The 72,089-nt window shown below is 45.5% G+C and overlaps 2 long non-coding RNA genes across 2 annotated transcripts in view; both read right to left on the reverse strand.

Moving 5' to 3' along the window:
* LOC125128963 (uncharacterized) overlaps window positions 1-2,082 on the reverse strand; it is a 5,310-nt gene extending 3,228 nt beyond the window's left edge. The window contains exon 1 of the long non-coding RNA XR_007135361.1: window positions 1,824-2,082. This is a non-coding gene — a long non-coding RNA (uncharacterized LOC125128963). The remainder of the gene's footprint in view (window positions 1-1,823) is intronic.
* Window positions 2,083-19,731: 17,649 nt separating this feature from the next.
* Window positions 19,732-34,578, reverse strand: LOC125128964 (uncharacterized). Its single transcript, XR_007135362.1, has 3 exons — window positions 34,132-34,578; window positions 25,221-25,970; window positions 19,732-20,775 (listed from the first exon to the last, which is right to left on the reverse strand). It is a non-coding gene; the product is annotated as an uncharacterized LOC125128964 (long non-coding RNA).
* Window positions 34,579-72,089: the final 37,511 nt, after the last annotated feature.

Consider the following 72,089-nt stretch of genomic DNA (forward strand, 5'->3'; position numbering starts at 1 on the left):
CAACATGAGTCATTCTAGAAAAATGTATTTTTTTCAGATATTTGTTCTTGGCATTGGCTCCCTTGTTCCCCCCCACCCCCATATTTTTCCTAAAGCAAATGCTTTGTCATCTTCTTCCTCTTCATGCGATTGATGTTGGCTCCTTCCACCGCTTCTGTTTGCTCGGTCACCGCATCTGTGGGAGTCTCTGTGCTCCCAAGTGGTCTGACTAAGTGAGGCTCCTAGCAAACCATGGGCAGCCCCCGGTTCAACCCCAGTGGGCTTGAAGCTTTTAACTTTGGACTAAAGTCATGTTTGCTGCTAGAAGCTTGTTTTTCTTCTCATGTTGCAGCTAAATTTCCATTGAAATAAGAATAGTTCAAAATAATAAAAAAAAATGCTGCCCTTTCATCTTTGCTCATTCCTATCACTGCCAAACATATCAAGAGAATGAGGTGATAGACAGCGCTGCTGAAACTGCTTCCTCCAGGTTCCCAGGGGCCTGAAGAGACCCATCTCGAAGACTTTCATTCTAATTTAGCTCTTCTTGACTTCTCTGCCACCCTTGGCACTTTAGCCAAGCCCTCTTAAAATACATTTGCTTGGTTTCTAGAGTGGAGCACTTTTCCGATCTGCCTCCTACCTCTCAGGAGGATGCTTTTTTCGGATGTGCACTTGATAATTTCACGACAATAACTTTGGTGCAGAGTGTGTGTTTTAAATGTATAAATATGAAAACTCATCGAACTGCTCTAACATGAAGCATGTGAAAGCAGCGGTGAAATTTTAAAAGATGCAGGAATCTCTTATTTTCATGCACAAATTCCACAGTTGGTCTTTGGGAAAAGCATGCAACCTAGGTGGAGGCAAACCTCTGTTCAAATTGTAGCTTTCGCACTTGACAGCAGTGGCCTCTGAGCGTCAAGAAAGCAGAAAGAGAGGACCCAAGGTCCTGACATTTAAATGAGATGATACTTAGACTAGACAGACTCTGACACGACTTCGGGGATGTCATGGGCCCTTGAGTGATAGCTGCTATTATGGTGGGTGTTAACCGTATTAGGATGCCGATAATCTCATCAAAGCCAGACGTGGCAAGGCTTTTTGTTTATGGCTCCCGTTCTTTTTGGGGGAGGGAGGCTCTTCTGCTTTGCCTTTTTCTGCTCAAGAAGTCGACCGACTGATGGAACGATGAAGTCGCCCCTTCCTCACATTTTACCGCATGGGCGTGGGTGTTGCCTCTGTCCCTCCAGGCTCGGAGGTGGTCGCCTTAGAAGCTTCCGGGTGGTCCTAATATTCAAGGAGCTCTAGGTCTCTGCAAAGAAACAACTAACTCACAATCTCCCACTCATTTCGTGCCTGACGTTGTGAGAGATGCTGAAGGTAAGACATGAGGGTGAGATCCTGCTGGACAGGAGGGGCTCAGGGCTGCATCTGTCCTTTCAGGCACAGGTAGAGGTAACAAGCGGCCACCTGAGAAGGTCAGCAGGGTTGACCTGGGAGCTGAGGGGAACAGAAGTCCTCTCACATTTCGGTCCCTCCGAGCCTCACCGTCGCCACTGCTCCCGGCCGGTGTCTCACTAGGCCTTCTCTTCCACCACCGCAGCCAAACGCTGCTCACTTGACCTTCCTAGGAACAGCTGAGGTCATAGTCAAGCATTCACCCACTATGCTTTTGCTTACTGAAGTCAAAGGCATTAAGGTCCAGGCAAGATCAGCCCTACTCTGCCCCCAGCTCCACTCCAGCCTCTCTCTGGAGCCCCTGTCACTTACCTCAGGCTGTGGGGCTTATGCCTGGATCCTAAGTCCTCGGGGAAACCTGGGGCATGGCTTGTCCAACTTACCAATCGTGGGGCCTTTCAGATGCTGTGACGGCTCTGGGTCTTTTCCTCCTGGATTCTTGGTTCTTTACCTTCTAGGCCGAGTTTCCGTGGTCAGGTGATGGGTTGCTGTCTGCCCTCCTGGAGGTAAGAAGAAGGACGTCAGGGACAGCAGGAGAGAAAATGCTGGACCACGAGCTCTATGGGGACAGAGGCCAAGTCTGCTTTATTCTCCAGAATAAAACCCACACGCAGTCTGGCTCAACATTATTCTGTTAAATTAATGAGCCCCACTCCCTGTGTTTTTTCAACAGCATAGGGAGAAGGATGAATATGGTTCCTCGTGTGATTTTACAAAAATGTATTGTTCCAGAGTTTTTTTCCTTTGTCCAAGCTGCACAACCACTGTGTTTTGTGACTTTTCCCTGAGGGCTTTATTGGTGTATTTATTTGCAGAGTTTGCCTATGGCTTGGCAGATAGGATCTGTAACAGAGCACAGAGAAGAGGAATCGGGCGCTGGTTTAAAATTTACTGGTGGCCTCTTACGGCTGGAACACTTGAACATGGGCGGGGGGAGGAAGTCTCTAAATATTGTTTACGCTTTTTATCTGTTAGACGGTGACCAACACCCCCAAGTGCATAAGGTTATATAGTTAATGATCAGTCATTGAGCATATTTGTCTCGTTCTAAGTATATTTACCTTGTTCTCATGCCGAAGAGGTTTTTTCTTTTAATTCGTTTGTTTTTGTTTGGTTTGTTTCTTTCTTAACATTAAACGGAGAGCTTTCCCCTTTGTTTTACTCTCTGGTCTAGAAATAGCTCCACTAGAAAGGCTAAATGTCTCTTCAAAATGTATGTACACGGACTGGTTGGCAGTACAAATTGGTAAACCTATGAGTAGGTACTGCAATCTAAAGGATATCCCCGTAGGCCCAGATCCAAAATGAGAAAAAGACATTTCTGAATCCTATGAAGGTAATAGAGACCATGGCAGGCTTACACAACATTGGGGACCCAGCCATGAATATTCTAGGTGCACCACAACATATTACTATGCTTCTCCATACCCTTCTCTCAATACAGCATATGTTTTTGTCATAATAATACTTTATCTGCAGTTGATTTGCTTTAATTGCTTTGATACCATACTCCTCGTAACAATATTTGCGATGAAATCCCTGGTCTACTAAACATACTTCTCTCATGGAAGGTTTTAATGCTCGTCGATCTTCTTTGTAACTAACAAGTACTGGACTGGGGCTTATGGCAGCCTCTTTCAAAGTAAAGGTTCCATCAGTGTTTGGTTTTTTTTTTGTTTTGTTTTTTTGGTATTTAGTGTTAAAATGAAATAGTTAGGACCATTAACCCACCTGACAGCCTCTTTTAAGACATCGTGCTCCCGAAACATGAATATAAAAAGAAAAAGCATTGCCTTAGCCTGCCCCTTCCGCTTCTGTCTCTGTGTAGTGTTTTCTCAGATGAGTGTGGTGAGTTGACTGTTGTTTCAACTAGTCAATGCTGATTAGCCGTGTAAGTTCCTTTGTAGTAAAATTTGGTTCTTGCTCACCTAATCTGTGGTGGAGTATTATTCAGGCTCTTGCTCTCTGCTCCTACTGCGGACGGAGGACTCAGAAGAGCAGCAAATATGACCCCCTATCACTTACTTCAGATATGGCTTTTAAATGATGCTCTTTTTTTTCCTCATTAACTTAAGATAAATTTTCTAAAACTCTGGTTGGCATTTTGAAAAAGCAACACTCTACATTTTTAAAATAGATTTCTTGGAAAATCAAAGCTTCCAACCCATACCATGGCCAATGACAAAACACCAGCTAATGTCCACACCAATACAGGAGAAACATGAGAAAAGTTATAAATGATATGAATGGCATTTTCATTGCAGAGAAAGTGATTGTACATTAAACAAGTCCTCGGGCCTTCTCAATGATGACAATAACACTAATGGCCGTAACAGGAGACGTCATTTGTTGGGGGCTAGCTGTCTGCGAAACTCTGAGGATAAAGTAACGCTAACACTCACAACAGCCCTGGATATATGTCATTCCTATTTTGCAGGTAAGGAAATCAAAGCTAGGAAGTTTATATTCCTGGCTTAACGCTTCTTGTTGGAAAAGTACAGACTTGAAACAAAGAACCGTATCTCTCTGATTTTAATGTCCACCCTCTTTGAATATCTTCCTCAGCACACTTGAACGCCAAACACCTAGCTCCAACGATTTGGAAAATGTAAACTTCCTGGTAGGGTTTATAGACTCCCTAGTGGACTTAATTAATTTGTAACATTTTTCTGTGAACAAGCCTTTTTATCAATGTTTGTAAACAGAACCCTAAACATTGATTTTATGGATTTTATTTCAATCATCCACACTGATTGAAAGTCCCACCCTCAGCTTCCACGGTCTACACGGATGACTTTCTCACTTGGCCAGTTGTTACCGCTACCTGTGCCTGAATGTCAGACCACCAGGAAGCTTCTAAGGTGACCACCTCCGAGCCTGGATGGACAGAGGCAACACCCACGCCCATGCGGTAAAATGTGAGGAAGGGGCGACTTCATCGTTCCATCAGTCGGTCGACTTCTTGAGCAGAAAAAGGCAAAGCAGAAGAGCCTCCCTCCCCCAAAAAGAACGGGAGCCATAAACAAAAAGCCTTGCCACGTCTGGCTTTGATGAGATTATCGGCATCCTAATACGGTTAACACCCACCATAATAGCAGCTATCACTCAAGGGCCCATGACATCCCCGAAGTCGTGTCAGAGTCTGTCTGTCTAAGTATCATCTCATTTAAATGTCAGGACCTTGGGTCCTCTCTTTCTGCTGTAGCAGGTGAAGAGCTTGACGCTCAGAGGCCACTGCTGTCAAGTGCGAAAGCTACAATTTGAACAGAGGTTTGCCTCCACCTAGGTTGCATGCTTTTCCCAAAGACCAACTGTGGAATTTGTGCATGAAAATAAGAGATTCCTGCATCTTTTAAAATTTCACCGCTGCTTTCACATGCTTCATGTTAGAGCAGTTCGATGAGTTTTCATATTTATACATTTAAAACACACACTCTGCACCAAAGTTATTGTCGTGAAATTATCAAGAGTGCATCCGAGAATTGGGAGCCAAATAAGGTAACCATTGGCCTTGTTGTTATTGTTATCTTTGTTTTATGGAGGGTGTGTGTGTGTGTGTCTTTGTGTGTGTGTTACCCACAGTATTAAGAGAACGCAATTCTTGAGATTGATGATTATTTTCCACTTATCTCCAGGGTTAAATAAAGAAGAAAGTCATCAAAATACATCATTTATATGGTGAGCTAGCTTATGCCCTGTCTGATGAAAGACAAATTGGGAAACATTTGCAGTGTTGGATGCAGGCATCAATTTTGGGTGCTATCTATTAGAACTGCATGTAACCTTATTATGCTGTTATCCAAATAAAAGATGGATATTGAGAGGAAGAACGAGAGGCCAAGCATTGCTGGTTCTTTACCTAAGTTCATCCTGGAAGAAGGTCCCGTTCTGGTGCCACATCTAATTACCACCACCTAATTTACTTCATGTTTATGTAATTATTTGTCTTATTTCTGAAAGAGATTTACCAGTAAAATGACTAATTTTTAAGAAGAAACCAAATATATTTCAGAGACTCTGCCAATGTGTAATGTCTTCTAACATTGGCCAAAAATAGCAATAGACTAATTTTGAAATAACTGTTTTCTCTGCAAAATCCTCAATGCTATTCTCATTTGCCCTCCTTTCTTGAAACCCCCACCTCCAAACTCCCACCCCAGAAAAAAAAGAGAAACAGATTACAGTAAATTTGGCAAGGAATTCTATGTGCATCATTTTCTTAGAAGTCACGTGCTTTGGATTTCCTCTTGTTTATGATATATTAAAATACCTTCCAGATGTTTTTAATTATAAAAAAAGTTCTCAAGAAAACAGAGTAATCCATAATAAAATTTCCTCTTTTTTTTAATGGCCAATAAATTGGTATATTTCAGCTTATCAAACTGCCCCATACTTCTGAGGATGACCTCTTTGAAGAAGGGCAGGCATCGAGCTGGACACAGCTCGATTTGGGCAGATACAGAATTTTACTGAGAACACTTTCAGTTCCTGTTTCCAATTGAGGCTGCTCCCTGCCTGGGGCCTTGCCTAATGTAAAAGCCCATTGGCTGGAACTGCTTAAATGTCCCACACAAATATAAACACCTCCGCAGAGTTGGGAGGATGAAAGGAGCAGCTTATTGATATTGTATATGCTCAGGTTTGGATGTGGGACACAGGAAAGACAGCACCGAGCTGCTGGTACGTGATGCAAAAGCTGGGCTGCATGAAGCGGTTTCATTTACTGAGGTTGGACGTGTGCCCAGATTGCCATAGGAGAATTCAGGAAAACACAGTAAGGAGAACCTCAGAACTGTTTGGGGGGAACAGCCACAGGGGGCAGAAGAATAAATACATCTGAAGACTGTGCTTCCAGGAATGAAAGGACTAGCCTCTGGGGAACAGTCAGGAGCCCCCCACACCCCCACCGGCCCTCTCCGTTTCTACTTGAAGTTATCTGTGTGCTCATCCTAATTCTGATTCAGAGTAACTGTAAGACTGTAATTTGGCTGCAAGAGAAGGAGAGAGAGGGCGAGGCAGGAAGAAGCCTTAGCCTGCCTTGCCTGGCGGTTTGTAAGCTTAGCAAGGAGAGTAAGTGTGTTTTTCTTCTCCTATAATGTTACCCAAAGAGAAAGAGCCTTGTGGATTACAGCCAGGGTGGCTTTTTAAAACGTATCTGCTGAGTATCTATCATGTGGGACAGACCAGGGAGCTTTTAGGAAGCACAGGTTTTGCGACTCACAATACGAATTTAAATTTGAATGGGCCGTTTATTGGGCTCACTTCCTAGAACATTTTCTGATAATTAACTCTTTCATCACGCTGCTCCACCTCATGTCTTTGTTTGTAATGTTAGTGGGTTTGCCAGAGATGCGTAAGTGTGTAAATGCTGATGGCCTCGGAGGCAGTGCCTCAGGTTAGGTGCCTGCGAGGAAGTGGTGCTTGAGGAAATGCTAAGTAAAGACAATCAGACCTTGAGACACAGACAGACTAGTCCCACAATCCATATTGATTGTGCTTCCCCAGTAAGCAGAGAAAAAAGAGGATTTTACAGAAGGTAGCAACTGAGTTTCCTTGGATAAGAGGGAATGGGGCATCAGAGGAAAGTTATAGGATTACGGCAGAGACATTTCAGCTCAAAGGTGAGCTAACTGGCATTTACAAGGAAGGATGTGAGGATACATATGTCTCCTACGGGCAGCAAAAAAAAAAAAAAAAAAATCACCAATGGGTCAAGGACAGTTATCTTGCTACAGGCGTTTTAAATGTGGGTCTTTACAGCCATGCATGAAAAAAGTTCCAGATGGGCCAAAATGTTATTATTTGTTTCTGCCATCAAAATGTGCCCCTTGGTAATGAGCAGACAATGCCAGGGAAAAGGAGGGAAAGGAATATTATGCTGCCAACAGTAGCATCGTCTGTAGTGACAACACCGTGGTAAGAAAGGAACAGGATGAAAGGAGGTATCGCTAGTGACCAGCCTTGATGACCACGTGCTGCAACTGGAGTTAGAAATTTGGAAGAATCTCTGGGAAAATGTCACTTCTGAGAGAAGAGCAGGTCAATCAACACTTCACGTGAAATGGGGCGAGTTAGGGACCTTCTGTCCTTACGGCAGCGATGAGGCTTTTTTTGTAGTTCCTAAGAGCAACCGCCTAATGCACGAATGGAGGGAAAGAAACAGATGGAGGACCCCGGAACTCAGGTTAGCAGACATTTATTTCTAAGTAGTATGTTTTAGGCAGACCTCGGGTCCCCTTAAAGAGAGAAGGACCGCCCGTGACTGCGGCGCAGGAATTCTCTGGACTCTTCTAGCCAGAAGACGCACCGACTGAGAAGGCTTCAACTCAAGATCACCTTTGCTTAGATGCGGGAGCCTGCCCCGAGCATCCAGGCTTTCATCTGCAGGAGATCAAGTGGAGCCGTCGAAGAAAGAACAACTCCCAGCCCCTCCTTGTGCCAGTTCAAAACCGAGACCCACGGGGGGACAGATGTCCCAGCGCGATCGTGCTCACAAGACGAGCGGTGGGGCCCACAGCCCCAGCTCGTGGTCCTCGCCCTCTAAGACTTTATCGTCCCAAGTACCGTCTGCTCAGAAATAACCCGAATGCAGCCCCAGCTTCCTCTTGTCTCCTCCCATCCTCTCCACCTCGCTCTCGCCTCCTGGGCACTGGCTGGCTTTCCGCTCATGGAACAGGGCAGGCGAGCCCTGTTCTCTCTAGGCTCCCTTTGCCCGTGTGTCCTGCCTCACCGCGGCGCCCTGCGTGGCTCACACTCTTCCTTCCTCGGCGTCCGTAAAAGTGGGACTTGATCCACACGGGCTTCCCAGGGCACCTTCTGCAGGACAGCTCTGCCCCCGCCCCACCTCCATCTTCTTGATCCTGTTTCATCGTCTGTAGATTCTTATCTCCACCAGATAGACGGGGTAATTTTAGACTCTTTCCTTGCTTCTGCCCCTTGAATGTGACCTTTCTGAAAGCAGAGTCTTGATCCATTTTGTTTGTACCCATCTCCCAAGCCTAGACTAGTCGCTGGCTCTTAGTAGGTGTGCAATGAATATTTGTCGACTATATGAATTTGAGGAAAAGCACAAAATGCCCTTTTGGACTGAAGATGAAAGACACAGCGGCTCCAGTTGGCAGAATCACGGCGGCTTTGGGAAGATGATGTGAATTTACCAAGTGCCCTGGTCAGTGGTGGTGAAAGGTTGTAGCAGATGACTCATAATTAAATATCTTTCACCTACACTGGGTTTTTGCACGTGCACGCACACAGACGCACACGTATTTTAATTATGACAAGCCATTCGGCTAGTTTCTAAACTAGAGGACACCCCGTTAAATTTGAAGTTTAGATACACAATGAATATCTTTATTATAACTAGGTCTCATGCCGTATTTAGGGAAAACTTATAGCAATTATTTCTTTATTGTTTATCTGAATTTAAATTTAACTGGGCACCCTATATTTTATCTAGCAAGCTTATGCTATAGGGAACAACATAATGAGAGATATGGGTGATTTTTCAGAACTCAGAATTTACATAATTAATGTAGGAAAGACAAAGCAGGGGATGGCAAGAGCTAGACTTCACTGGCCTTCTCCACCTGCTGCAGCTCTGGGGCAGATTCAGGGTATTTATCTTATAGCCACACCCCCAGAGGAGGTTTTGTGTTTTTTCCCATTTTAGAATCTCCCTTAACTGGACTCTTTTTACAGTTTTTGAGAATTCTAAGATGTATTTAGTTTAATGTTGCTTTTTTGTTCCCCATACTGTCTCCAGAATTTCATAGAGTCCCTTGTCCGAAATGACTCACAGTCTATGGTGGTGGCTATTTGGCTTTCTTGATATCTTCTTATCAAATATAACTCTCAATTCCAAGCTCTTTATTTGGGACACATTTCTTTAGTACTAATTCTTAGCATTAATGCTGACCAATGATGGGAATCCCTTTTAATAGATTGTAATTTTAAAATTACAATTATGTTGAAATTGAAATAACCACAAGATTGTTGCCAAAACAACTCACGAAAAGCTTATTTCAGAAAAACAGAAGCATGACTCAAAATGATATGGACAAAAGAAGAATATTTCTTTTTTTTTTTTTTTGCTATTTCTTTGGGCCGCCCCCGCGGCATATGGAGATTCCCAGGCTAGGGGTCGAATCAGAGCTGCAGCCACCGGCCTACGCCAGAGCCACAGCAATGCGGGATCCGAGCCGCGTCTGCAACCTACACCACAGCTCACGGCAACGCCGGATCTTTTTTTTTTTTTTTTTTGTCTTTTGTCTTTTTTGTTGTTGTTGTTGCTATTTCTTGGGCCGCTCCCGCGGCATATGGAGGTTCCCAGGCCAGGGGTCGAATCAGAGCTGCAGCCACCGGCCTACGCCAGAGCCACAGCAACGCGGGATCCGAGCCGCGTCTGCAACCTACACCACAGCTCACGGCAACGCCGGATCGTTAACCCACTGAGCAAGGGCAGGGACCGAACCCGCAACCTCATGGTTCCTAGTCAGATTCGTTAACCACTGCGCCACGACGGGAACTCCTGAATGTTTCTGTTTAGCAGCTAAAGAGATGCTTTTGTAAGTTTAAAACATAAAACTTTGAGGTTGTAAGATTCTTGATGGCTTTTTAAAGTTATAAATTAATTTTTAAAAAAATTATTTCAAATTTTGTGCATATAGAGAGGAATTATGAATATTTCAAGTTGCTTGCTTTAAATATTCGCATGAAATGCAATGGCCTTGAGTGGGACTCTCTGATCGCCAAGGCTTAGAAGTACTTTGGTAGGTCATGCGACCGGAAGTCCGACAATTACCAGCAAATGTGTCCGGTGTGCTGTCGGGTTTAAAACCCAGTGTTCCCAGAAGGGAGAGACGGGCGGGACTGGGACAGTCGGGAAAGCTTCGCCGAGAAAGGGGGGCTCAGTGTGTGCCGTGGAGGGTGGACTGCGGGCGTTTTCTCCGAGAGGAGGGTGACCGTAAGGCCAGGAAGAAGCAGTCTGCACACAACTTCGGAGAGGGAATAAGAGTAAGAGGCTGTACAAGAGCCAGAGATGATGGAGGACACAAGGAAACAGTAGAACTGCTTCTGTTCGGAATTTCTGGGCCGTAATCCTAGACGAGGCGCACAGCCGCGGGGATCAGGACCTGAAAGCCACACCACAGACTCTAGACCTAAGGTCACTGGCTGCAGAGCTGTCATACGTGCCACCACGGGAGTCACGTTCATTGCAAAGTCGGCTCCGCCAAGCAGGCTCAGAACTCGGGTGTACCTCTCCCAGCCGAAGAGACCGCAGGAACTGGCATTGTCCTTCTTCCAGCGCTCCTTTAAGGGAAGTCATCATCCTTCTCCGATGTTTGAGCTTGTGGGGTGACTTCGACTCAGAATGAAGACCCGCAGACTCCTGTCTGTGGCTACAAATGGATATTTAGGTCTCTGAGAATTTCAAGGGATTGGCCGCTTTGAGACCAGAAGGTGAGAGACGAGCCTCATCCTGCGTCTTGGCCACAGGCGGGTCCCCACTGACAGCCACAGGGGTGTGGCCGATGTCAAGGCTCTCGAATCGGGCACTAAGATGCCTTTCCAAGCATTAGTCTCCTTAAGACCAGGCACACTGTTCAGAGGGCTGCCCCTTCCTGGCCATTGTCGCCCACGAAAGAGGAAGGTATTTGGGGGAGATGTATTTTGCCAGCTCGTCCATTGGAGAATCTTTATTTGTTCACTAATGTATTTTGTGAACACTGTACAAGTTACCCGGGACAGTTCCTTCTGATCATGTATCGCCCAGATTTGCACTCCGTGACTTCGTAGAAGATGCAGCTCCAGGATGGAGCTCTCATCCCCGGTGTGAGCAGTTGTGCGGCGGCGGCGATTTGCAGAATGAAGCTCTTCTTTGCAGACACTGTAATTAGCACTCGTCTTATTTATACATCTCCTTTACCACGGTGTCCCCTTTAAAAATATTTTTATTTAAAATGGCATGCAAGGAAATAGCTCGGCACGCGTAGGGGAGAAAAAAAAGAAGAAACAACAAACTGCTGATAAATCCATCTGTTGAGAAACCGCAGTACACAAATTAAAAGAGTAAGTTAACATCGTATGTCTTAATCGCCTCGCACCATTGTTCACGCCTACTGTTTCTTGCAGGATAGTCAGAAGGTATTTTTTCCAGGAGACCAACCCCGTTTAGTTCACACCCTGGAACTGCTTTGCTTGTTTTAAATAGGTCCCTTATTCGCTCAGACCCCTACATATTAAGGAGGTCCAGCCTCAGGAAAGTGACCTGTCTATATGGTTTTCCTCCTCTCATATTTATTTTGTCTTCCCCGCAGCTCCCCTTTCAAACAATTCATAGTTACCAAAAGATTTATTAAATTTCTCGCCAAAGTTTCCCTACTAAATGCAAACTGTGATTCTGCCTCTAGCCGAGCAAGATGCAGTCACTCAACAGCCCGGAGATTTCTTTTCTTACTTCTTAAATGTTTCCCTTCCTCCGTTCCTTGTGAGACAGGTGAGAAAAGCAATTGCCCCCGCTGCTTAATGCATCACAACTCAGAAACTCTCTCCATCCCTGTAATTCTGAATCCCAGCCCAGCTGGCGGTTCCTGGATTTCAGACCCTGAATATGAGTTCAGCACTTTTAAATCAATCACTCCGAACAGTATTTCTGTCAAATGGAAACCTTTTCTTCTTTGGCAGAAAGGCTTTCCTGATTTTGACTGCAGCCCTGGAGAACTGAACAGTCTCATAAATGAAACCAGGATGTAGGAGAAAAATTAAACTAGATATAATTTTCTAACGTTGTCATCGGAAGAGTCCTGTTCCACTTACTGTGCAGTAAGATGAAGGCACTGCTGACCCTGTAAGAGTTTTCACGCCGTTCCCCCTTCCAGGCGAATGGCTCGCTGCTGTTTGACCAGCAAGGGGTCGCTTGGGTTAGGAGGGAATAGGAGGAGGAGTGAAACACTCCTTGGGTTCTCTTCCCCGAACCTAAAATTCTCCTCCAGTTACTAAAATCCTCTACGAATTACACTGCTTCGTAAACGCCGCTCGTTATTGCTCTTAGCGACTCCTGCCTCTCCCCCCACCCCCAAAAGTCCTGTTGGTGGGGGTGGGATGGGGGGACAGGACGAAGGCCTCTTGGTTTAAGCCAGGTGTGACACAGGAGCTGCAAAAATGACACTTCTGCCTCCGTTTTGCTGGGGCAAGTTGAAACCTCAAGCCTTGAAACTAAAGAAATAATATCAAAGCCCTGAAAAGGATACAAAAGACTCTCTTTGGGGCCTTAAATAATAATAACAAAAAAGTTTATAGATCATGCTATTCACAGGGTGCTGCTCTTTTTTTTTTTTTTTTTTTTGGTCTTTTTCTGGGGCCGCTCCCGCGGCATATGGAGGTTCCCAGGCTAGGGGTCGAATCGGAGCTGTAGCCACCAGCCTACACCAGAGCCACAGCAATATACTCCCCCAGGGTAATATGGACATTACTCTCACAATACTGTGCTGAAACCTCTTCGCAACAAGACTATAGTCTCATCTTTGTACTCCTAACTTGAGCAAACTGCATAGCAGAGAAAAAAAGGGTTGGCTGAATTCTAGAATTCCACCATGAAGGCCTTCCCACCATGTCCCAAGGACTCAAGCACACCTGTACTTGTGAATGCAACTGATCAATCTTCTGTTGTTGCTTCTCCACAATCTGGAAGGCAAAGTTATCAAAGACGGCTGTTAGCACATGCTGACAGTGAGGTCGGAGGGTGAGAAGTTGCACTAGGATCCGTGGTCTGACTATTAGTCAGTAGCAAGAACAGGGTAAAGACAAGTTAGTTCTACCTACAGAAATATAACCCAGACTCCCCACCCTGGCTAACTAGCTTCACACTCTTATGCTCTAGTCACAAAGAGGTTTAAACAAAAAGGAATGTAGTGTGGACCTATGACCACCATGGGGAAGTCAAGTGGAGAGATAACCTCACCCTGATGAATGTAGACCAGTGGAATCAATTTCATACAAAGTTAGTGAGCAATGCGGGATCCAGTCCTCCTCTTCGACCTACCCCACAGCTCACGGCAACACCGGATCCTTAACCCACGGAGCGAGGCCAGGGATCAAACCCGCAACCTCATGGTTCCTAGTCGGATTCGCTAACCACTGAGCCATGATGGGAACTTCCCAGAGCGCTGCTCTTGACTCTCCTCATGTACCCTCCGTGAATGCCACTGATGACCCACACATCAACACGGAAATTAGTGCTTCCTGTGTTCTCAACCTCCTGCTGTACTCTTCATTTCCTATGCGCGTGGCGCTCCGACTACATAACATAGTCTACGGCACGCACCGGGGCCGGGTCCCTAGAGTTCTTAAGAAGTTCCCTAAAGAGGTGCTAACTTTCTGCACCAGATTTTTGCTCTGAAGGATATTTACGAAGGTCATTTCCCGCCACGTTTTACGTGGTGGCTGTGTCACCCACATCTTGATTTCTTCACGGTCCTCCAGATATTCCACATGGTCCCTTAGATGCCATGCAACTATTTTATCTATGGATAGCCACTGATTTATAGGTATTAGACATGAGGTTTTGAGCCTCTCAGTTAGATTGGAGCTGGCAGTTAGAGGGAAATGGGAACAGTGGGGGAAGAAGATTTAAACATGCATGGAGTTGAGCATGGCTGACAAATTTATGGAAATAATTTTGAAATAAGTACATTCATTCATTCATTCAATATTTATTCAACACATATTTATTGAGCGTTTACTATTATTGTGTATTGAGTGCCAGGCACTATGTTAGCTGTTGAAATTCAGCGGTAAGAGAAACAGACGTGCTCCCTGGCTTTATGAGTTCGGGACATTGGCCTCGGCAGCAGGAAGCCCAAGTTTTTGAATTCTTGAATGAAACATTGCTGTAGAATTACTATAGAATTCCGAAAGTCTAATCTAAATATGAAGCAATAGGGCAGGGAGCATCTAAGAAGTGTAGTTCAAATGAATGGCTAAAAAACCACATTATTCAAAGTTTAAGCTGAAAAGCACCTTAAAGATAAACTTCCCAGCCTCCCCGTTAACCGCGATGAAAGTCCTGTTTATGTCACACGTGGTTAATGGCCGAGCTGAATCCAGAACCCGCATCCCTGGACTCGCAGGAAGGTACCTATCGAATGAGGGCTCTTTGAATATTTGCCTCGTAGAATTCCACCGGGGAGTGTACAAAGGAAAAAGTGCCAGGCTCTGAAGTGTGCCCTCACCCCCACTGGCATGCGGGACCCTTAACCTCCAGCACATCAGAAGGGGACCTTACACGGAAATAGATCTCCTTTAGACGAAATTCACGAAAGTAAGATGAAGTGGTGCTGGCGTAGGGTGGGGCCCTAACTCAGCACGTCTGATAGCCTTGTATAAAGAAGTCATTTGGAATCTGACCTATACACACACACACACACACACACACACACACACACACACACTGCGGTATAAGAACTGGAGTTACACTGTCAAAAACCAGAGAACTCCCAGAAGCTAAGAGAGACCTGAGAGAGGTCCTTCTCTGCTGCCTTCAGAGGAAGCAAGAATCTGCTGACCCTTTGATCTCAGATTTATAACCTCGAGAACTGAGATGACAGATTTCTGTTCAGTCATAGTTTGTGACGCTTCCTCACACAAATTCTAAGAAGCTATCGTAGAGCACAGCTCCACGAAAGGTCTACTCCGCTTTTGCGTCTTCGTTCCTTTACTTACTCATCAAATCAAATTTATTGAGCACCTGCTATGTGCGAAGCACCACACAAAACCCTGGGAAAACAAAGATGACAAAGACCGGATCACCATCTTCGGAAAAAACGCATGAATATTCCAGAGCGTTAAATAATTCTATTGTTGGGTCCCTCCCACCCCAATCTGGGATCCACTTCCATCTGTGTGAGTCTTTCCCCGTAAGGATGATTTATTCCTCCAATCGACTCTGAAAGACTAGATTTCACTTCTGTCTCAGGCCCAGCCTCTTCCCTGGAATTACATGAACATGCGGCTTTCCCAGGAGTAGTAACTGTCTCCAGCCAGTGAGTCATGGGCTGGGGGTGGAAGCCAGGCCAGTGACAGTCCCTCAGCGTGCTATTAACCAAGCAGCTCAAATCCACCCACCAGAGGAGCACAGCGAGGCCACCCCCGAGTCCCTGTCATGCTTTACCAGGGCTATAAAGGGAGTATTTAAAATTTTAAAGTTTTCCAATGAAATATACAAAAGTTGGTTATTTAGCAGTTTATCAACTTTACCCTTCTGTGGCAAAGGGAATCGACAGTGAAATTGCTCAAAGGCGGCTTCAAAACTCCTTTCTGCCATTTTATTGCAACTTTAAAGAGGGCGAAAAACAAGTCCCGCAGTAGGTCCCTGGCCGGCTCTGCCGCTGCCCCTCAGAGGGCACGTTTGCGCTTCTCCAGCTGGTGCTGCTGGAGTCAGTCCCTTTGGGCCCTGGCCGGGACCACATGGCCGGTCAGCCTTCCAGGGCTGTGTCTGTGGCAACCAGAAGCCAGAGGAAAGCTCCGGCCGCGTAACCATCACTCAGGGCCCCTGCCTCACCGTCCCTGTCGCCTCTCCCCGTGTCCCCAAAGCTTCCTGGCCCCACTGACCCAGCGGCTGCTTTCCTGGAAAGGACAGTGAGAACGAATTCAAGGGGAATACCAGGTGTGCAAAGGTGCTGTGTGCCCTTCGGTCCTTTCTCCTGCTGAGGAAGGGATGAGCCCCACCTGCGCGGGGAGGGGGGCACCACCAGGCTTCGCCTGAATCCTAAGGAGCATCTATGCTGCTTGCGTTTCTAGAAACCCCGCTGGGAAGGGCCTGAAAGATGAACTTCTAAGTGAATTAATGAGGGTCTTATTGTCCGTGGGTTTTAGTTCAGTTGCCCTTTTTTAAACTTGAGGCCAGCCTCCTTTAAATTTCACTTTTTTAGCCAGAAAAATTAAGTGTAGGTTCGTAACGTTCAAATGGCAGAGCAGGAGCCAAGAGGCCTTGAACTCAAGAGCTCTCTTTAGGGCCTCTTGGCCCTTTTGCATTTCTGTTTTACTGTCTCTTCTCCCTGGGGAGCTGAACTAGTCCCCCCTACCCACCCCCCCCGCCCCGGTTTCTATAGGGCTGCCTGGAATTAAGCCTCTGCCTCGGCGGGTACCATCCTGTACCTGCTTGTCCATGCGGGGCAATGGCAGCAACTACAACCACACCCGGAGAGAAGGGGACCCCAAGTGGGCTGCAGGGGGACATCCACATTCCAGCAAGTGGCTATGAGATGGCAGAGAGGCAAGAAGACGAAGGAACCGATGGTCATCGGAATTGTGTCTTCATTCACTTATTTATTCGAAAGTGTCTATCAAGCACCTACTATGTGTCAGGTACACATGCCTCCAGGGATGGGTCTGTGGCCCAGAAACGGACTCTCACATCCGCACAGAGCTCACGGTTTGATGAGAGGGAGGCAGCCGACAAATGATGATGTAAATTAATGAATTAAAAGTACAAGCGTCACTGCTGAGAAGGATAATTATTAGTGCTAGGTGGGCACCCAAAGAGCCAGTGGTACCGAGTCCAGGCGGGAGGTCATGGTGAGAGGGTCTCAGGCTTGCCTGAGAAAGTAATTACGGAACGAAGACGTTAAGACACTGTAGGAATCCGTTGAACAGCGAGAGGTGGATGTGGGCATGGGAACAGGGTAGGGGCATTCCAAGCAGAGTGTGGAGAGAGGTCAAATATCCTTTGTCAAAGGGAGAAGCACGCAGGTCAGGAACTTACCTGAACGCCTGCAGAGAAAGGGGTGAAATGAAGCTGGAGTGGTTGGCGGGAGGCAGCTCGTCCGGGCAGGGATTGGCAGACCCTATGAAAGCTCTGGAAGCCGTCCAAGGAGCAAGGAAGAGCCACGGAGCGCCTTCAAGCAGGGAGAGGAGCATGAGGAGAAAACCACTGCTCCTGCCAAGTCCACGTAGAATTAGCTGGAACCTGTGAAAACTTCATGCTACCGCCTTACTCTCCTCCCAGCCCAGAGCCACATCTAAACCCCAGGTAACCCCAGTTTACCCTGGGAATCCTAAAGGCTCCAACTAATCCTGTTTCCTTGCACAGTGATCGCACAACTTCATGTTTCCCAGCAAAGGGGGTGGCACGTCGCTCTTTAAAAATCCAGCAATTTGGACAGCCCACCTCGCAAGATTAGCAACTAATAAGAGATTTCGAAAAGCATGCGTTCCATTTGGAACACCTCAGCAGAGCCACCTGCTAAAGGACCAAGTACAACGTTTTTCAATACATTTCTAATTTACCTCAATATCTACCCCGGCTTCTAACTCAGCATGGACTCTCTAGACTATCAAATTATCAGCAGTGATAGCAGTAGAATGTAAGTTGTTTACTTGCGGAAAGAATGGGCTGAGTCGTACCAGCAGAGCAATAACCACACTCGCATGTTACTGGCCAAGAAACCCTGGCTATTACCCAGATTGGGGTAAATCACACCACAAAACACATGTTAATTTTGGCCGCCCCTCCTCACTTAACGAAATGTTTATTTCACATTATCTGAGCTCCCTGCATTCATTTTCTTTGCTCTTCAGCGCAGTGGTGACGGAGGGGCTCCTTTCAAAACCTGAGTGAGTCCTCTCGGAGCTGTTTGGTCTGGTTCAGAGCTTTCCATCGTCCTGGGGCTGAGGACGGAACTCTGCTTCACCCCCATGAGCCAGACGCCCTGGCCCTGTGCGGTTCAGCCCACCTGGCGCCGTGCTGCCCATCACCTTCTGTGCCCACACTCTGGGGGGGGCGGGTGTGCGCGTGAGTGCTGTGGATGCGTCAGCCCCATCCTCAAGGTGAGTGTGGGCTGGTGAGAGCGGTCCCGTTACAGTGTGTGGATTCCCTGAAAGCTGCATAAATGGGCCACTTTTCACCGAGCCAGGGCAGAATCCCCACCAAGCATGGATGCCCAACGTTTACTCCAGGCTCCTAAGATCTGGGAGGTTTTTCTGGATCTGGCGTCATCTAACAGGCAGCTCAGGAGTGACAGCCACACAATTGAAAACTTCATTTCATTATATGTGTTCGGATCCTGGCTCCTCCTTTTTTTTTTTTTTTTTTTTTTCCTTCTACGGGAAGCTCGTTTCCCAAATTATACTGTGAGCTCCTTGAAGGCAAAATCATTCCTTCCACTCGCATCTCCTGAACATCATCCATGCAGGGCTGGCCCCGTGGCGTGTGCTGCTAAATAGATGACGACCAATTAATAGGAGAGTAAATCCTTACCTCGGAGCACGGGGGGCAGGGGAGCGAGTGGGAAAAGTGCTGGGTCTTCCCATCCACCGGGGTGAGAGGCGTGGCTATGTGGGACAGGCTGGCACCAAGACAGGGCTTTATTGGTGCTTAATTCTTTTTTCCAATTTAACAGTGATAATGATATAATGACTATATGATTTAATTGGCAGGTACGAGCCAGAAAAAGACCTCACTAACTCACACTAATGAGAAGGAGGCCCATTGCAGTCCGACTGAGGTTGCGCTTAGTAATTGATTTTCTATTTTTAAACCATGTGCTGAGCGCGCTCTTGCCAACATACACACGAGTTGACTGCAACACAGAATACACTTTGTTCTTTCATTTTGTCAAGTGTAGTTGCCTTTTAATTATTTATGATAATACTTAATAGTATATTAGTAACTGTCCTGCCGTGTGGCATGTAAAAATAATGAAGTCTTAGTAATGTGAGAACATGATAGAGCTCTCAGCTATTAAATCTTTGCTGCGAAGTGACGTGAGACTGGGGGTTCTTTGTGAGAATGGGGGGCTTGCAGATTAGGGAAGTGGAAATTAGCAAAGTTTTTCAACATCATAGTTTTGAAGTAGAGATGGTGATATTTTAAAATACATTGAACACGACTAATATGTTTGAATAAGACAAACACTTTAAGATACATGTTTCTTTTATGGAGGCTGCTTAGGAGATATTAAGACTTCATACAAAAATAGGCCTCGGCTGCTTTTCTACTTGGTGGCAGACTTTTCTATACTTTATTTTCACTTCTGACTCCCACAAAACACATTCTATCTCCAGATTATTAAGAATAATTTGAGCATGTGAAGGTTTTTTAAATTTCAAATGAATCTTTCTTATGGTTATGGATAGAATTATAATCATTTCCTGAGGAAAAAATAAGATTAATGTTTTAAAAGTTATATAAGACTTGACTTCATATTTTTGCTATTGGTATATTTTACATAGTTTTTTTTTTCTCTTTGCTTAACTATTCTGTTACATCCAACTTTCCAATTCTAAATTCCAGAAATAAATTTTACAAGATTCAGTTGAATAAACGTCTGCCAGAAGACTCCACCAAATTCTAACTCCAAATACTGACCCCCACCCCCCTGCTAAAAAGGGCCTCCCTTCCCTGCGGCAGAGTCATTGTTCTTTCTAGGGGTTTAGAAGTGTTTGCCCAGCTCCTCTGTCTTGGTAATTGGAAATGGCCCCCAGGCCTTTCAGGCCTCCCTTGCCCACCAGGTCTTCCTGTTTGTACTCTTCCCCCTGCAACCTGCAAATCATCCCTCATTCTCTTTAACCCTTGTTGGCACCTTGTGCGTATTCTAATTGGTCCTAGTCCCTCATTCACTAATTGCATGAGCGCTTTTCATCTCACCTTGTTGCCACGCACATAGAGGACTGAAATGAGAATTCTGTCCTATTACTAAAATATCGAGAATATGCGTTTTGAGACTGTACCTTTCAAGTGGCCGAGTTTTATTGTAGAGTTTGCATAGTTACTTTAAATGCATTGGTGAGAGAATAAGAACCGGACACTCATCACAACAGCAATCCTGGAAATGATGACCTATGACGTTATTATGAAAATAAAAACTCAGAGGTCGAGGAGGTCTTATCTCTATTTTAAGGACTAAGAGCTGAGGCAAGCTTGCAGGTAAATATCAGGATTATTAGCCCAAATGAATATTTTGGCAGCTTATCTTCTATGTCTGTGTTTTGTTTGTAAAATATGTATATATATAAACCACTACAAATAGTTTGTAGTGACTTATCTGAAAACTCGGTTGTAAGCCCTTACAACATCTCTCATGAACACGGACATCGAAAGCACATGCAAGGCATGCTGTCTAAAGCACATGGCTAGCAGAGACAATTTAGAAAACATGACAGACCGACGTTCCCAGGAGGAGACCCAGGGTCCCAGGTGAATGGTCAGCTTATGTAGACAGAGAATCCAAAGTGACCCATACTTGGGAGAGTTTTTCAAGAGGTGTGGTGATGGTTGTGGTACCTCCATCCTCACACCTGCAATTGGGCAGGTGTTCTGTGGCCAGGGCAAGACACCACCTGGAACAGAGCAGAGCAGGTTCAGACTCAGGGCAAAGCTACAGGCATTTTCTAGACAGTGGGCAGAAACTAATAAAGAACTCAGTTGAGGAACCTGGGCACTGGAGGAAAAGCATTACCTAGGAGCACTGGGTCTTTAGTCTAATTAGTAGCACACAAAATACAGGGTGGGGGGGCGGTGGTTTGGGCTGGGGTTATCAGCTTCCACTTCACTGGGGCTGTAAGAGAAATAAATTTTGTCAACTCTGTGCCCAGGCTGCTTTGAGCACTATGGTGAGTGCCACCCCTCAGGAGAAGTAATTAAGAAACACAGCTGGGCTAGAGAATCAGAAGCTGAACCACAGTGATTTCCAAAGTGAAATCTCTATGTCTGTATAGGTATCCATTTATGTACACAAATAAATATGCATTTTGGATAAGTGGGGACATATACCGACACAACACAGCTACTCTCCATCTTGCATCAGAGAAATTGTGCCATAAACGGTGTAGGCCAATGTGTAGAAATACTACTCCTTTATTTCCACCGAAGGCACCCAGACACCTGGGTAACTTGATGTATTCCATGTTCTCATGCTGTCCAGTTTCAAAGCACACAAGGTACATACTACAGAGCAAAGAGAGAAAATGCTTTTCAAGGGACTTCCATTTCTAAGCAATAATAGACCAGAGAGCTTGAAAACACTCCCAGCAATGAAACAACGAGAAATTTTAGAAAAAAAAATATATATCATGCATTTTTTCATGTGTGATCCCATGTGATCTGGGATCACAAGGAAGTCAGGGAAAACCTCATGGTTCAAAAATGGGAAACCGAGCAGTAGTGTAATGAGCTGGAGTTGATACTTAAGTGCTCGCAGTAAGGGGAGCTAGTCTTAGCAATGAAAGAATAAAGGGGAACACCTAAAGGCCCCAAAAGGGAGGCATTATAACTCAGATGTCATTTATAAATCTGGGAGCAGATGGCATAAATTTTAAAATCCTGCCCACTTATATAGGAAAATGACAAGTATGCTTTTCTGTATAAATGTAAACTCTAATGTGGAAAAAAATGCACACTTTATACTTTTAACCTAAAGCTTTTCTTAGGTAGGGGTGCTTTCAAATTTATAATATCAATGTGAAGAAGGACCCCTCTCAATAATACATTTACATGTCATAAACCAGAGCTGGGATACTGTGTACAAGCAAACACAAAACATTAATGGAGGGTAGATGCACAACATGTTGAATATGATTCTCATAGGTACATTTCACTCAAAATGAGCTCCCGATTTAGAATTTACAAAGAATTTCATGTTAGAAAATAATTCATTGTAAACAGTAATGACCACATACAGAAAACAGGATTACACATTCCATCTTCACATAAGAAATTTAGATGCTGTAAAATATTTGTGTTTAAAATAACTAAATATTTTTAAAAGCTATGAGAACATAATAAGAGAATATACTATAAAAAAGCCTCATCAGCTATTGAAAGAAAGGAAATAGAACACATACAAATTTTAAATACAGTCATTGCAAATATAAATCTATCAATCTATTTAAACAAAGGTTAGATCTAGCTAAAGAGAGAATTAGGAAACAGGAAGATAGATCTCTGGAAATTATCCTTATAATGTAGCGTAGAAAGATAAAGAGAAGGATAATATGGAGGAGAGTTTAAGAGCCATAGAAGATCAAATTAAAAAGTCAAACATATATTCCAAAGGGGTCCAGGAGAAAAGAACAGAGGGAATGAAGAAGAGACAATATGATAAAATGAAACATAAAACGATAATTGAGAAATTCTTCCAAAGTTGATATGAATGTGAATTGTCGGGTTCATGAAGTACTAGTAGTCTCAAAACATGATAAATATAATTCAGTTCACACTTAGATATACCATAGTGAAATTTCAAAGTTTTTTAAAAACTTCTGAAAGCAGCCAGAGAGAATGAAAAACAGTGAAGGAATAAAATTATAATGACAGCAGAATTATTGTTAGCAACACAAAAAACCAAAAGATAGTAGAGTAATGCTTTCAGTATGTTGAAACCAAGCAGTCATCAACTAGAACTGTCTGCTGTTGTCACTGCCCTGCAGAGATGGATGGGCTCTCTTCCCAGCATTCAGCTCACAGAGCATGACTAACGGTGACACACATACACAAAAAGTATGTGACACGTTATACTAATTACAGTGTTAATCACTGAACGAGGCTTAATGGAGAAGGCAGACTCTTGAGCCATTCTGAACATGACCCAAGAGCAGATGGAATGGTGACTACCTCATGATGGTTCTGCAGTTAAAGACGGAGCTGCGGATTTCCTTACATGATCCCTGGCTTGCATGGTTTGAGCTTTCTGCCACCACCAAAGGAGTGTGGTAGGCAGGTAAAGGTGTCCTGGTTCCCTCTGAAGGTGAAGGCAACTTGTGATTGAGAGGCTGTCGAAACAGGCACAGAAAAGACTTAACCAAATCCATGACTGAAAAGGACTTATCAACTTCTGGTTTTGCGGAGTCAGAAATTTCAATAATACTGAATATAAAGACCACAGCATCAAACTGCTATAATCCTTCATAGGGTGCTATTCATTCTTTCCAGGTTAAAAACAGGAAAAATTGGATTTTTAAATAGAAAAAAAAAAGTGGAAACAATTGCCCTTCATCTAAATAGGGGTTGTGTTGTAGGTTTCAATCCTTGAAAGCCCCTTTAATTTATATTGAGTGTTTTAAATATTTTAATCAAGGGGAGGAAGGCGAGGGTGTCCCTTGGGTTTTTTGTCAAGGCAAAATTATAAGTGCCAAAGACTTAATCTTAATTTGTTATCATTGGGTCAGAGCATCTGTGCCCATCCTGGGATATTTTAGGGCCACGAGTGATATGGCCATGGGAGATTTAAGCAAAGCCATAGTTCTAATGGGTAAGATGTGTTATATCAGTCAGTGCTCTATTTTACATTCAATAAATCCCCTGAGGTTAAGGTGATACTGTGTTTAAATTCAGTGGAATATCCAGGTAAAACTATAAGTCGAGCCCCAGTAATGATTAAGTCCCTGAAATTTTGCCAATGGATTCATCTTAGTGGACATTAAGTCAGGATCTAAGTTACAGAGGCACAAAAACCTTCCGTCTTTTTGTTGTATAAATGCTTTTAGTAAATTTGAATTTCCAGTTGGGTCAACATCTGGATCTTTGGGTCAGATTTTGTTTCCTTACCATATATCAGGGTTTTAAAAATCTATTTATTTATTTATGGTTACTGGTTATACTCCAGGGAGGTCCTCTCCATCCTGCTTATAAATTTATAAATCTATAAATTTTTTCCTCTGGGGGGTTTCATGGTACTACCATCAGGGTTTGGGTTCTCCCCCATGGTCACAGTTGAATAAACTCTCTAACTGTGCCACAGGGTTGTCATAGGTGCTATTCCTATAACCTTGAGTATAAGTTTTTTTTTTTTTTTCTGACAGAGGCACAGTTAACAGCAGTGGGAAAAGCCTTTTTTAGGGTCCTAGTGAGACACTGGCTCTTAGGAGTGTGGACCTCTGCATATGCCATATGGTGTCCACTCTGCCAGGGGGTCACCCAATGGGCCTGTGTTCTGCACAGGACATCAGTCTCTCCCCTGAGAGATCCAGAATGGGAACCGATACCCGACTGAAACACAAACTGCAAAGTCACAAGGTAAGAGGTCCCCTTTGTCCTAGCATCAGTCGTGGCTTACACTGGAATCAAGACAGGTGATTCAACCTGAGACATTCAGACAGGCCTGTGTTAAGCACTCAGTCCAGTGCTGCTCTACAGGGGACCGCAACCCCATGTGCCCGCCCTTAAATGCCAGTTTTCAAAACTTTCACCTTAGGTTCAGAAGAATCCAGCAAATGCGCTTCAAAGAAGCACAGTTCAACGTGCAAGCTTGCCAACAGGCAGCTACCCAGCTAGAAAGACGTGTTCATCAGCAGGCGGAAGGGCCATTTAGCAAGAAAAGAAATACCCCTGGTGGCCAAAGTCATTGCCTAGATACCCTGCTTAGCACACGGATCGTTGTGTCACTTCTCAAAGACAGAATGCATCCACCCCCAGTACAAATTTAGTTCTGATGTTGGAATTAGTGCTGCTGCATGTAACACCAAGAGGATATGAAAAAGATTTACTACTCATACAGTGAGGCTTTCGGGGGAGAGCAGAACAGGTTCCCAAGCAGGTCCAAACATGCCTTGAGAGCAGGGAGGGTGAATGGCTGTGGGTTTACGATAGTTATGAGCTGGGTTTAGCGTAAGCGTTCTCTTGCATGGACCACATTTGCATGGTTTGAGCTTCCCGTTGGCCCCCAAAGACAGAACACATAGGCTTTCTTATGAGCTCCAGAAAAAAGATAGGGGCAAGGGGTAGGAATTGAAAGGCGTCAGCGGTCAAACATCAATTATGGAACAGACCCTTTATCACATATACTTACTTAGCTGTTACTTGGGAGTAGAGATGAAACAAACGCTGAGCTTATCTTAGGTGGAGTCTCCACTGAAGGACATGCTTGTTGCTCTTCTTTGTTTGTAGCCATGCACACAGCATGTGGACCTTCCTGGGCCAGGGATCAGACTCACAACAGTGACATCACTGAATCCTTGACCGCTAGGCTGCCAGGGAACTCCTGGATATGTTTCAAATCAAACATAAGGAAGGTCCGAGATACAAGATGGAAGAGTGAGCCAAAAAAGGCGGGGGGGCAGTTCATGGCAGAGTCTATGAGGCAGCCGTCTCTCTCCCGGTCCACTGACGTTGTTTAAACTCACTAACTTCTTTGAAAACATTTACAGAGCACTATTTAGTTGGCGCTGCAACATGGATGAGGTAAAGGGTGTCCCAGCCCGCATGGCAGAAGCAGCAGGAGCAGCCAGCCTTGCGCACTGAGCCTGCTTCTGCAAGTTCTCATGGTCCTGGTGCCACATTCTGTTGGTTCCTGTTCTTTGATTTTACAGGCCGTTCACTTCAGGGGCAGGTAGCCAGCCAGTGCTCTCCCACTGCCCACGAAACAGAGTGTGCTGGGGATTAAGTTTACAGAGCCTGAGGCTTTTACCCTGCATCAGAAAGGTTGAGCTGCCGTCTCGGTTCCTGAAACCACCACCAAACAACCACCTTAAGCGGACACTCGAGACTCAGAGTCACATCTTGAATGCGTTGAAACAGCCATAGATCGACAAGTCTCTTCCTAATGAAACAATTTAAAATGAATCATTCCTGATTTTGTTCTCCCAAATAACTTTTTCCAACCTCTCTTTTAGCTCTCTTTTTCCCCCCAATCTGCTGGAATTATTAGGGTTTGTGTCCTTGGCCAACCTCGAAAGCATAATCCTAAGAAATAGCATCCCTGAGTTTAGAAGATCTATACTTGTTTCTGGGATTGCTTCGTCGTCAGCTCTGCGATGGTGGGCAAAGTGACTTAATTTTTCTGAGCCCCAGATTCTTTATCTGCAAGTGGGAATAGTAGTAGATGAAAAATGACCCAGACTGTCTGAGTGTCACTCAAAGCTGGGCACAGATAACGTAAAATATTATTGATCCGTTTCCCCTCACTACGATATCAGCCTTTTAAAGTGAGAGCGTGTCTTAGGATCTTCTTAAGTCACCATCACCTAACACTGAGCTATGACTGTGGCGGGGTATACATGGCTCATTTCAAATTAACACTTCTTTTTAAATTCATTAATTGAAATTCAAATTCAATCCTATCGCTGCCCGGATTTATTTTCTCTCTGCTTCACTGCCTTCTTCCCTTTATCTCAAGTTTTGTGTCTCTTACAGTTTCTTTACCTTTTTGTCTTCTCAATCTCAAGGGTCATGAAAGTCCCAAGAGACAGGTGAGAAAAATAAGAGGTAAAAAAAAAAAGAAAATCTTTTCATAAGGCAAAGCAGTCACTGAATATGAATGAAACATAATTTCAGAACCACAGCAGAAGAAAGATGCCTAGGCATAGACTCTGAAGTCCTAGAAATGCAGGCCCCACAATGCCCTCTCCCCCGCTGCCCAGCGGTAGGGCGGGCTGGCGTGCAGGTGTGCCCTGGCTCCAGTGAGTGTAGCTGTCCTTTTGTGATGGTCCCCAGGGCCTGGCAAAGGGATCAGGAGCCCCTGTCTCCATGCGGATGTCTCGAGGACAAAACTCCAGCTCCATCACAGAGACTACAGTTAAGGATGAACTCAACGAGGCCAGCAGCACTCCCTGCTGCGACCTGACTTGGCAGAGACACAGAGGAACGAGTGGCAGAGAAGAGCAGCCCGAACACAAAGCCGGTGGTCTGGCCTCTCCTCTCGTTCCGTTTGGGGACAAGGAAGTTTCATCGCTGTGCCCTTTCACACGCGGCTGAGCAACTGCCTGCCCAGCAACGCCCAATGGCCCCCTGTTGGGCCTCATTCCTTAACCTCCTAAGTTATTACAGTTAATACCCTGGTTAATGGTTTCTGGAAAGACGATACCCATCAGCATCTGAGTGCACACACGCGGGCCGAAATATTGAGAAATCGTAGGTATGCGAGGCAAAGCCTGGGTGTGCCGCCTGTGGAAAGGAGCTCATTAGGATTTAATCTTTCACCGAGTGACTCATGCAAAGGGAACGGAGGCTCTTTCCTCTCTGATTCGGCAGAGGTTTTGTCCAAGCTTTCAAACAGGTCTCTTTGGAATGTGTCTGGTCAGTCCCGAAGACGCTGCTTAAGCATATGGAACTTAAAAGCCGTGATTTTTTTTTTTTTTTTAACTGTTGTATACTCTAGCAAGTTCCTGAGACTCAAATGGCAGAACCAAAGCAGAAGACGGGCTGCCAAGACGCACGGCCAGTTGGGGGAAAGTGTGTGGGGAATGGTCCAGCAGGCTTCTCGAGCTTCCAGCGCAGCCTGATAGAACTTCGTATTACCTTCTGTTCTGCTGCCTGAGCTCTGCCAGGCTTTTGTTTGAAAAAGCATCTTTATGAAGCAGCAGATTTGTTACGTTGTATCTGAACATCCTTGCCTCTCACCTTGGTTCCTGCCTTTAACTTGAGTGGCAATGGCTTGCTCTTTTGAGCTCCCCTTACAGAAGAGACCAAAAGGACCCAAGGCAGGTGAGGGTACCAGGCAGACCCTGCCAGGTGGAATATTTTTTTTTTCTGCTAAAATTAGCATACGACAATAGGAATTTGGCACAAATGCTGCAGTCAGCTAAGAGAGGTCAAGTCCTTTTCCAGGATAACGTACTTGTTAGTCCCAGTGAAAAAAAAGGCGGGGTGGGGTGGTGGGGGTGGGGGTTTCTGCTTTATCAATAAAAGCATACAGAGCCGAATACCTACACAAAGAAATGTTCAGTATAATTTATGGCATTTCATCATGTTGAACTGCATTTCAAGTAATTCACCCTGGCAGTTTTACTCTCAAAATGGAAATCTTTATGCTTTTCTTGCCTCCATCACATAAAATGAGTTTGTGTCCGACTCTAGTCCATATACTTGATAATTTGTCTGACTGGGTAGGGTTCTTAGCAGTTTAAGACATAAACCCATCTGGATTTTGAGAGAGAGTTAACAGACAGGCGAGATTTCTACGATGATCTCTTAAAAATTGCAGTGTAACACACAAAAGTGAGATGTAAGTAACAAGATTTTCCATACACCAGGAACACCAGGGAAATTCAAACTCAAGTTCCCTCGATTAATTTCCAGGGATTAAGTGGTGGTATTGAAGTCAATGAAAGATACATTTTACAAAGCTGAGAGGTCAATTCAATTCAGAAAAGCAGACCAAAGCACACATCATCTTTAGAGTTTCTGAGGCTAAAATGTAGCCAGATCAATTGAGGGAAAGATTTTGTAAGATTCTCCAGTCTGGTCAGAGTAAGTGAAAAGCAGTGGTCAAATCAGAGCATCCTGAAGGTTCCACTGATAGAATGTCAGACCTCTGAGGCACCTGGAGATTTCTTAGCACAGCCCATAGTTTTATAAGGAGGAAAGCGAGGCTCGAGGAGATTAAATGACTTTGCTGACACCGCTTAGCTGGTCTGCGTGGGTGCCCACCCTCTGCCTTTCAGATACGGGTCTTTTTAACTCTCCCATCACATTCTCGCAGGAACTGATGATTTTCTTGAGTTGGTTTCTTTTGCTTTTATGTTTTGGAATGAGGATGATGATAAATCTTGGATAAAATACCGATAACAGAATTTTGAACTTTCATTTATGTAGTTCTTGTGACGTTGCACAGAAAGCAGAGAGAATTCATTTTACATTTGGATTCAATATTTCAATTTATAAAACACTTGAATATCTAAGCATTTGCCAATAACATAAGCTACTTACCTTTTAACCCATTTACCGAGACGTTATTGAGGATGGCGAGAGGTTACACAACTTTGCCAAGGTCACATAACCAGGCAATAAAGAAGCAGAAACTTGAACTCCGCACTTTTTATAGTTTAAGCCACATAAATTGTGGGGGATCACGAAGTACAGGGATCAACTCATCACGTTTTCACTGAGGAGGCGATGAAGCGTTCATTAGCTGTTTCCTTATATGAACTTCACATGGGAGATTGAGACTCAAACAGAAATCCCACCTCTACCTTAAACTAGTCTGGGGGACATTGGTTCAGTAATTTATTTATGACTCAATTGTCTCATCTGTTTAATGGCAGTAATAATAACTATAGGTTTTCTGTAACTATTAAGTGGCTAATATATGGAAAAACAGTAGTCTCATTGTTTTGCATACAATACATCCTGTTTGGTATTCCTTATGTTATTTTTCTGAGCTATACTATCAGCAAGACAGAGGAAATGTTTGTCTTTTATCATTAATTTATGAAGATTTGCATGTATAACTTTTATTATATATAGATTAGACTATATACATAGAGTTAAGGTTATGTGATTTTTATGCATAATTTATTTATTATGTATAGATATAAATATAGATTGTAGATAGATATAGATTTATAGATATAAACTATATAGATATAGATGAATTAAGTTTATATGAGCTTTAGTAAACACTGTCAGTAATTAGCCTTAAAACCTTTCAGAAGGCAAGCCCCTTAAGAGCAAATCTGTGTGTTTTGTCTTTGATGAAGAACTATCGACAGTGACAAGATATGCCCAGCCATAGATCTTCAGAACCTATTATGTTTCTGGAAAAGAACAGGGGTTCAATGAATAGTTTTTATGGTTGAAGCAGAGTTCAAACACTGATTTTGAAAATAAGCCTCACCTTGGGCTGCCTGGCTGGTCGGCTTGCATGTGTATGTATGTATGTACGTATGTATGTATGTTTGTACATATGTATGTATGTTTGTACGTATTTGTCTGGAGTTAGAGGGGAAAGCTATGGATGTGCTCGTCTGCCGTAAGGTCTCACTTGCTGCTCACATGTTGAGCACCTGGTTCTGTCACTGTTTCTCTGGTGTTTGACGTCATAGCATGTGAATCATATAGCATGGATTCTAGATACTAGTCTGGACAGCTAATTATATTATCTGATGCTCAATCAAAGAGACGGTCTAGCTCAGCAGTAGAGAAAAAGTGGCTGTGTTGAACATACTGAGAAATACACTATACGTACTATGCCTTTTGTAATGTAGGGGTTCAATGATACGCAATTAACTTTAGCTCCTTCACAAGATTCAACTCAATTGTTCAAAACCTGATACTTTAGATTTTTTTTTGCGTGAACTTTTTTTTTTATGCACGAGGTTGAATCATATGTGCACATACACATATATGTTACAGGTGTTTCTGCATGACATTCGGACACCACCCAGAGGGGAACGGCTGCAGCACTATAGTCCCTTTCTGGGCCATCCTTGAAGGACAGGAGGGAAAAGGAACAATCCTATCAGTGGGCAGATCTTGACACAGGACACCTGGAGATGCACCGGAAGGAGAAATGGCAAGAGGTAAGAGTCTATACAGATTCATGGACTGTGACCAGCGGTTTGGCTGGATTGTTAGGGACTTAGAAGGAACATGATTGAAAACTGGCAACAAGGAAATCTGGTGAAGAGGTATGGCAGTAGACATCTCTGAATGCACACAAAATATGAAGACGGTTTTGTTCTATGTGGATATTCACCCACGGGTGACTATATAGCAGAAGAGGGTTTTATTAACCAAGTGAAAAGGACGACCCATCCCGGGGATGCCAACACCCTCCTTTCCCCAGCCACCCCTATCATTGCCCAAGGGACTCATGAACCAAGTGGCCATGGAGGCAAGGATGTGGGTTACACACGGGCTCTGAAACACAGAACTTGCATTTCGCACCACTGACCAGCTCAACCACTGCTACGTGCCCAATGTGCCAGCAGCAGAGACCCTGGTATAGAATGATTCTCTAGGGTTATCCACCAGCTACCTGATTGACTGCATTGGGCTGATTTTATCATGGGAGAGGCAATGCTTCCTTCTTAGTGGAATGGGCACTTATTCTGTGGACAGATTTGCCGGCACACAATGCTCTGTCACAAATACCATCTGGGGAGGTACAGAGTGCTTTACCTACCATCACAGGATTCCATAGAGCATTGCTTCTGATCAAGGAACTGACTTCACAGAAAATGAAGATGAGAAGGGGCTCCCAGGCAAGGCAGGGAGCATGTACCAAAGCACAGAGGCAGGCAAGGCCATGATCTCTTTGGTGACTGCCAGATACTAACGCCTGTTTGTGATGTAACTGCTAATTGGGGAGTGACGGGAATGGAGGCTGAGTACCAGTTTGGTGGGGTGGAAAGGGACACACACTCCATGCCAAGGCAAGGATTTTAACAAGGTGTCCATGAAGAGCGACTGAAAGTTCTGAAGTCAGAGGATGAAAACACCAGATCTGCACTGAGAGCATGCAGGTCCAGCAGAAGCAGAGGTGAAATGAGACCGTACTTTCCAGGCCGTAACAGCCTGAAAGTAAAAACAGCTTCGCAGCAACAGTGACAAGGCCTTATTTCTCCGACTGCTCACAAACCACTTCCTCTAATCCTTTTTTCCTAAATAGATGAGGGCGTCCCTCCCTCAGACTCGTCTCCTACAAGATCTAGTCCCTTTGGCCACGCGGGTTACTCGCTTTCTCCATGTTTAAGTGCGCGGGATCCGGAGCAAGAGTGCCTGGAACAAAATTCTGCCCCCTTCGCTTACTAGCTGAGTGAAGGCAGTCAAGTTATGAAGACGAAATAAGTTAGTGTATGTAAAGGACACAGAACAGCACCTAGGATATAGTAAAGGCTTAATAAACACTAGAGAAAACAACTGGAATTCCTATTCAGAAGTGTTTTTTATGCTGTGGGTCGGATCCACTAGGGGCCGTTCATCAGTTTAATAGGACTAACAGTTGTACTTTTTTTTTTGTCTTTTTGTCTTTTTTTTGTTGTTGTTGTTGTTGCTATTTCTTGGGCCGCTCCCGCGGCATATGGAGGTTCCCAGGCTAGGGGTTCAATCGGAGCTGTAGCCACCGGCCTACGCCAGAGCCACAGCAACGCGGGATCCGAGCCGCGTCTGCCACCTACACCACAGCTCACGGCAATGCCGGATCGTTAACCCACTGAGCAAGGGCAGGGACCGAACCCGCAACCTCATGGTTCCTAGTCGGATTCGTTAACCACTGCGCCACGACGGGAACTCCACAATCGTACTTTTTTAAACAAAAGAATGTAAAATATGATCTAATAGAAAATGTCATAGAATGTAGAAAACACCAGCGTGCTTTTCATGGCAAGGATTAGCGCTGTTGTTTCATGAAACTCTCTTTCAATGTGTACGGCTGTGTGCGTACATACGTATGTATGTTCAGTTGGGATAGAAACTAGGTTTCTCCTTGTACTTAATGGTCACAAAGGTAGGTATGTTGTGTTTACTGCTGTATCCATAACCCTTAGTTCTTGGAATATAGGAGGTACTCAGTAAATCTGTGTGGCATCCGTGAGTGGATACATGAGAACACCAGCTTCCTGTGGCCATGCCCCAGGGGTGGGCAGTGTCCAAAGGGCTATTTTGTGGCTAATGCACAGTCAAGGAGCTGAGGCTGCTGTTCCTGGGCCATCCACTGGCATCTGCACCAAGACCACTGATGGAACCGAGGGGTCTGCAAAGACACCTCCTCCCCTGGCTGCAGAAGCTGCTGAAACAACGTTGCCCAATGCTCTCCTTCCATGTCCTGGGGAGTCGGAGCTGAAATTTACTTTTGTTTCTCATCTGCAGCCCCCTGAGACTCAGACCAAAGCCTAAGAGGCTGGCCAGGGACACTTGAGTACAGACATGCCGTTGTCTTCAGCGTCACCTCTTTTCCCTGACATTAGCCCATCTTTCTGGAACCAAAACTTCTTTCTTTGTGTCTATGGTCCCTGAATCTTTTTCTATTTTTCTTGAAGGTTTTAAATCTCTTGTAACAATAAAGCCTTACTGGGCAGCCTTGCCTACCCAGGCCGGTCTCAGCACGACTATATTCTGTAATGAACCCAGCTGATCTCATGCCATATCTGGCTTAATGCAACAGTCTCTGCAAAATATGACAAGGGCCCGAACTAAGTCCGTGGTGGTGTTTACTGAGAGGTAGTGACATCTCAATGGTAATAGGACAGTCAAGGGTCATATTTAAAATAGGTAACAATCAGTTTGGCAAGACCACCGAACCCCAAAGCTGCCGCCACAAACAATCTGAAAGGACCCCAAACGCAAGCCACACCATAGCTCTGAGCCAGTGCCCACTGGCTGAATCTCGGCTTTGGTCTCCATAATTGTTTCAGGTCATATTTCCAAAAGTCCAAGTTTAGAGAGATTTCTGAGCAGTACCATGGAGGTCAGGGGTAAGAAGAAAGAGAAGCTTGATATGGAAGTGCCATGGCAGGCAGAGGGCAGGGAACTGATAGCATCATCCGTGTTTGGGTTGCTATGGGCCGGTCTAAATGAATACGGAGCTGTGCTCAGACCACAGCTTAAGAACCTCGGAAGAGGCTCACCCTTGAAAACTCACCAGGAAGTAACTGCCTGCACCACAGGCAGAGGCTAGACTTCTGCTTTCATAATCGTACAAAGCCATATCCTGCACAGACACTTCACCTACCAATCTGACTTTCCTGTGGACTTAGAGAAGGCAAGACTTTTTACAATTCCTGAAATTAAAACGCCATGCTTCGGCTGACGACAGCCTGCTACCTGTTCACTCTGACTTGGCCCAGAAATGCCCTGTAACATTTCACAGGGCTGGACCTTGCAAACTGAAAGACTAATTTTGAGGTGGGAAAAAAGGTACATTTCTCTTGCATTTGATCTTTGAAAGGGTCAAATTCTGATTATTTGAGGCTCTCGAGCTTTTCCTTTTAATTTACCAACCGTGCAAGCTTTATCAGAAATATAGGGAACAAATAACTCACCTGATCAATGCCGGAATCTCCTCCAGATTTTCCGAAGTATTAAACCCTAACGTTAACATTTACCCTGGTTGGAGCTGGAGGTTTTTCATTTTGTGCCTGAGTTAAACATTAGCTATTTTTACCCTACTCTAGTCTGTTATCACAGACAGATTCAAAATTATACTTGTTGGTCGACAGAGAGAGAAAGAGAAGCAAAAGTTAATGACAGAAGTTATTTTGTAGGTGTTTTGAGAGGCGGGAGAGAAAGAGGAATGCTGTTAGGGATTTTTCTGAATCTTCTCTGCGTCCTCCCCGGCGAATACTCCCTGCTCTAGATTCTTTACCACATTTTCAAATGTCCGGGTCCTCTTGGCTCCTCATTGAAGCCACCGGGAGCGGGGATTCCAGCGCCGAGGCCAGCGCTGACAGCAACCCTGCCAGCAACGCATAAAGCACAGCCCTGCTAAGATTTCACCTTTTAAGCAATGACAGAATAATTACAGGACGACGTGTCCTTCATGAGCAAAAACAACCCAACCGAAGTGCTTTCAAGGCTGGCCTGGCCTACTTCTCGCCTGGCAAGCCGCATACATCATCCGCTGGGAAGGGACCGGTCCCGGGCACGTGGCGCGCGTGGGGGCGTGGGGGCCACCGGGTCGGGCTGCACGGGAGCCCATCGTGGGCGCAGGCGCTCGGTCCCAAGTTGGGGGGGGAAGCTCTGATGATAACCACCCCCTGCATTTCACCTCCATCGCTCTTCCCCGTAATCTTTAAACCTCAGGCTGCTTTAAAGGGAAAATTTAATCCATATATGTCTGCCTCATTTTCATTTAAATCATCCGAAAAAGTTGTTTTAAGCGAGTTCTTTGATGTCCTACACTCCCTTGAGCCTTTTCTTAGCCTATTTTCTTAAAAAACAGGAATTAGCATTTTCCCAGGTGGGGAGGCTCTCAGACTCCCTTCCTCCCCAGCGCAGCTCCGCCGTCCCCGCCCACGTGTCCGCCGAAAGAGAGAGGGAAGTGTTGGGGGCACCGAGGGAGCGCTGGCCCAGGGGACAGCTGATCCGAGGGTGGGACAGCGTTTAGAGACACGGACCTCAGCGCGGGGCCCTCAAGAGGTCAACCATGAGCCTTCCTTCCCCGAGGATCTGCCCGCGAGAGGACTGGGTCCCCCACACCTGACCGGGGCCTGCATTCTGGAGAATTCAGAGGCGCCCATCTTAAAGCAAGCAGCTCTTTCTGCCTTAACAGAGTTTCGATGGAAGTGCAGACATGCCCCTGCTGGAACCCGCATTTTCTGCCTTGCGGTGGCACCTTACGTCTTTGCTTTGTGCCTAATGGGTATCATTTCACTGTGGTTTTCACATTCAGGACAGAACTTAATCATTTTTAGGTACACAGAAGTAGGCATATTCCATCTTGCTGTGCACAGTATTATCCAAAGAGTAATCTGTGTTTGGCTAAAACTCAAGGGTTCCCACAGTGAAATCCTGACTTTAATCAGTGGAGAAATCTCAGAAAATGGTTTAGAAGAAATGCATGGCTAGAGAAAAAGAGTAAATATGAGAGTCCCGGAATTCTTACTTTTTTGGGAGACTTTAAAAACAAGAGAGTTAAAAAAATTTAAATAAAATGAGATTATATTTCAAATGTACGTTCCTTCTCTTTCCTCACCGCTCACCGAAGCTTCCTATTTCAGATCACATCCAGTTGACATCGGAGGGGCGGAGTCGTGATAGTGGCTTCTGGAATCATCCTGAAGGAATTCATAGCCATCATATACCAGGTGGCAAATCATTTTGGAATCTGGATGTAAGATGCCCGTTCTGGAAGCTCCGAATCATCGGGGTGCTTCTACATTGTTTTTGAAATCCAGGGTCTATCGTGACACCCTGCTTGTGAACTTCAGGGGCTGTTCATTGCCTTCAGAATCGAGGACCAAATTCAGGACCGAGTCAGCCAAGCTCTGCAGGACCTCATTGTGTGGATGTCTCTGCTCCATCTCCGAGCATTGGTACCAGAGCCACGGGGGTCCCTCCCTTCTGCACTGGCCTGTGTGCTTGCACCTCTCTGTGCCTTAGTGGATGCTGATGCCTACGCCAGGGGTACCCCTGTTTTTGATGGCTGCTGCAGTGTCCCCTCAATCTTCAAGGCCCCCACTCAAAAGATGTGCCCTCTGCATCGCTTTCTTTAACTCCTTCCGGCAGGGGGGTTATGATTTACCTCTTTGCTTCCTGGTCTTTCCCAGGACAACTGACGCTGTTGAAGGGGAGGCACTATATGTCACTGTTCCTTCACCAGGACCTGGCCCAGTACCTGGAGGGGTGTCCTTCTGCGGATAGTGACCTGCACATGTCACCCACTCCCCTCCAGAGCGATAAGCCCCAATGCCCCCAAGAGGAAGCCAATCCACCTGGGCTCCAGGTCCTCCAGGCCACCCCCCCGCCCCAACCAGAGCAGCCTCGCCTCCACTTGCTGACATCCTGGACTCCCAGATAACATGCATCAGGAACAGAGTAGATGTTTTTAAGTGGATGACTGGATGGATGGATGGATGGGTGAAGAGGGTGAACAATCACAGAATCTGGGCCAATCGATCAAATCACAGATATTTATTAAACATGTACCTACAGTGTCTCAGTGAGATCGAGAGCGATCTAGAAGGAAGTAAATAATTCAATGTCCATTTGAAGGAGTTTGGGATTAGGTAGTGAGTCAAAGCCTAAATACATTAAAAAATAGCCAGGAATTCCAGAGCCGAACAATCCATGTCCCACAGGCAACTTTTGAGACTGAAGCCGTAAAGGTAATTCTAAACCCAAGTAAGGATGGCTAGTGGTTTTTCAAATACTGCCTTGAACAATATACTGTTTTTTCATAGATGTGGATGACTTTTTCATAGATAACTTCTCTCAGACGCGCTAGTACCATGACTCGAAAGTATTGCTATACCTGCTTTAAAGAAACATGAAGTAAAATAATAACAATGATTATTCTTATGATTATTAACAACAGGAATAAATAGATGAAGTCAGTGACAAGCCCCAGTTTCATCGCTCTGAGGCAGCAGAGCCAGGAAAGAGGAATTCACGTCTGTCCCCCAGAGGAAGTCCAGGTGTCGTGAGACCCCAAACACCAACAGTTAGGGTGGGGCAGTTTATCGGAAACCAGAAAACAGAATTACAAATCCAAAATCTGAAAGTAAATATTTATTTAGAATGGGGAAGAAATCACCATGGAGTATTTTTTATGAATGGCTCGACATACATCGAAGGTGCTTTTCTTCCTCCACTTTTTGGGCCATTACACCCTGTTCAGACGTCCAACCCTGGGGTTAGGTCTGTACCCATCTGCCAGGACCCGAGGTGTGGTACCCAGCCAGCTTAGCATCGTTGGAAACAAAGCCACTAAGACGGGGGGAAGAACTGGCCTCCACCGAAGCCGTGTGCAAGTTCAGAGCGCCCCGCGATGTTCATTTACGACCTCACCTAGTCCCTCTCTTAAAGGGCAGTCAGGGAGAAGCACATTTGAAAACGGAAAAAAACCTTTTTGTTTGCAGAGTCATGGCACGGTCCTTGAGATGATCAGACACTCCAGGATGCTGGGGTGACCTGGGAAGGGGCGTCTTTTTCACCGGCCCCACCCCGCAAGCAACGTTCACCCAGAGGCTCTCGCCTTCACATCCAGCGCGAATCACGCACACGGCATGCAGACAGCGCCGCAGCCGTGTCTGCTGGGAGACTGCATGGGGAGCCACCTGCCAACGTGTCACAGGAAGGACTGTCATCTGGAGGGTGATGCGGACGCGCCCAGTCCCGTGGCCCAGAGAGAGGCTAGTGAGGCGGATCCCCAACCGACGGCCACTGGGAAGAGCTCCCCCACCGTCATCTGAGTTATCCAAGGAGTAGGGACCCTTTGAACAAAGGACAGAAGCCACAGGCTGGGGTGGGGGCGGGGCCATGGGGTCAGTCAGCAACGGAGCAGGAGTTTCTGGGACTTTTATGCATACTCTTAGCAGTACCCTGGAAAAATTCCTCTTTTCCTAGCATAGGAAAATGAGGCTTTGCTAAGTGGCCAGGTATGTGTGTTGATTTCAGCGTAACCCTCTCGTTGATCTCGGCAGAGCACCAGCTCCGGTCACTCTCTGTGCCTGCGGTGTGCTCTCCAGCTGTCATCACTGTTTGTCCACTGATGGCGTTTTTCATCCGCCCCGGAGAGTCGGTCATGCCGCTGACGGCCGGGGCTGACAGCCTGTATCCAGGGCCTTCTCCGCTGTCCATGAGAGAACAAGGCCTCTTCTGGATGGTGGGGGCAGAGGGGCCCCTCCTCCCTCTCTCGCCATCGGTCCCCGCTTCGGCCCTGCTCTTGGGGTCTTAGCCTCAGCCCAGGCCTCCGGGTTGGAGTCGCACACGCGCGGCCCCTCCTGCTGACTTCCATCCTCTCCTCCCCGCTTGCTCGGCCTGCGACCGACGGGCCCACGGCCGGTACAGTCCACGGTCGGCTCTGCATCTCTCTCTCCCGCAGCCGCGGGCCAGGCAGGACTTCGAGGAAGGCCACCTCACCCCCACCTCCGTCTCTTTCCAAAGAGCGCAGTTACTTCCCGGCTCCATCCCAAGCCTGTTTGATCTCCGTCCCCCTCGTGTGCGCCTTCGCCTTTTTCCCCAGAACGTACTTTCCCGTAATATATTCGTGTGGAGCCGTGGGCTCGGTACTGCTCTGCCCTTTGGTGGCCCAGTCATTTGTGAAATCTGCTGCCTGGCCTTTTCCCTTTCAGGTTGCCTTCCCTGACGTTGCTGGGTTCACATCTGTGTGTGGGCCCCCGGATGTGCCACGCAGTCCCTGGCAAAAAGCACCAGACGCAGACACACGCTCATCTTCTTTTCTGAGGGCCACAGGGTATGATCCCTAGACAGACCTCAGAGGGCGCTGCAGAAGAGGGTTCTGGAACTAGAACAATCAGATATGACGGAAACTTAATGAACGGGCTGGCCTGAACCCGGGGAGAGAAAAGGCCTTATGAAGATCTCTCTCGGGGGTCTCCCAAGCGGTGTTTTGAATCACGTATCCGCTCATCTTTGCTAGGCCATGTCTACTAGCCAGTCGGGTTTCAGAGTCGGAAGCGCTTTGCAGAGCTTCGAAACACCCTTTGCATTTTATAGTTATTGGTCCTTATCTAGCTCCTCCCCCCTAAATCTCCAGACTGCCACAAGGAGGGTAAGGAGTTTATCAGTTGTTTACTCTTGTACCCCAGTTCTAGAAAGACGGTAGGGCCTCCGTGCATATTTGCTGAAGGTATAATGAATGCTGTCTCACTTTATTCTTTCCACGTTGGTGGTTAATCTTCAATATGGACCTTTTTTCTGTTTTCTATTTTTTTTTTTTAATGTTAGCTGGTTTTCTCTTCATCCATAGACTTGGAGTCTATGGACCGCCCCCTCAATCCTGTCTTTTTTGCTCTTTTCCTTTTGTGTTGGCTTTCAACTTCGGACGCATCATAATGTATTTTCCTCTCCCCATCATCTGCGTCTCTGCAGCTTGTGAATAGTCGCTTCTCCACAGCGAAGGTGGGTCTGGGTCTTTGGGGGCCTGGCATAGAAGTACGGGTGCCAGTTTGAGAAGAATAATTTGAAATTATGATGCAAAATTTTAAATAGGCTCCTGGAGGTGCAGTGTTGGCTTCTGCTCACTGAACATTTTCCTGTCACTTTCCCGTAGACACAACAGATGATATTGTCTGATCAAGACACCAAGAATAATTTTGAAAGCCAAACAAATTTAATTTTAAAAAATCATTTAACAGAATAAGGAGATAGAAGGGATGTATAGGTAAGAAGGGTTGTGATGCGAGATTAGCGGACTGTCGGGACGGAAGGATGGATTTGAGAGTCGGGAACGAGGGAGCCACCGCCGGTGTGGCTCAGGGAATCTCTTCTAGAATAGTGGTTAACGGCTTTTGATTTATAAAAGCTTGGGTTTCACTCATTTGCTGTGTGACCTCAGGTAAATTACTTGACCTCTCTGTGCCACTGCTTATTTGTAAAATATTTACTCCACAGGGTCTCCGTAATGTTTAAAGTGGAGGCTGGGTGATAGAAGTATTTAGTGCAGGGCTCAGCAAAGAGCAGTTGTTCTAGTTACGGTTTGTGCGAAACCACAAGAAAAGCCTTTGGTCAGGAACTGCAGGAGGAAAGAGAAAAGCAGGAGAAAAAGCGATATTAAGTCAACCAGCTTCCAGTTTCCTTGGCATTATTCTACCTTCCACATTATCCAGGCACCACCGTCAGCCAGGAATCGTGAAACCCAGAGAACTTGGAGCTCTTGAAGGCCCCATTTCGAAGGAAGAGGTGAAAGGCGTGTGTTCAGGAGCAGACTGTTTGCCCTCATCCAGGCAGAGGAGTCCCAGCAGATGAGCTGGAAATGAAACATGGGCAGCACAGGGCAAGTCTCTCTCCAAACAGCATGAGCAAAGGGATGAGCGTTCACGTTGCCAGGGACGTGATGGGTTTGCTTTGGGGGCCTTTCACTTTTGGACACTTGGTTATGGATGCTCCAACTGGCAAAAGCTCCAGCGAAAGGCCTGGTGTGGTCCTGCGGCTCCTCTGGGGGAGAACAGAGAGGCGGGAGAGGCCCATTTCTCTGCGGCAGTTTGCCTCCGAGCTCGACTGTATCATGACGGCACAATGATAAACACTGATGGTTTTATCACCCCACATTTGCATCTATATTCATAAAGCAGGATGCATTCTATGCCGCAAATCTAGCACCCTTGTTTATTATTTCTTTGTGCAACATGAAACGGGGATCTGAACAAATAATCTTCCCCTAATGTTTAATGTTTAGGCAAGGCTCTTGCTTTTTGCTTTTAGACACATTCAAAATGTTCAGAAGGCCTGCTAAACACTATTTCTTGTTCTTGAAATACAATATTTTCAACTCTATTATTCCACCTTCGTCTGCTCCCCATGTAATCTCATAGTGTGGAGTAATTTAAAAGAAATATTGTTCCTAGGTGGCTTTCTTGTTCTAACTTGAAACCAAATTCTGGGCTATAGCAAAGTTTGAAAAAGGTCCCTCAAACATCTGAATTCTTAGCTGTATTCACCACATAGATTTCGTAACATTTCTTTTTTGAGTGCTAAGCCCTAGATAGTCCGTCCCATCCATTTCTCCAAACATTGGCTCAGTAATTCAAAGGTTATTTTAAAGGGCCCAGATGAAGCTTGATGATATGAAACATTTCTCTCTCTTTTGCACAAACCCCGGAGGCTGGTTTGCTCTGGCTTAGCTCTGGAAAATCCATCTGAAGGAGGTCAGAGCAGGCATGGAAGCCTCCCAGGAAACATCTCACCCCCACATGGACAGTGTGTGCTCGGGCTGGTCCAGAATTCTCTGTCTCCACCTGAAGTTTGGTGTGGAATTTCTCCTGGCACCCTGGGATCCACTGGGTATCTTATGGATAGGATCCACTAGGTCCATAGTAAGCCTGGATATTATAGAACTTGTTCAAATTGGAGTGGAATTTCTGAGCCTATTTGAGGCTGACCCCAGATCTGAATTCATGTTATAACAGGGCAGGTTATGGCAACAAACCGATAACAGCTCACCTCCTCATTACGGTGACTGTCCCCTCAGGATGAGGGACTCCTCCAAGGCCCACTTAGAGTGCCCTTTTCTTTCGCCTCTTCTGTCCGTATTGCCCTCTATGAATCTTAAATGAAGCATGTCTTCAGCCTGTGCCTGCCTTCAGTGTGTATCTGCTTTGAATAGATGACAGGCAGAATTATCCATAGCTGTAGATGTCACGTATCTGATGATCAAAGAGGGAAAGGGACAAAGGAAGTGTGGCTTTGGCCAGACATGACACAGGATGAAGCAGCGTTAGGTTGCTCTTGCTTTTTTTTTTTTTTTTTTTTTTTTTGAGGGTGGAGCTCCTTTTTCAAACAGGGTGGAAGAAGCTGTCTTTAACATGCATGGCCAGCCACCAAGCACCTCATGACGGATGCCGTGGAAATGGAGATTGTATCTCCGTAACAACCAGTCAACTTTTTTTGGAAAGACGTGTTCATGGAGGACTTAGCGTCAACTTTGTATGAAAATGTGTGCTAAAAATAACCCATGCATTATGGATGATAGGTACATGGCTCTGGCTCAAGGATTTTGCAGACTCTCTGGAAAGCAACCCCTTACCTACAAAACATTTCATCCAAACGTCCATTTCCATTTCCAACCAATGTGTTGTGCTGGCTGTTTTTTCCCCTACAAGAGCCTCGAGACTAGCTGTCGGGGTGGCAGACACTCTGCCTTATCACTAGCGCCGTGTAGACCAGCATATGGAAAAATAAAAAAAGGCTCTGCAGCCCAAACAATGTGCTTCTGCTGCTTGTTTCCGAGTGTTCTGCTGGGCTGGTGCTCTCGCTGTCCCGCTGATAATGTTTTCTGGTCCTAAAAATGATGAAACCAAACATAAGTCAGAAAAGTATCCAAGAGGAACAAAGGAAAATGTGGAAAATATCTGTTGTCTCAAATGATGTGTTTTCATTGGATGCCATTGAAAATGTTTGCAGATCTACAATATTTGAAATACATGCCTCTCCCCTGGAAAGTCTGACCTTCAATCTACGCAGAGCCCCCAGTAAAGATCTATAGGGGTATCTGGGGGTGAAAAATGAGCACAAAGTGACTGTTTTGAGAACCTACTCCCAGCATTTTAGTTTGTGGCACCACCAAATCGCCATGATTTTTCTCTCGTTCTGCGTGGTTGGTCTCTGTCTCTGCATTCGGTGCGTAGATCAGTCCTTCTCCGGAGCCCTGGACCCAGACTAGGAACCCCCCACTCGGAGCTGCAAAGATGGTCTCTCCCTCAGTGTTTGGTTCTCGACCTCGGGCTCCGGGGCATGTCCTGTGTGCTTGGCAGAGGGCAGCCAGGACAGGCTCCACCCTCAGAGGGCTCTTCAGGAAGCTATAGTCCACTGACGACCCTCACACACTTTTCCCTTTGACCTTTGAAGAGTTCATCCTGCAAGCGCATCGCCCTTTTCTAAGCCCCGCTTAGCTAAGCGGGGATCCCTTCTCTGGCAAAGAAGTTCTGAGCCATCCTTGGCTCCCTCACTCCGGCAGTGGAGACCACTCAGATGACCAGTTCTGAGCTATCCACGGCAGGGGAGATGCCAGCCTCTGCCGGGCATGGGTGTGGCGGGAGGGCTTAATCACCCTGCAGTCCAAGCACTTCTGTGCACACCCTTCCTCCCTGCTGGGCCTGCCTCTGGGATACTGACTTTGCCCCTGGTGGTGAGGGTCTCTAAAGGCATCTCCCTCAGCAATGATCTCTGAGCACCTGCAGTGGGAGAACGTCTTGAGAGGCGCTGGGCCCCACAAGGAGAGAAGACACATCTCCTCGCCTCTAGAGGCTCAGTCTAGGGAGAGAGCATTGCAGCCAAAAGCCAAGGCACAAAGAATACTGTGTTTAGTGCCATTTCAATGATGGAACTAATACGCGCCACGTGATTTTAGAAAAGGAAGTAGCACTCTGGGAATGTGGCGCTCCACAGATGTGACACGTCTTGGGATAGGGCCACCAAGTTCCTGAGGACAAGGACTGTGCTCCAGCGTCCCGGACCCTGTGGAGGGGGGGGCAAGATGGCAACAAACTAAAAACAGTTAGACTCTTAAATCAGCGGCTTGCCTGCTTGTTGTAGTTGCATGCACATTCCCATAGAAGTAAGAAACCAGCACATGGAGGCATTCGGCCCTGTCTCAAAGTGCGTTAAGTGGAGCCATGTAGATGAAGCTGCTGAGGCCCTTGTTTGCACAGGAAAGCCTTGATAGATAAGAAAAAACACTGGGGCTGCAGGCTCTTGCTTTGAACTGTGCAGATGTGAGATGTGCAAAGAATGTTACAAGCCCCCTGCTTTGACACAGATAAGAGAAACAGAGAGAAGATAGAGCCCTGGGTCAGAAGGCTGAGAGCCTGGAGAAAAGGCAAAATGCTCATGCATTTCAACCAGTGAGGGCTTCTAGCAACCAGGTCGCGGGCGGGTCGGAGGGAGAAAGAATCCAGAAGGAACTGTAGTTTCCGAAAAGGAAGCAGATGTATCCCGGCTTGGGGACAAAACAGGGACCTGGAGAATCAGCTGGACTTCTAAGAGAATCATTTTTGCCTGGAGACCTCATGCCTGCACAGAGAATGTCAACTCCAGACTTTCCAGTCCACCCGCTATCGCTCTGGTCATTCCCATTCTGGCGGCAGCGGAATAAACTCGTGAGCCCATGGTGCCTGGTTGACCTGTAGGTTCTTAATAAAATTTGATTACATTGAAATTGAGTTGCTGATCCCCCAGAAACTGACCCAGGGTTGACTCCACTCCTTCAGATTGTATAAAAGGATTCAGTGTCCCCAGAATCGCACACATTTCCAAGTGGACCCCGCGGCCAGGGCCTGGGGGTGTTTTGTGTTGATTTTGGGAAGCCGATGCACTCTGGGAGATATAAACTCTTCAAGCATTGTTTGTCTTGTTCTAGCCCGAGCACGATAGCGGAGTCTTTAGTAAATTTTTAACCTGTCATTACAAATGCCTTTCATATCAGAATTTTCAAGGGCATTGATAGCTGAGCAAAAAGCAAAGGCAGGCATAGGAATTATAAAAATAAACAGTCATTCACTTTGAATACAGAGGGAACTGCACCTCTTTCAGGGTGTCTCAAGGAATAAAAAAGTGCATTTTGCTGATAGATCGCTATTAGGGACCCCTCTAAACCTCTCAGCCACAAGAAGACTGTTTTGCTACTCTTTTTGTCAAGAAGGCAAACGAACTGATTTGGAAAATGTAAAACCTACAATGCGTTTTTTTCCATCGCAGATCGTGGCACTTTTGTCCTGAAATCTGGGGAAGATAACTTTTAATTACGGTAATAAGAACCACATGGGCAATGACTGATGCGAACCTGATGGGTCCTATTCCTTTATTAATCTTTTTAATGAGAGGCCAAAGACTGTTTTCTCTGCTGGGAAGGAGAAGAGCTGGGCCTCGATGCTCGGCTGCACTTCGGGATGGAGATGGCATTGCTTGCCAAGGGTCTCTGGTGGCCTGGGCGGCGGGGGAGGGACCCGGAGCTGGGATCACCTGTTTCCAGCTGCGGCGGCTTTGCCTCTATTTCTTGCTGCAAGTCATCCCCTCGTGAACAAACTCTTCTTTTTCCTTCTGTTGGAACGGTCTTCCTGGCATTACTGCAACTGGGGAGTCAGGGAGAGGGTTGAAACAGCTGCCGCACCAGTGTTGGGAGTTGACATCTGCCATGAAATTGAAGGGGAAGCCCCGCAGTGGCGACGTCAGGGCAGCTGGACAGGGGCCGCCACCGATGGGGGCACGTTGGAACATGGACTGAGGCCACAGAAACACAAAAAGAATGGGGTCAGCACTAACTGGGATTGCTGGCTGATGACAGAACTGACAAAATAGAAGAGCAGGGTTGGGAAAAAAATAAGTAAATAATCACCATACACGGAGCATTGTATCACACCCACTTGAAAGGTTTATAGAAGTCAGCTCTTTGAGCTCAATGGTGTGGAATCGTTTATTCATTCGACAGATTTTTATTGAAGTCTTAGCGTTCATCAGACTGTGCCAGGCCCTGGGGAGGCTGTTCCGAGGAAGATAACCTGGGAGAGTCATGATCTCATGAATGAGGTAGGTACATACGTGATTATGGAGACACGATAAAAGATGATCTAGTTACCTAGTGGTCGGGGAAGTCAGGGGAGAGCTTGACAGGGTAAGACTCCCGTGTATGAACGGACTCTTTTTGTTTTTGTGTGTTTTTCTTTTGTTTGCTTCTTTTTGCTTTTTTAAGGCCGCCCCTGTCGCCTATGGAAGTTCCCAGGCTGGGAGTCAAATCAGAGCGGCGGCTGCCGACCTACACCACAGCCACAGCAACACGGGATCCTTAACCCACTGAGTGGGGCCAGGGATTGAACCTGCATCTCATGGGACCTAGTCGGGTTCATAACCTGCTAAGCTACAATGGGAGCTCCCGAGCTGACTGCCAAAGAATAGGAATTCTCCAGGTGTGTGTGGAGGAAGCTGTTTTGGTGAAAGACACAGGCCTCTTGGAGTTATGGGGCGATGCATCCACATTTCCTGTTCAGAAAACTATGCGTAGTTGACTGTGGGTCGGGACTGGGTGGATGGTGCACAGGGAGGCTTGAGAGGCAGCTGGAAGCCAAGCTGCAAGGGGACTTCATCCTGTGTGTGCTGGGAACCCACTGAGGGAGCTTGACCCCGAAGGTGTCAGAGTGTGGTGGAGAAGCACGCAAGCTCCAGCATCAGAGAAACTCTGGGCAACGGCCACCTTTCCCAGGTGCCCAGGTGATGGCAGCGTGAGTGACACAGGCCCGCGTCCGAGGCCTCCTAACACCTCTCGCCACACTGCAAGCCTCAGAGCTCTTGTCCGTAACGAGGGAGTACACCTCCCACGGAGCTTCAGTCAAGAGACAAAGCGAAGGTATGAGCGAGGGTTTGGCAGGTAGTAAATGCTCAATAAACGGTACCGTCCGTTGTTTGCATAATTCCTAATTTAACAGAGGTTTGCTGCAGAGGAGTTCAATTTTTGAAATGCATTTTATTTTTTCATAAGTCAGGCTGCTAGCCCCCTTCAGGGAAACGTTGAAAAATGGCTCAATTCTAGATTTTCAAATGAGTTGAAACAGTTCCCACATGGCTAAGTCTTCCACAGCCCACCTAGCACATGACCTACGGTCATAACAGGTTAGCCCGAAAAAGCCTTTAAAAGAGAAAGGCTTTGGGAAAGGGGCGAACTGTTAGGAGCTGAACTGAGAGAAGAGTGTTCAGAGAAGAGCTTGGATGATGACATCTATTCAAATAGCCACCATCCTGCTTCCTCCTCTTCAAACCTCGCCTGGAGCCATCTCGATGAGCCTCTCCTGACACAGGAGATGCATGGAGCTCAGGGTCAAGAGCGGAAGCAGGACCCTGTGGGTTTGCGGAGACTGGAGGCAAGGTCCCGCCAGGGCCGGGGAAAGGCAGCGAGATGAGAGGAGGTGGGGAGATGGCTGGGAGCTCTGCCGAAGGCCCCCTCCTCGCACCCGCCTTGGGAGAGGGGAGAGGGAGCAGACCCAGGGACCTGAAGCTGGGTTTTCGGGCCAAACATGTCCACGTGTTTCTCTGGTCCTCTCATCCTCCAGCGCCCGTGTTTGGTGCTTGTTTCATGATTCAGGTCGTGTTCTTAGACTTTGATCAGATGGGACACAGAGCTAAACAGATAAACGTTGGCTTTTCTTCTTCAAAAAATTGAAGAGCTTTTCAGTCGGGGCTCCTGAGCCTGACCCGCTCTGGGTCTTTTTTCATCTGGCTGCCGCGGGGGGCGGGCCCACCGAGGGGGCGATCCCCACCCTTCCAGTACCTTGGCGCCCACAGCAAACGGCAGACTCTCTTGGCTCCCTTCATGTGTGTAGTGACCCAGATGAGTCACACTGTGGAGCTCCGGAAGAGAAAGAGAGGCAGGAAGAGAAAAACCAGCACAGGCCGCCCCATGGGAAAGGGAACTTTTACTAAATCATCTTCTTCCAGATAACACGTGATCAGTGTCCTTACCGTCCGCTATTGTCTTCAGTGGGATTTGTTGTCAATAAAACCCCCGACGGCCAGCAAGTCTCCTTTATTTTCCCTTTAATTCGGGGGTGGGGCGGGGGTGGGGACAAGCAGGTGTCAGTTTGCTCAAAAGAAGCACAGAATAAGGGAGTTCCCGTCACAGCTCAGCAGGTTAAGAACCCAGGTGGTATCCATGAGAATGTAGGTTTGATCCCTGGCCTCGCTCAGTGGGTTTAGGATCCAGCATTGTCCTGAGCTGTGACGCAGGTCGCAGACGTGGCTCGGATCCCGTGTCGCTGTGGCTGTGGTGTAGGCTGACAGCTACAGCTCTGATTCGACCCCTAGCCTGGGAGCCTCCATATGCCTCTAACTGGGGCCCTTTAAAAAGCAAGAAAAGAAGAAGAGGAGTCACAGCTGTAGGCCGACAGCTACAGCTCTGATTCGACCCCTAGCCTGGGAGCCTCCATATGCCTCTAACTGGGGCCCTTTAAAAAGCAAGAAAAGAAGAAGAGGAGTCACAGAATAAGGGCTTGGTCCCGTGTGTGACCTCCCCGGGGCAGCGACAATGCCCCTCACAAGAATTACTTGTCATAGAACCCACGACACTGTCCAGCAAGGGCATTCACGGCAGCAGCGGCTGGCCAACCTGTGTTTGAGGGCGTCCGATGCCCCCCCCAACTCCCTTATCAGCCTTCTGGGCTCACCCTTCCTGTGCTTCTTAATTGAGCAAACCAACGTCTCTACACACACACACACACACACACACACACACACACACACACCCACGTTGCTTTGCTGGCTCTTGGAGATGTGTGAACATACCAGCGGAGTGGTGAAGATTCTGAAATGGCATGCAGTAGAAATGGAATTTAACCCAGCATTTCATGTCGAGGAAGCTTCGGTTTTGCGTGACCCAAGGATAGGCATCGCTGCTCAGGTATTCCGAGAGCTGATGCTTCCTGCTGGCGTAAGAAAGGCTGGTGGAAGGGATGCCTTTGGAGCTGCTGAGGGGTTTTTGACACCCAGGCCACACCATGCTGGACACCCTCTACTCATTCAACGGTCAGGCCAGCCCTGACTGGCTACCTTGACAGCCGTGTGGGTGCTGGTGACACACGCATTGTCACTTGCTCTCCTCGTCATCTTCCCCTCGGATTTCTGCATTTGCTCCACAGCTTGCTTCTCCCCCACTTTTCATCAGATGTTGCCTGTGTTCTTATTTGTCTGAGATTTAAGCTTTAACTCTAGACCGTTTATGTTCTTTTGAGTTTTAGCCAGCCTAGAACTGCTCCAAGACTAACTTCATCTCTTAAAGATTACTGACTTGATGGAAAGTTGGAAGCCTGGAGGGAACTGTAGAAAATGTTTTGACTTGTATTTTTCCAACTCTCTTAGTTCTGCCAACGGAAGATCAGTGGGAAGCAAGATAAAAGCAAATCCCTGGCTAATTTAATCCCCACTGATTTATCTCTCCTAGGATCTCATTAATTAATAAGTCATGTCATTCCACAAACCTATGAAGCACTTACTATACACTAAGTAACATGGAGGAAGTCGGGGACACCAACCTAAGACAGAGTCCCTCGTTGATACTTGCTCTGAGCTGAGAGTTTTGCAGCTACATTTTTACCAGTCAAGGAATTCTGACGTCAGGGGTCTCTGGACTGAATTTTGTGAAATGCTGGTGAGCAGTGATTCAATTTCCTAAAGTCTAAATTTGTTTTCAAAGTGGATGCGAGTGGGGAATGCTAAGTATCCTTTAATTGTGAGATCTAGTCTTGTCCGCCACCCAGACGCTGAGCCCAGCCGGTGGACAGCGTCTCAACTGATATTAATGGGCACCACTGCATCATCTGGTAGCGATAACAACTGTCCAGCCTAACTCCCCTGGTGCCACACATCTCTTCATAAATATCCTATTATTAGTTTTCCCTTTTTTTTTAAATCATGCGAACCCCACTGTTAAGAGGAGCAGAGGGAGGGGTGTTGTTCTCACTTGCCCCGAGTGCCTCCACGTTAGTGGGGCACAGATCTGAGCAGTTTCTAGAACTCTCTCTGCTCATGAGAAGAAGCAGCTCTCTCCATTCAGTCTTGGCTTTGGTTTCTAATGTTCTTTCCTCTTGTCTGTAATTAGAGCGTGGATTTAAATTCTGACAAAGTACTTAAAAAGGGACAGGACACTCTGGACCTACTGGGAGAAAATAGAAGGCTCTGTGCTCCTGAGGCAGCACCTCTTGGACTGGACGTGGCGAACCTCAGGGCAGCCTGGTGGACCTGCCCCAAGCACAGCAGAGCCTCCATCTTCCGAGCTGGGAACCACTGTGGGGTGAGTGCATCCGTTCGGCCTCCTAACCTGCTCGGGTACAAACGCCATGGCGGGAGGGTGGTCGCGGGTGTTGGACTGGAAGCGTCACCACAGAGCTCTGTGAGCACGTGAGGAGGTGTGGTTAAACATTTGAGGACCTAACACTTAAGAGTATAGCTCTGTATAAACCAGGGACCCAAAGAGCCAGGCCTCTAATGTGAGGGGCTGATACTCAGCCAGGACCCATTGCTTTCCCTCTGTTGCTTGTTCACGGCTGACCTCTGTTCTGACGGGCTGGCCTCGCTCTGATCAGTAGATGAGCCTTTTTGCGGCTTTACGAAGTTTTGTTTTCATCCCTGCGATTTGCGGTTTTGTGACGATGGGCTCTCAAGGCCCCCTTACTCCGTGCCAGTGACTATGGGCCCTGCTGGGTCGCCCTCCCGCGGCGTGAAGGGGGCTCCTGCGTTCTTCACACAGACTTCACAGAACAATGTGGTTCATTGATGTCCATGAGAATTCAACGTTTTAAGATGTATGCATTGGGAACGGGAAGCATCTGCGGAACTGCAGGTCAGATCCTGGGCAAACGCGAGCCGTTCACAGATTGTTACACCTGAGCACCCTATTTTCAATGTTCGTCCCGTCAGATCACTTTATAAAGAGCTTCCAGTGATCCTCCCTTTAGTTAAAAATGAGTTCCCATCGTGGCTCAGCAGGTTATGAACGAGTATCCCTGAGGATGCGGGTTCGATCCCTGGCCTCACTCAGTGGGTTAAGGATCCGGCGTTGCAGCAGGCTGCAGCTTAGGTTGCATGTGCAGCTCAGATCCGGCTGCAGTGTAGCCTGTCAACCATGGCTCTAGCCTGGGAACTTCCATATACCCTAAAAAGAAAAAAAAAAATGTGATTTCAGCAGCCTACCGGGCACCAAGAAGACCCAGTCCGGGCTGTCTAGGGTTTAGATTCTGACTCACGTTAGTAGCTGCATTTCTATCCCTCCTCCAAAATGTCACCAACTGCCAGTGCGGTGGCTGCGACATTTTACTTCTCACACTGCTCAGAGTTTGCCAACCCCTTCCCATATTTCGCACTCTCTCCAAAGCTCTCTAGTCTATCTGTGTGCTTCTCTAGACTGGTCATGCAAGGACTATGCCCCGGGCGTTATTTGAAGTGGGTTTTATATCTGCCATCTAAGACCACCTCCCCAGCGGCACTTGGGAGGCCTACTGCTACCACACCCATTTCACAGATTAGGACACTCAGTCTCCTAGAACTGAGGTTACAAAAGTAACCAGGATAAAGCCTCAATTTGCATTCCGGTGGGCTTACTCCAGAGCAGGTGAGGGCTTAATTATGGCTCAAATGGAGCCGACATGGAGGGAAGGAACTGTAGATACTGAGGAGCTAACCCCAAGGGAGAGGCTCTGTAGTTTTGCCCTGGTTTCGCCACTGAGAGGCTGGGGAGTCCCCCACCTCCCTGGCTCTTCGTGCTTTCAGAGTTGACCCCCAAATAGGTTCTCCAGCACGTCTCTGACCGAGGCTCTTTCTGCTCGAGGCCAGACCACGGCCTGTGTGCCGCATGGGGCTCTCCTGAGAAACAGGCCACGGAGGCCCAAAGCCCGGGCCTGAGCATCCCCAGCCGATAAAGTAAGTCCTCGTCTGGGTCCGAAATCAGGAACCAGGAGGCCCATGTCAAGGGCCGCAGGCGATGGCTGGTTGGCTCCGCTCAAGCAGAGAGAATGAGTTCACCTCCTCCACCCTCTGGGTTTTCCTTCATTTAATGGCTACACACACTGCACATTCAAGGGCCCGGGCCCGGGACTGAATCCAAGCCACAGCCGCCACCTACGTGCCGCTGCAGCAGCACCTGATCTTTTAACCCACTGTGCCAGGCCAGGGATCCAACCTGCACCTCCGCAGGGACCTGAGCCACTGCAGTCGGATTCTTAACCCGCCACGCCACAGTGGGAACTCTTCCTCTCTTTTGTTCCTTTCCGTTCCTCCCTGCCTTGGTGAGTGGGATCTTACTCTCAGGTTGCTGACTGAATGCTAAATGCTCACATCTTCCAGACACACCCAGAAATAATGTTGTACCAGTTAGCTGGGCCTCCCTTGGCCCAAGGAAGTTGACTCATAAAATTAACCATCACAAAGTACTTGTCACTTTGCGAGCCAGCCCATTTTACTCATAGACATTTCACTTGGAAGACTGCTTTTTCCTCCTGAGGCACTGGAATGTTCCTTTTCGTAATTTTCATCCTTCTAGAGGAATCCAGAGTAAACCCATTCTGTTTGCTGGGCTCTCTTTCCTGTCTCTAGCTCTGCATCTTCTCTTTATGGGCCATTTTTTCAGAGATGTCACCGATGCCTGTGCAGAAATTTGTCCCACGGATGCGATTTACTTTTCTTACACAATATTGGCTTCACAGAAGGGTTTTTAATGACGATACAGCCAATATTTAAAAGCTGGGAGGTTCTGAATTCCCGAAATGGCAGAGGAGTAGGATGGATGGGAAGCTTACCTCCTCCCACAAATACATCAAAAATACATCTATGCGTGGAACCATTTGCACTGGAAATTCACTGAACCCTGGCAGAAGACCTCAGGATTCTGATAAAACAAGAAAAATCTCCATGAAACCCGGTAGAATAAGAGAAAAAAGATAAAAGTTGGGAGATTCATATGGATAGTAGTAAGTAGGTCCCCCTCTCTGTCTCTCTCTCTCTCTCTTTTTTTCTTTTTTTTTGGGGGGCTGCACCCACGGCACATGGCTAGGGGTCGAATCAGAGCTGTAGCCGCCGGCCCACACCAGAGCCACAGCAACGCAGGATCTGAGCCACGTCTGTGACCTACACCACAGCTCACAGCAATGCCAGATCCTTAACCCCCTGAGTGAGGCCAGGGTTTGAGCCTTCATCCTCGTGGATGCCAGTTGGGTTGTTACCACTGAGCCATGATGGGAATGCCCCCTGCTTCTCGCATCAGTGGTACTCCCGAAAGTACTTCCTTCAGCCACTTTCCGGGGAACCACTGCTGCAGAGATGGGGCGTCGCCTTCCCCGGTTTACTCCGATCTCCATGACTCAGCTTCCTGCTCACACCGTTTCCTTTTTTTTTAATTTTAATTTTTAAAATTATAGCTGATTTGCAATGTCCTGTCAGTGTCTGCTGTACAGCAAAGTGACTCAGTTGTCCATAGATACTCCTTCTTTTTCTCACATTTATGCTCCATCATGTTCCATCACAAGGACTGGCTAGAGCTCCCTGTGCTGTGCAGCAGAACCTCATTGCTTCTCCACTCCAAAGGCAGTAGTTTGCATCTACAAACGCCAGGTTTCTGTTTTCCTTAAGAACAAAGTGAACATTTCTTGGACGTAGTTTGCCATCAAAGGATGGGTGGAAAAAGAAGTCCTGAGAAGTCTGCACAAGAAAAATAGGAGCAAGAGTAATTCCTTAAGGAGGTGGCAGTTATTCATTATGCCTGGCCCGCTTCACTCTCATTTATTACTTGCTTGTCTCCTAGAAGTCTTTTGAGTTCATGATCTGGGCTTTCGTTTTCTTTTTCCTATGAAATGTTTGCCAAGCTTGTAACCATTGTTCTCACCCTCCTGAAAACACGGTAGACGGTGTGCTTCTCCAGATGTGTTTCCAGCTGCGTGCAAGGCACAGGTCTTGGACCTAGAATGTCAGTGTCCGCCTTCAGCTTCTGCTTGCTCTTCCTTTGCTTTCCCCGACCTCAATCCTTTTTGTCTGCTCACTCCATGTTCAATGTTGAGACAAAGAGGTGGCATTCCTCCAGGTAAATTTTCTTTGAGGCTTCTAGAAGACTGACAAGGGGACAGATCTTCAAGGGATGATGTGGCAAGGCCAGACCAGGGTCAGTTCTTAAACACAAGGTGCAGAATTTCTCTGTTGGCTTTTTCAGCCAAGGTGTCAGGATGTCAGGAACCAAATTGGACTTTCACTAGAGCATCTACGGGCATTTGTATTTTTAGGGGGAAAAAGTGGTATTTAATAACTATAACTGGGCAAGAACTCATCTTTATAGCCCATTATATTGAGAGAAAAGAGCAACTAATGACCCCTCATTAAAATCCAAAGCCTCCAATTATTTCATTATTGTTATTTAATATCCATTGAGTTCTAGCTTTAATTTTACCCAGTTGGGCCCATGGATGTAATGTCTTCGTTGGCATGGAATTAATTTAGGCTCCTTTATGGACCAATATCAAGAATCTCTTTTCAACTTTGGCAATTTCTTACGCCTCCCAACACACACACATACTCACACGCCCACCAGACACACACAAATCTGTTCCTTTCCTTGGTACACTTTATTTTCTCTATAATTTCTCTAACAAAAAGGATGGAGGGAACTTGCTGGAAGAAGCAAAAGGAAACATGACTTTAATCAGTTGTTGAAATAGGTTCTTTTAGCTCTTTTTACATCTGCTGTACATACAGGATTTGTACTATAACTATGATACGTTGTTCAAAAGCAAGTCAAATTTTGTTCTCTTATTCCTTGCGCTTACTCCAATTGATCAGTGACTGAATAACATCTTTCAGGGAAGAGAAAACAAGGCAGGAGCTTTATGCGGTCCAGCTGGGGAGGCTGACCCCGCCCTCATGGCACAAGGTCACTGTCGAGTAGTCTCCTTCATCTTCAGAAGCAGCTGCTACATTTTATCCCAACCGCTGCCCCAAGCAACCAAACTGTGCTTCTTCCCTCTAGCTAATTTCCGTCCTGGACATTTGATGTAAAAGGGGTCACACAGTGTGTGTCTTCCGGTGCTGGCTGCCTTCACGGAGCGTAATGCTTTTGAGATTTGTCCCTGTCAGAGCACATATCAGTAGTTTGCTCCTTTTTTTACCACCAAGTAATATTTCATTGCATAAATATATCCCACGGTGTCTATCCATTCACTAGTTGATGGATATCTAGGCTGTTTCTAATTTTTGGCCATTGCGAACCATGTTATTAAGATTTTACGTCTTATGCAATCGGAGTGGAGTGGGTGTGTGTTCTCATTTCTCTTAGGTGGATACCTCAGCTCGGAACACCTGGGTTGTGTGAGACAGTGACTTATAATGAGGGAGCGGGGAAACAAAAACTTTAAATGCAGGCAGAGTTCAGTTTCTGCTACAACTCTTAACATTACACTGTATCTCTGTAAGTCTTTAAATATTTTTCATCTGAAAAATGGGGATATAGTAAGTATCGTGTTGGTTTATTGAGATGCACGTGGTGAAACGTGAGTTAAATTCCCAGTCTAAGCCAGTCACTTAGTATTTAGTAGTTACTATAAGTGAATTGTTCTAATCAAGAAGGAAAAATTGAAGATTATAACAGTTCTAAAATGATCCAAGCAGAAAGTAACCACTTTCAGGCCAGGATTAACCATTTATTCATTGTGGACATGGGCACAGGCTTGATTTTTTCAGCCTTCACTTTCCTAATCTGTTTAATCCACCTGTTAGGGTAGCTCTAAGGATCAGGTGGGATCATATGGCTGAAAGAAACTAGCATAGATCTGGTCCACTTTAGATGCTTCGTAAATAGTAGTCACTGACATTATTTTGAGATGCCTTCCTTCATACATTTCTTTTTCTACAACCTGATTTCTCAAATGTATAAACCTTTCTAGAAGCCCAGGCAAGAAGTGACTCTTTATATAAACCTCCTTTCATAAATTAGAAGAACTGAGTTTCAGAATAATTAGTGTCATCATTAAACTGAGAGCTGACATCATTGGGCATGCATTAATATGGAATTTTTAGGTAGCTAGGAGATGGGATCTTTCCAGGAATTCTATTGGTAGAGGCCAGGATTGCTAGATTTTCCTTTCTGTAAGTGAAGAAGCTTTATAGAGATTGAGGGAATAAGAGGCAGAACCAGGACCAGGCTGTCTCTCTGAAGCCATAATCTCACTGTGCGTCTCCGATGTCCTGTGTCGTCAGCAAGGGATGAGCTCAGCTGACCTGACTCCAGGCTTCCTTGGGGCACAAGTAAGGGACACATGCTCTGCGACAGGTGCTTTCGGCAATCAGGTTAAATCTGACGCTCGCCCCCTTCCTACCACCTTGCCCACTCAATAGAGCTGGTGGGAAATCAACGACAGTTCATTCTCGAGGGTCCTTCTCTGTCTTGGGATTGCATGAGAATCCCGGGGTTTAAGTGCCATCCAAGAACTGAAGAAATGGTGGAGGAGTCTTTCATCATCTTGCTTTTAGTGCACGATGATCTCTGCTGAAATACATAACATCCGTGACGGTCCAAGGCTGGCAAATCCTTTGCTCATGCCACCTGCCTCTTCTTTTCTCACACCCTGGCCCTGGAGACTCCCCCATGGCTCCCAAGGCCTCTGGACTCCCTGTTCCTGTCCCCTTCATACCTTAAGCGTGACCGAATCTCTGTGGTTAGGCTCTTCTCCTCCCCTTTTCAAACAAACCCTCGCCACGTCTTAGTTCTGCAAAGCAAAGGCCTCTCAACTCTCCCCCGAGGAAGAAGAGGCGAAAACTACCAAACTCTAAAGCCTTGGCTGCCGTCTTTAAAAAGTGTTGGAAAATAAAAAAAGATTCCCAATATTTCATGGGGAAGCTGTAAGACACAGTTTTCAGTGTGGTTATTCTGCCATCGTAACTTTGCAATAAATCACTGTGCTACAGGTATGTTGGGCATTTGAAAATGCAGATGAGAGAGTGAGCTGACACTGCTGCTCCTACACGGACTCTGAAGGGGGTCTGGCGTTTCCCTAAATCCTCAATTCCTAGGACACGGAACGATGACGTTGGAACAGGAGTGGGTATCTGATGCACTGCTGGCCCCTGGGGTTCCTGTCAGGAGGAGTTGCTGGCACAAGTGACTAAATACTGCAGTTTTTAAAAGCTGTTTCCCCTTGTGTTTGCATTTTCCTCTGCCTAGGTGTATTTCTTTGTTTTCCCAATTATATTTAGAAACACAATTAAAAAGTGGCAAAATATGTGCCATAGTTGCTAATCGTATAATTATAAGAGTACAAAGCAGCCATGTAAAAGGTATAGTTCAAAGAAAAAACAAAATCTCACTTGGTCCAATTCGGAAGAAATCAAAGTCCTGCCCCCAGGCTCCCACTCTTCCGGGGGGGCGGGGGGCATCCCTTTAGAGGGTGTGGTCGCCCAACCCTGACACTTGCAGGAGAAGCAGCGAGACCACTGGGCTCCATGTGGAAGGCCCATGTGTCTCTCACCTTAGGTCTCGAGTGAGTGTCAGGAGGCCAGTGGGGCGGGGGTTGTCCTGGGGAAGGGGCTCCACAGCTTTGAGGCAAAACCCTAAACCCTTTGTGAGACCATTTCCTCTGATCCCCGTAACCCGCACGGCTCTCTAAATTGTATGTGGGATTGGGCTGAGCCTAGCGAGGCATCTGCCCAGCATCGCTTCCATCACAAATGTGTCTCTTTAGCCGCCAGTGTTTTAAAATAGGTGTTTTTACCATCATTTTAGGATGTATAGGTCTGAGCAGGTGATATCCTTGCCCAAAAGGTTCTCTCTGCTCAGCGCAGTAAAGGTCCTTATTACCGGAGGAGCTGTGCTTTGGAGATGTGTTCAGCCCTCGTGAAAGCTCAGGAGACACCGCCTTCTTTCTTGGTCCCGCCGTCTCCCTTCTTTTCTGTCCCTTGTTTTCCCCTTTCTCTTTCATTCAAATGATTTTTTTTAATTAAAAAAATGCTCTAACTGAATATTACACAAAAAAGGAATATTTGCAATATATGGGTATGATTTAAAAGCTAAATTTAAAATAAAAACACTCATGTAACAACCACACCACTGAATGAAAAGAAGATATAATTTTTAAAGTTCCCCTACACTCCTCCCGTTTCTCCAGAGCCAATCACAATCCTATATTTCATGTTTGGTATTTCCCTATTTTTCTTCGCCGTTTCCTACACAGGTATTGCGCCCTGTACCATATGCATCCTATGCTGAAACTGGTATTGTTCAGATCCAGGCATTTGTACTGTGCGGAGGATTTGCTTTTCTCATCAAGCATCGTGCTTCTGAAGCCCATCTGCAATTAATGCCTGTGGATACACTTCAGGTGGTTTCACTGTATGTATTACATACATTGCTGTGCATGTCACCTCATGTATATTTGTGAAAGTTTTCAAGGCAGCAGTCATCAAACTTTCTGAACTCACAGCCTGTTTTCATTCTGAAAAAATTGTTGCGGACGCCTAAGAGCTTTCGTTGATGTGGATTATATCTATACATTTTTTATAGAAGAATGTATTAGAAATTTAAATTCAAAAGGTTTACATTGTGTTGATTTATGTAAAACTCATAATAATCCCAGGACATGTTAATGCTAGCAGCATTTTTACCAATAACTATTTTTAAAAATTTTTGAAGTTTTATTTTATTTTTGCGTTGATTGAAATGGTGTGTTCATTTCTGCTGTACTGCATAGTGTGACCCAGCTATATATGTATCTATGTATCCATTCTTTTTCTCATACTATGTTCCATTACGTTCCAGCCCAAGAGATTGGATAAGCTTCCCTGTGCTGTACAGAAGGACTTCATTGTTATTTTTTAAACAAAAGTCAGTTAATGAGAAGAGTGATATTAGTCTAAGTTTTGGAAAATCTTTTTAGGGCTGGCTTTAAGGAAAACAATGAAACTCTATCTGCTCTTTTTTTAAATTTTACGTATTTATTTTCGTATTTTATTTATTTTTTCCGCTGTACAGCACGGGGACCAAGGTACACTTACATGTATACGTCGGCTCTTCATCCCCGCTGTGTGTTTGTAGTCTTGTCTGAAGTACTTGTGAAACCTCTAGTCTTGCACAAACGGGCAGTTGGAGAGGACAGGACCTTGCAGACACCCTGCAAATGTCCCCAGACTGAACTTTGACAACCACCGCCTGGGAGGTAAAATGCTTTCCCAGATAATCTCGAATTGTTTTTAATAGTTACATTAAAATTTACACTTTTTAATTTAAAACTGATAGAGGTGGTATCAGTTTATACTCGGGTAGCCGTATATTCTCATTGTCCATGGCCTCCAAGGCAGTCGATACTGTCAGGCTTCTATGTCCTTTAAAAATTGGTTGTTTAGGACATGGTACCATATAATGGCTTTGATTTTCACTTATCCGTTGATGAGTTGAATACCTTAGGGCTTTGCGTGTTTCCTTTTACATAGAGTGTTAGTTAATTTGTTTCTTTCTAGGGCCATATGGAAGTCCCCCGTCTCAGGGTCCGATTGGAGCTGTAGCCACCAGTCTACACCACAGCCACAGCAACAACTAGGGAACTGAGCTGCCTCTGCAACCTACACCACAGCTCCGGGAACACTGGATGAGCGAGGCCAGAATTTGAATCCATATCCTCGGGGACGCTATGTTGGGTTCTTAACCCGCTGAGCCACAACAGGAACTCTGAGTTAATTTTTGGATCAATTTAATATTGAGTTATTTATCTCTTTCATTGACTTGTTTTTTTTTGGATTCTGGATATTGTTCCTTTGTCATATATATGTGACATACATATATTTTACATATCAAAAATATTCTCCCATTTTGTGGTTCTCTTTTTATCCTCTTTATGCTAACTTTCAATGAAAGACTATAAATTTTTAATGAAGAGAAACTTAACAGCCCGTAGTTTTATGATCTGTCCTTTTGAGGGTCTACCTTAAGAAAGCCTTTCCTATCTCAAAGTCATAAAAATGTTCTCCTAAATTTTCTTCTAAGAGCTTTTATGTTTTTCTTTCACATTTAAGCCATGAGGCCACAAAGAGTTATGTATATTGTGAGGTTGGATTTTTTCATTTCTATAACCATTAGTTCCACATTAATTTATCAAATTGCCATTGCATCCCACACTGGGCTGCACTGCCAGTTTTTACACACATCAAATTTCATATTCATTTGGGTCTGTTTCTGGGCTCTATTGAATCTACTCATCTGTCTATTTCTGGCCAATACCATAACATCTTCATTACTTTAATTAGAATAAGTCTTGAGAGTTCCTGTCCTGGAGCAGCGGAAACGGAGCTGTGGTGTAGGTCGCAGACGTGGCTCAGATCTTGCATTGCTGTGGCTGTGGTGTAGGCCAGCAGCTACAGCTCTGATGAGACCCCTCGCCTGGGACCCTCCATATGCCGCAGGTGCAGCCCTCAAAAGACAAACGACAAAAAATAAATAAAATAAAATAAAATAAAATAAAATAAAATAAAATAAAATAAATTGTCTTGCTATATGATACAGAAATTATGTGTACTTCAAAGTCCAGTATAACCATTCTGTAAAGTTACTTGAAATGCAATATTTTCTTGATGGGAAATTGTTAACCTCTGTTCTAATTTCTTTAATAGTTAAAGAACCATATTTTTTTTTCTCTTGGCTCAGATTTGGTTGTATTTTCCTAGGAATATATTTCTTTCCTGGGTGTTCTCAAATTTATTGCCAGAGAGGGGTTCCCCAGGTTCTGGTTGTGGCTCAGCTGATTAAGAACCCAACTAGTATCCATGAGAATGTGGGTTTGATCCCTGAGTTAAGTGAGTTAAGGATCCAGTGTTGCCACAAGCTGTGGTGTAGGTTGCAGATGTGGCTTGGAAAACCATGTTGCTATGGTTGTGGAGTAGGCTCTGATTCGACCCCTAGCCTGGGAACTTCCATATGCCACAGGTGTGGCCCTAAAAACAAAACAAAATTTTTTGCCACAGAGTGGCTCATGCTACTTTTAAAAATTTTTAAAAACTCTATAACTTTTGTTGTAATGACCCCTTTTGCTTTTAAACATTGGAAATTTGTACCATTATCTGATATGAGTTTTAGAAATTTTATTAATCTTATGGGACACAAAATTTTACGTTTTATTGATTTTCTGTTTTCTATTTCATCAATTTCTACTTTTATCTATCTTTTTTATTATTCTATTTTTTAGGGTGTATTCTGAACTTTTGTAAACTCTGAGACTTAGATGTATATAGTTCATTAATTTTGAAACTTTCTGTTTTTTCTAATGTTATCCTTTTAAGGCTATAATTTTTCCTCTAGAGACCACTTTAGCTGCATTTCTCTAGTTTTGATATCTATTATATTTAGTATTTTATTATTATTATGTACTGTTTTCCAATTTACATAATGATTTATTCATTGACTAATTATTTTAAAGTATTTTGAATTTTGTTGAGACTTACATAATGGTTTAGTAAGTGGTCAATTTTCAAATTCAATTGTTAGATGTTTTTGTTTTATACACGTTTTAGACAAAGTTTTCTCTGCGTGATTTTCCAAATCTGTAATCTCACTCATTTTTTCCTGCTCAATGTAGTAAAAGTTGTGTTAAAATATCCCCCAATTAAAGCATAATTATCAGTTTCTTCAGGTAGTTCTTCCTTATTTTTGGTTGATATGTATTTTAGGCTGTGTTAATAGCATTAAACATATTTAGAGCTTTACGTCTTCCAGATATGTATTTTTGAATTACATAATGATCCTTTTTGAAATCTAGTAATGCTTTTAATATTGAAGGCTATTTTTGAATTATATTAATTATTTCATTATTACAATATACTAGGCTTTTTTTGGGGTTAGTATTTCTTCTTTTTATCCTTTTATTTTAAGCATTTTAGTCATAGTTTAGATTTTTTCATAACTAACATATATGTAGATTTTTAAAAAACTCCATCATCCAATATTTGTCTTTTATTTAACTGGAGTGTTCATTTCAGTGTCTTGTGCCCATCAGTACATTCAGATGAATTTCCCTATTTCATTTTGTACTATTTTGTTCAGTTGTATGTTTGATCAACTTTATCTGGGGAAATGCCTTGAGATCTAGTTTCTTTCTCTCTCTTTTTCCTTTTTCGGCCACACCTGTGGCCTGCGTAAATTCCCAGGACAGGGATCAAACCTGCACCACAGCAACAATCTGAGCCGTCGCAGTGCCAGCACCGGATCCTTAACCCATTGTGCCGCAAGGGGATTCTGAGCTCTAGTTTGAAGGGATTTTCCTTTATTTCTAATTTGGAATTTCCAAGCCAGAATATCTCTTAAAATAATTTTGGATTTGAATTTGTTTTTTTTTTTTTTTGGCTGAAAACTGTAATGTGAATATGTGTGAGCTATAAGCTTGAGTGAGGGCTGGCTTACGGATTAACAGAAGAAAATTTTTTTCTTTACGCAAATTTCTTTGCCTTCTTTGTAAGGCAAGTAAGTCTTCCTCCTTCTCACCTTTTGTGAGTGGGTGAAGATCACTGCGGGCTTGCCTTTCTGTGATGTTGTGGTATCAGAGTCCCCACGTTAGGTGTGCTCCAAGACTTGCCTCTTGTCCACATTCCTCAAACGCATCAAGACAGAACTTCAGATCTCCAAGGAACAGCAGTTGCCTCTCAGTGCTTCAGCTTCGTTTGTTTCAATGTGGGGCTTCAAAGCCCTTCCTACTCTAGATTCTTGCTCTCACCCGTGTTTGGTCCCTGACAACATTCTCTACCTCCCTGCCTACTCGTTAAACATTTTTAAAATTTAGCATATATTCATATAGCAGTTTTATAGCAGGATAGTTAAGATATCTTAAGGATTCGGGTTCAATCCTTGGCCTCATTCATTGGGTTAATGATCCAGCCTTGCTGTGAGCTGTGGTGTGGGCATAAGGTTGCAGACATGGCGTGGATCCCGAGTTGCTGTGTTTGTGATCAGCAGGTGCAGCTCCAATTCAACCCCTAGCTTGGGAACCTCCAAATGCTGCAGATACAGCCCTAAGGGGAACAAAATCTGTTGTGAGTTAGTTAGTCCGCCTCTGGACAGTGTTAGATGAGTGAGACACTAGTTAACCTGGGAAATGAAGGCAGAAGCCAGATACTCACCCATGGATTCATTTCAATGAGGAGACAGTCATTCTCTGGTCACTCTAGATAAGAAACCGGGCTGTGTGCTGCGGGTAAAGCTGGGAATAAGAAAGACAGGGTCCTTGCCCTCATCGAGCTTACTGTCTCTCTGAAAGGAGGCTGAAGGTGCCTAGAACGACTAAAGGGGTCAGCATGGAGAAAAGCCAAAGCATGGACAAGAACTGGTGGGAGCAAACAGTAAGGTCACAGACTGCGAGAGTGGTGGCTGCTCAAGTAAAAGACAGGCAAGGAAATAATCTTAGAAATACCAGTCGCATTCCATGAATATCAGATCTCTTAAAGAGATTGTGATGTCTAGATAAGGATGAACATTTAGGAAAGTGCCTCTACCAAGTCTTCAGATTTTTAAAAATATTTGTAAAGGCTTTTTACATCTGCTATGTATCCCAAATTACAGTAGATAAAATATTGTGGAATAGCAATGAATGAACCAGAACTAAGATCCTAGGTGTTCCTTTTGTTTTAGTGGACAAGAAGTCTGGCACTGAACTTGAATCTCATGTAGATGTCACACATCTCTGATCCTTGGTCACTTTCAGGATGTCAGAAATGTCCTTTTTACACATTTTATGCTTCCAGAACTATAATCCAATAACAATTTTCCCGGTAAGTGCTTCTCACGTGCCACTAGGGAGCAATTGCTTTGCTACACTGCACTTAAAAGGAGTTTAAGCGAAAAAGACACAAATTTCACTTTCCTGTCTACTGTGGTTATGAGTATGCTAAAAAAATATTTTAAATTATTGAATTTGCCCTCCTATGAGACATCAACATAATTGCAAGGAGGGTACCTTTAATTTTTTTATATACTAACTTATTAATAAAGAAGAATTTTGTAGTCCTGCACCGAAAGAATGGTCCAGTGGAACAAAACAATAAGGCAACAAAACCTGTAGTTCATTAAATTGGAATGCCGGGATTGAATTACTAATTTATGTTGTTTTAAATTTCATGTTATAAATTATATGCTTTTAAAATATAGGAGGAAACTGTTCCCTTGGAGTCTGCTTACCTCCAACTCTGACTAGGAAAGTTTTATTTGTCCCTAGGGAGCTGGGAAGTAGGGGGATTCACTGAAACATGGCAGTTTCACAAGAGTGTCCCATGAAACATTCATAGACGCGTTCCTGCGTTACGGGAGGCTAATAAACACAGCCGATCACTTAAAAACACACATGGCACTGTACGGCTTTTAAAAGGCCTTTTCCTAAAGGAAGAGGTGGGGTTTGAAAATCTGACTTGCGAGGGGTCCCCTACGATGAGGGTAGTGAACGGTTGATGCAGGATCCGCATTTTGCAAAGAAGAGAAGGTTAGGAAGCAGGACAGAGATGCTGGACTGCACTTCAGTCTCAGACGAGGCCTCGGCTAAGCTCCTGGAAGCTCCGGAACAGGGCCGACCCTCAGGGTTAGCTCTGGGTGGACCAGCATGAGATGCAGAATCGACCCTGGAATGAGCTTGGCATGGGTAGGGCGAGTCTCTGCAGAGCACGGCCAGGAGCCCTCGCGGCAGCAGGGGAAGCCGACCTTTCCCCCTAGAGATGGACTTGGGAGATCGGAATCTGCAGATGTTGGCTATTCCCGCGTCAGAGGATCGATCCACTACTAAAAAGAATTTAATCAGATGAACATGGATTCAAAATTAATGAAGGACAGATATCTGACTTGGGAGATTTTAATCTGCTAAATATTATCTTTGCTCACCTAGCAACCATGCCTTTGGTACTTGGTACCTGTTATGCGCAGCCTCGCTGCTGGATGCGGTGGAGCACTGGGCAGGTGAATCCCACAAAGAAGGACGCGAGTACAGTGCACCCACCAGGGCCCAAGCATTTCCTAGGGACTTTTTTTCCGCCCAGCCCTTCCTTACAAGAGCCTTGTGAGACTGGTATCAATGAGAAGGAGGAAACCGAGAAGTGAATGTTAAAGATACATCCAAGGCCACCTGGGAAGTGGATGGTAGGCCAGAGATGCAGCCTGTTCTGCTTGAGCCCCAAGCATTGGACAATATCCCGAAGAAGGAAGGAGGGGGGAGGCGGAGGCAGGAGGGAAGGTGGAGGAGGGGGAGGGAAGGAGGGAGGCGGGAGCAAAGGAGAAAGTGGGGGGAGGAGGGAGGAAGGAAGATGGATCAGGTGGCTAAAGAGAGGACTGGGGACGGGTTCTGGCAGAGCCCACATTCACAAAAGATCCCTTGCAACGTTTATCAACCGCTTTTGGATGAAAAGAAAAAAAGAAAGAAAAGACGTTTAGGTCCCTTGAATTTAAGAATGTTCCACTGTGAATACTAAAATGCACTTCCTACACTGGAGGATGCTTGGTAATAATTGGAGAGAGAACACAAAAGTTTGAATATCCTTGGTCTTCGGTGACGCCGGTGCTGTTGTGGTGTTGACAGCGCCCATCTCGGCTCTTTTGGAGTGTTCCTAATGAAAAGCAGATTTTTTAAAGGGTTTTTGTTTTGTTTGTTTGTTTTTTAGGTTCCTTGTCATTCACATCAACCTCCCCCCCCCAGTTTTGTAACTTTTCTGTTAAAAAACTGTTATCCACTTATTATAGAAAATGCTAGAAACTACAATATGTAAAGAATGAAACCCAAAGGCTCCTGCAAGGAGATTTGTGTCTCTCCCCTTCTCCTTTTCCTCTTCCTTATGACAAAATCAAGCTATCTCTTCAATTTTACATTTATTCTTTTTCCTCCACAAAGCCAATAAAACCTTCTCCCCAAATCACTGAAAATTCCTCAAGATAGGATTTTTAGCTGGAATGGTACATCTAATTATATGAGCACATCTTACTCCATGGAATTCCATTGTCCTTGGATATTTTGGTTCCATTTTTTTTTTCAACGAATTGTAACTAAGAAACAAATTAGCATCCAGTCAATATTAGCTGGGAAGTGCCTCATTTTTAGAACAATGACTTTAATTATACCAATCCTCTCTACTTGGGCTACAGTTATTTCGGCTACTAGTAATTTTAAAAAGTTTCCTAGCATGAACTAAATGCAGCTTAAGGAAATTATGAGACTTGCCTGGCATCCCTTAGAAGAAGAAAAAGTTGTTCACTTTTTTTGTTCATTCATCAGACATCATTCATTGCTGTTCTGTGGTTTAGGCCTACAAACTGTAGAGGCTTCAGAAAGGCCTTCTGAGAACTTCTGGTTTTCTGTGACAAGCAGTCACGTGCACAAATAACACTGACAGAAGATTTGCACTCAAAGCCATGAGAACGCAGGTAATTAATATTGTAGGATTTCTGGAGGGAGAGATATTTTCTCTTGGGGTGCTGTAGAAAGTCCTAAAGCAATCCCACCGTTTTCGAATAACTTGTTACCTCTTTAGATGTGCCTGTATCTATGTACAGATGTTAAAAGGTAAAATATGATTATTATTTTGTTCAAAATTCTTAGCCATCTTAAAAGTCATAATCAATCATTAGTTGTCATAGTCATTCAAAAATGCTGTTCTGAGAAAAAATTTTAGTTCTTAAAGAGCATCAGAAAAATAAAGTGCAAAAGCAATCATGACTTGAAGATATAAAAAAGGTGCTTATAAGATATATACTGATTTATAATATTTAAGTTCATCTTTCCACCACTTTTAATTTCATCTAGAAAGGTACTTATGAGGTATGTAATGATTTATAATATTGCAGTTTATCTTTCTACCGTTTTTTTTTCAGGGCCACACCCGTGGCATACAGAGGTTCCCAGGCTAGGGGTCCAGTCGGAGCTGCAGCCACTGGCCTACACCAGAGCCACAGCAACCCGGGATCCGAGCCTTGTCTGCAGCCTACACCGTGGCTCACGGCAACGCCGGATCCCTAACCCACTGATCGAGGCCAGGGATCGAACCCGCCATCTCATGGTTCCCAGTCGGCTTGGTTTCCGCTGTGCCATGACAGGAACTCCCTCTTTCTACCATTTTAATATGAGGTTTACTTTCTACCATTGTAGGTTCTATATACCCTGCTGTGTGTCTATAAATCGCGTGATGACTCCAATCTCTCCATGTTCAGCCGTAAAGGCGACCTTCTCCTGTTACCGCACACACTTGCCCTTGACCCGCATTCTCTGAAGCCTCCTGCGTGTAGCTTACCTTGGAGGCGCCCTTTATCTGTTTGCACCTCGGGTGGGAAATTCCCTTTTTTTATTTGCCTTAAAGTCCAACGCATTGTACGACTGCAGAGACGGAAGGCAGGGCTCCTTCCTCTCCATTCCTCCTCCAAGCACGCCTTGGCGTGATTTTTGGAGGCCATGCTCCTGGAACACACCCATCAGCCTTTCACGTGATGGCTGTTTCTTCAAAAAGCCACCCATGCTGCATGGCATATAATTCCTTTTCAGGACGGCCGTTTAACATCATGAACCTTGAATATTTCCGAAGGTTCAAAGAGTGTCCTAAGTCTGAGCACCTCTGTGAACACACAGTCCAAGGTATTTTCAAGGGTTGCCTTTTCCTGTTGGCTGGAAGACTTTTAAAGATTGTTTCCACAAAGTGACACATGGCAACGCAAAGAAGATAGCAATTACCCAATCTGAATCATGTTTTTGAATAATGCAGTGAACACTTCTCATCACCCTTTTCACTCTGTTGTCTTCATCTTCCGCTTCCACGGGGGGAAGTGGATGGAGGTCAATGTGTTTCTAGTTCTGTGTTCTGTATTTTGTTTATTTCTCTTTCTGGTACATATAATCTTTCAAGTAGTCGTCTTCCTAAAAACAAATTCTTCTAATAGGATTCTGTTCAGGAAGAGAGCGACCAAGAGTCATACCTCTGAGGTAAGAAACACAGCTGTCCCTTCATGACGTGTTCAGAGGTGAGCTCCATCAATGGAAAACAAAGGACGTATAATCCATGAGTTCGCGTGTGAAAGGCATTGTCCTCCGAGTAGGTAACTGGCTGTGGGTGTAGGACAGCTCGTGCGCAGTGTCCTTGAGCTCCGTTTCAGTCTCAGTACGCAGGGCCATCGTTAGGCAGGCAGCCAGTTACAGCCAGACACAGCCACTTCTGCCTCTTGTCTGCATTACCAAAGAAGGTATTTTAAGATTTTCCTATCCTTTTCTTTTCTACAGCCATATTTTCCACGCAATAATATTGTTTCTTGGCTTTGCCGTCTTCTCACACTTTTCTGGTTGGGTGTTTTCCATGGCTGAGAGGAAATGGTTTAACTGTTGTTTGCAGCACCCGGTGGGTCTCAGTAGATGCGTCCTCTTGCTCTCGAGGCACCTGGGCGGCAGGGTTCCCGGTGAGTGACAGACAGACATCAGCACAGCCTGCGTGTGTCCACACAAGGAGGAGGGGGAGCCAGCTTTCCACGGCAAAACCCTAGTTTTCCGCACGAGGAACTCAGCCTGGCTTGGACTTCCAGAAGTAAAGTAACTGTAATAATTATTCCTAAGCATGAGACTTTCCCTCATGGGGGATTAATTGTATTTAACATGTATTAAAATTGTGGGGACCCTATGGCATTGACAGATTTACATGATGGCCATTTTAGTTATTTACGTATAAATGGCACAACACAACCTAAATATTTGTACGAAAAATCGGTGAAGTCTCATCGTGACAGGAGGAAATGGTGCTGGTGTGGCGTTTCCTGGGGTGAAAAGATCTTTTTTGGTTTTCGTGGGGTTTTTTCCTTCCGGATTTTGCTTTCAAACTTGTGACTCACCTCTGATCACCCACTGCTCTGCTCCCAAAAGGGGAAATAGCTTTTCCCAAAGAGGTTTGGAGGCGTTGGTTAACGGAAATAACAGGTTATTGCGGGTGTGTAGAAAAGCAAGATATAGCCCCCACTGGCTTACATTTGATTTAAACCTGGATTCTGCCTCCTTTTGATCCATTGGTTGCATCTGTAGCGGGATGAAACAGTGGTGTTTCATCGGGTGTGAGCCCTGCTTCTCTCTCATATGGGAAACGAAGGGGGCAGCCAGGGTCCCCAAAACCAGAGCAGCTGATACAGAGGCGCCTTTAGAGGGAACCGGACGCGGAAGGCTCTGGAAAGGCTACGTTCGCTTTCAGGATGTGCAGGGGTGGGTTCCACGAAACTCGCGATCTGAAACCCTAGGGAGCTACTCAACTGCAATTCCAGAAACACATTCCTTTGGGTAGAAGCCCTCTGAGGCCGTTGGCGCTCCTCCGCTCCTCCCCGCGCATGTGCAGCATCACTCCGAGTTTTCCGCAAGGGAAACAACGGCATGGAAATCATATGCAAAATGTTTCTCAAGGTTTTTTGCAGTTTACTTTTTTATGAGTCTGTTAAAAAATTTAAGAGAAGCCTTGTTGACATTTTATATGCTTATTTTTCTTTCAAAGGAAAATTGGAGGATTTTTAAACTTTCATATCTAAGATGATAAAAGGTGAAATAACATCATAATTCTTATCTTGTTCAATTTGATATTTGGTGGTTTTATTTTCTTTTACGAGTTTTATTCCTCGGGTAACTAGTCTTGTAGGTCTCATTAAAAAAAAAGAGGTTGATTTTACTTTTTCTGTTTTGAGGGATTTGCCTAGAGCCGGTGTATCTTAGGCAGAACACCAGAGCGAAACATGCAAATTCTTAAGATATGACTTCTGAAGAGTGTCGCTAAATAATGCAAATATTTTAAATATTATTATTTCAATATTTTAAGTGCCCCAGCGAATGACGTGGGTGTGACTTTGTCCTCCGCGAAAGCGAAAGGAACGTATTGTTATTATTTTTTTTAATCTGGAATATATTTGCATATCACGATTATATTGTATCCTCCCAACGTGTTTATGAAATGGAATATTTTTAGTGAAAAGATATGGCTACGGCCATTTATTACTTTCTGTCATGTTTTATTCATCCCCTGAAGACTCAGTTTTTACAGTTCTCCACATAGTTTCCTGATCCTTTGGCCAGGGAAGTCCCTTTGTGATCTCTGAAGAGAGAAATGTTATGACATTTGTAGAGACAGCGATTCATTAGCTTTAACACAACTATTAGTTCTTTAATTAAATATTGACTTGCACCTCCAGGTTCAGGTGCAAGAGGGATCTTATATCAGCACGTGGAGACGCTGATTCACGGCTTTTCCTCCACGGACACTCAGCGAGCGCCTCCGGCGTGCGGAGCCATGCGTGGGCACTGCGGGTATGCCAGCCAGGGGCCCGGAGGGGGACAGGAAGGCGGACCCCTCACACTGTATCTATTTATTATCATTACAAAGACCAGAATTAGAAAGCCATCCAAAAAGCCTGCCCAGCCCTTTCTAAATCGGCTAGCACATGGCAGCTGTGGGAGGAGGAGATGGAACGGTGACGGTTTTCAAAGCGGGCATTTGGTATCTTGCAGATTGATGTACGACACGTAAAAACAAGGATGCACTATTGAGTCAACAAATTATCACTATAGCTGTTTTTATGGGATGATCTTGCTCTGCATTTGGACTAAACCGCGCATTTCCGTCACTCATTCGCATCCCTTCTTTGAAATGGCTTTAATATGGTTGTATATTAATTCGATTTTGCCACGAGTTTCTTGAAATAGAAGACTGCCCTGACCTGTGGCTGATGCTGCAGAGATCACGTCCTGTGTTGCATCGGCAAATGAGCACTGTGTTTAGTTTAACCCTTGCCTCGTGCGGCGCCGCCCGGGCAGAGAACAGCATCATGGCTGTTCCTACTTTCCAGCACTTTCTAAGCTCTGGCACCGCGGAGCGGTTATGTAACCGTGAGCATAACTCTGTCAAGTTTATAAACAGAGCAGAGAAGGTTCTCACGGGTGTCCTAGGCCAGGCTGCGTGCACTGCTCCTTGAGGTCACCCAGAGTTCCTGCTCCAGATCCGGCTCACCCGTCCACTCCAGGGGGAGGTGGCCTGCCCCCATTGGCTGTCCCGGCGCTCACCCTCCAGGAGCAGCCCTGTACTCCTGCCAGCGTGTCGCCAGAGGAAGATTGATGGCCTCTTAATAATGTTTCTCGTAAGTTGGGCCAGTCTGGGGCTTTTTCCAGTCCCTGGGATCTCAGCACTTGACACCCACCATGTGGCCTTGCTTGAGGCTCTGGCCAGACAAGACCACGGAGCTCCTGAGACAGCTGGGGCTTCAGTCGCGGCCGCAGAGGGGCTCGAGCCCCAGAGGCCCAGGAACATCCACTGGACGTGGGCGCTGCAGCCTCATTCCAGCCTCAGACAAGGCTTAGAAAATCCCCACAGGGAATTCCTGGTGTGGCTCAGAGGTGACAAACCCGACGAGTATCCACGAGGACGTGGGTTCCATCCCTGGCCTCGCTCTGTGGGTTAAGGATCCAGTGTTGCTGTGGCTGTGGCATAGGCTGGTGGCTACAGCCCTGACTTGACTCCTAGCCTGGGAACCTCCATATGCCACGGGTGTGGCCCTAAGAAAACCAGAAGGAGAGAAAGAAAGGGAGAAAGAGAGGGAGGGAGAGAGGGAGGGAGGAAGGAAGAAAATTCCCACAAAGTCAGAGTGGGGGCAGCTGAGGGTGCTCCTTGCTCCTTAACTAGGACCCTCCTGGTCCCTGGCCTCCTGCACTGGGCAAATAGGCAACACCGAATTTCAAGGCTCCAGTGACTTCTTCTCAAGGTCCACCCTCCCAGAGCCTTGGACATAAAAAGTCCACATCCTAGATCGCAGTCTTGACCTCAGCAATCTGTTGACATTGTTACCACGTGGTCCCCAAATATCAAGCATGAAAGTGTGGTGGTTGAGTGTCTGTGTGTGTGCCCTGAGGGGAAGAAAGCCCCGGCCCCGGGGCCAGGACCACGGCCCACGTCACAGCACACCTGTGTCCCACGAGGCTCTTGCTCTCGGGTGCCGTATTTCAAAGTCATTACTGGAATCGGGGCAGGTCCAGGTGGCCACAACGGTGACCTGTGCTTTGCGGAGCTTGGCTGGGCTCCTTGCTTACCGCGTCCTTTCAGCTCTTGGGTCATCAGGAGTGGCCTTTTCCCCCAAGGTCTGTGCTACATCAGGGAACATATAAAATCATGCTTCTCTTTCCAGTCTCTTTCCATCCCCCCCCCCGTGTGAATTCATAGACCATTTTTAAACACACACATCGAAACACAGACATAGACCCACATCTATGGGCTCTCTTTGTCCAAATCTAACTGGGCCGCAAATAGGCACATTTGATTGAAGGGAGAAAGCTTATTCTTCTGCCAGCCTTCGACATGGGGAACTTTCTTAATT

Source organism: Phacochoerus africanus, chromosome 6 (assembly GCF_016906955.1).
Source record: "Phacochoerus africanus isolate WHEZ1 chromosome 6, ROS_Pafr_v1, whole genome shotgun sequence".
NCBI classification, from domain to species: Eukaryota; Metazoa; Chordata; class Mammalia; order Artiodactyla; family Suidae; genus Phacochoerus; species Phacochoerus africanus.